The sequence below is a fragment of the Zingiber officinale genome, chromosome 5A (assembly GCF_018446385.1).
Source record: "Zingiber officinale cultivar Zhangliang chromosome 5A, Zo_v1.1, whole genome shotgun sequence".
In the NCBI taxonomy this organism is placed as follows: domain Eukaryota; kingdom Viridiplantae; phylum Streptophyta; class Magnoliopsida; order Zingiberales; family Zingiberaceae; genus Zingiber; species Zingiber officinale.
Window position 1 is genome coordinate 138,806,898 of NC_055994.1, and position 72,089 is coordinate 138,878,986.

The 72,089-nt window shown below is 35.7% G+C and overlaps 5 protein-coding genes across 8 annotated transcripts; 4 read left to right on the forward strand and 1 right to left on the reverse strand.

The window, feature by feature from the left end:
- The first annotated feature begins 24,848 nt into the window (after positions 1–24,848).
- Positions 24,849–29,089, forward strand: LOC121982081 (cellulose synthase-like protein G2). Of its 2 annotated transcripts, none has more exons than XM_042534966.1 (6): positions 24,849–25,541; positions 26,629–26,796; positions 27,102–27,227; positions 27,343–27,762; positions 27,870–28,217; positions 28,313–29,089. In XM_042534966.1, the coding sequence occupies exons 1-6, from the start codon at positions 24,852–24,854 to the stop codon at positions 28,862–28,864; spliced, it is 2,304 nt and encodes a 767-aa protein (XP_042390900.1). In that variant the 5' UTR covers positions 24,849–24,851; the 3' UTR covers positions 28,865–29,089. The 2 variants fall into 2 exon arrangements, with proteins under 2 accessions (XP_042390900.1, XP_042390901.1); XM_042534967.1 differs by having other exon boundaries at positions 26,644–26,796.
- Positions 29,090–32,053: 2,964 nt separating this feature from the next.
- On the forward strand, positions 32,054–34,144 carry LOC121982082 (short-chain dehydrogenase TIC 32, chloroplastic-like). Of its 2 annotated transcripts, XR_006111999.1 has the most exons (3): positions 32,054–32,640; positions 33,643–33,696; positions 33,814–34,144. XR_006111999.1 is itself a non-coding variant. In XM_042534969.1 (2 exons), the coding sequence occupies exons 1-2, from the start codon at positions 32,334–32,336 to the stop codon at positions 33,903–33,905; spliced, it is 399 nt and encodes a 132-aa protein (XP_042390903.1). In that variant the 5' UTR covers positions 32,054–32,333; the 3' UTR covers positions 33,906–34,144. The 2 variants fall into 2 exon arrangements, 1 of the variants encoding a protein (XP_042390903.1); XM_042534969.1 differs by lacking the exon at positions 33,643–33,696.
- A 4,262-nt stretch (positions 34,145–38,406) lies between these two features.
- Positions 38,407–44,302, forward strand: LOC121982083. 2 transcript variants are annotated; one of them, XM_042534971.1, is made up of 6 exons: positions 38,407–39,467; positions 40,362–40,450; positions 40,529–40,633; positions 40,710–41,498; positions 41,924–42,146; positions 43,226–43,709. In XM_042534971.1, exons 1-6 carry the CDS (start codon positions 39,167–39,169, stop codon positions 43,237–43,239), a joined length of 1,521 nt encoding a protein of 506 aa, XP_042390905.1. In that variant the 5' UTR covers positions 38,407–39,166; the 3' UTR covers positions 43,240–43,709. The 2 variants fall into 2 exon arrangements, with proteins under 2 accessions (XP_042390905.1, XP_042390904.1); XM_042534970.1 differs by having other exon boundaries at positions 38,410–39,467; positions 43,690–44,302.
- Positions 44,303–45,615: 1,313 nt separating this feature from the next.
- On the forward strand, positions 45,616–46,350 carry LOC121983302. Its single transcript, XM_042536241.1, has one exon. It carries the CDS (start codon positions 45,678–45,680, stop codon positions 46,206–46,208), a length of 531 nt encoding a protein of 176 aa, XP_042392175.1. The 5' UTR covers positions 45,616–45,677; the 3' UTR covers positions 46,209–46,350.
- A 2,365-nt stretch (positions 46,351–48,715) lies between these two features.
- On the reverse strand, positions 48,716–53,888 carry LOC121982084 (7-methyl-GTP pyrophosphatase-like). The gene is made up of 9 exons (XM_042534972.1): positions 53,653–53,888; positions 53,377–53,448; positions 53,236–53,310; positions 51,212–51,295; positions 49,645–49,714; positions 49,450–49,541; positions 49,275–49,316; positions 49,081–49,161; positions 48,716–48,989 (listed from the first exon to the last, which is right to left on the reverse strand). The coding sequence occupies exons 1-9, from the start codon at positions 53,686–53,688 to the stop codon at positions 48,906–48,908; spliced, it is 636 nt and encodes a 211-aa protein (XP_042390906.1). The 5' UTR covers positions 53,689–53,888; the 3' UTR covers positions 48,716–48,905.
- Between the last annotated feature and the right edge of the window lie 18,201 nt (positions 53,889–72,089).

A 72,089-nucleotide genomic window follows, 5' to 3' on the forward strand; every position in this document is an offset into this window, starting at 1 on the left:
TGATTACTACCAACTCCTAATTCCAGGCTCCTACCCACTCCCAGCTACTATCAACTCTTGGCTCCTATCAACTCCCGAAGTCCGTCTACTTCTGGCTCCTACTAACTCCCGATTCTCGACTCCTACCAACTCCTGGCATCTCCCCGGGTACTACCAACTCCCAATTCTTGGCTCCTACCCACTTCTGGCTACTACCAACTCCCGACAACTCTTAGTTCCTACCAACTCCCGACTACAACCAACACATGGCTTCTCCCAGCTACTATCAACTTCTGACTACTTCGGACTCCTATCAATTCCCAATTCCCGGTTCTTATCAACTTCGAACTCCTAACTCCATATTACTAGCCCTCTACTCTTAGCCTCCCATTGGATCCTCAGACGAATCGTTATTTATGGGGAAACATGGATCACACAAACTTCAAGTTTTTCTAACATTTCATCTTTAATGCATAAAATTGTCAAGTCATTTAATCTGTCTTGAGACATAGTTGAATGCAAGTGTGATTTTATCAATTTTAGTTTTGAAAACTTCTTTCTGCTGGTGCTACAGTAATGAGTATAGTTAACAAAACTCTATAAGCAATGAAAATATTAAGAAGACAATATAAAACTTTTACAAGCTCAAGAACTTCAAAAGCTGACTTTGTTTCTGTTGGTAAACATATTTGTAGCACTTGCAATTTAGAAAATAAATCATCGGCATCAATATCAGACTTGTCATTATATTTTAGAGCAACTTGAAGATTATTACAATACTCATACAATCTATTATCATTCATTGAAAGAAATTTTTTAGGATTGAATAGAAAACCAAAAATATTTTCAAAGATTTCTAATTGTTCAAATATACTTTTTAAAGAGGAAATATCAATATCAACGACAACAATAAAATAATTAATCCTAAAAGATTCTTCAGCAAATTGTGAAATTTCTTCATGATAATTTTCATCGAATTGTTTCTTTCTATGAATTGTACGTTTTTAAGGAAAAATAGGATCAATTTCCATTTTAGATGCAATCTCTTTCGCTAATGTCATAGTAGATTGGAAACCTTCCTCCCTATATCTTTCAAAATAAGAAATCAATCATCTCAAAATCTTTATTACAATATCAATTTGCATATCTTTAGATTGCAACTTTTTACTAATTAATTCAATTTTTTTTCAAAATGTTATGTCATATAGTCATGCCCAACAAAAATTCAAACTTTCCAGTTCATGTGTTACTAAAGATTCAGCCTCACTCCTAGTCTTAGCATCTTCACTAACTTTCGATAATTCATATAAAGCTTCTCTTATCTCATTTGGCTGAGTTATTATGGCTGTGATACTATTAACATGACTTTCCCATCTTGTTGTTGACAATGACTTTAGAGTTAATTGATGAGCATGATCTTGTAAAATCTTCTACCTTTTTGTAGAACTAGCAAATAAAGTATACATGCGCTGCACAACTCCAAAAAAATAACACAGCCTTAACACAAGAATTTGTCATATCACAAATTGTTAAATTAAGAGAATGACAAGCATATGGCATATAAAATGCTTTTGGATTTATTTCAAGAAACTTCTTTTGTACACCTTGATTTTTACCTTTCATATTAGAACCATTATCATAATCTTGCCCTCTCACATTATCAATATCAAGTCTGAGGGTTTCTAAAATAGATTGTAATTCATAAAAAAGTCCTAATCCAAATGTATCATCCACTTTTAAAAACTCTATAAAATACTCATTTATTTTTATAAGACAATCTAAGACACCCACACATTGAATTATCAAAGTCATTTGCTCATGATGACTTGCATCTGAAGTACAATCAAATATCACTGAAAAATATTTTGCCTCTTTTATTTTTCAATTATAGTACTTCTGACTTTAGAACCTAATATAAAAATCAACTCATTTTGAATCTTATGACTAAGGTAATGATAATTAATCTCATTATTTTGAATGCGTCTAAAATGCTCTTGCATTACCAAATCAAATTTTGCAATTAATTCAAATAGCTCCAAAAAGTTACCATTACTACTTTGGTAAATTTTTTCATTATCCCCACGAAAAGTCAAATTACGTTTAGCAAGACATTTCACAATAGAAATAATCCTTGCTAAAACAAGTTCCCAATGTTCTTTCTCTTTCTTAATTTGCACTTAGATCTCTTTGTCAATTATTTCATTATTTTTCAATCTAATTTCCAAATCAATCCAAGTTCTCATGTTAGTAATATGCTCAATACTATTCTCATGTTGTCTAAGTCTATCACTTAAACGCTTCCAATCATTCAGACCTTCATTTGCCAGCAAACTTTTATTTTTCACTGATTTAAACAATTTGCAACAAAAACAATATACTTTGTTTGCATCATTCAAGTATACAAGTCATTTTCTATCTTGATTCTCTCCATTTGGTAATTTTCTTGTGTAATAGGAATATGAAAATTGTCTCGAAAACTCATCTACAGTGAACTTAAGAGTACCTTCTCTTATAGGACCTTTCTCTACCAAAAGATCTCTTGTTTTATTATCAATGTTATCCCAAGATCTTGGATCATATATATCCAAAACATGACCAGTTTTCTCTAACTCATTTTCATTCTCAATTATATTATCAACTTCTACATTCAAATCATTATCATCATTTTCTTTCAATTCTTCTTGCTCATTCATTGCATGATTATTGTCATCATTTTCTATCAATTCTTTCTACTCATTGATTATTTGATTATTAAGTTCTTCCTAATTACTCAGTTATTGCTCATTTGTTGCATAATCATTTAGTTCTTCTTGATTACTTAGTTGTTGCTCATCTATTGCATAATCATTTAGTTCTTGATTTTCTTCTTGTAATTCATTAACTGAATCTTCAATTGAAGAGCTAGTTTTAAAAAATTTATGAAGAGCACCTTTCTGAGTTTTAATAATCTCTTCTACTCTTTTTCTTTTATTTCTTTTCTGACTCCCACATAGATATTTCTTTGAAAACATGCTTGTAATACAAATTTTAAGTGTAAAAATAAAACATACAAAACTAGCAACAAAGCTAGCAAGTAGCAACGAAATAAAGACAAGTAGTGAAAATAATAGTAAAAGAGCAATAAAACTTGGTTTGTGCTTGAATCAATCAATAGATACCACTTTTGTAATAATTTCTAGCTGAACAATAGATCTAAGGCAAGGATCACTGAGAGATGAAACTCACAACAGTTTTACTCTTCGAGCATAAATCCAAACACTTCTTCCCTAGAGGAACTCAAACATGAGTCATTGGCTCGACCATCCAGAAATCAAAGTCAAAAGCTATGAAAGGGAGAAAGAAAATCAGTAAATCACCTCCACTGTGGCTGAAAATTCTCAAAAATGGTCTCTAAATCCTGTTGACACTTGAAAGTGATCAAATTCAAAAGCTGACGGTTTTTTACTTTTCAAGCACAAATCTAAACTAATTTTTCCTAGATGAAATTGTGTTCAGTAACTCTCCTCCTTTAAAATCGAGAACTTTCTTGATCAAGAAGATCTTCGACTCCTACAGGCTACAAACTGTAGCGTGCAGCGCGCGGACCTGCAGTTGCGAGGATAAAATCACATCACCATGATCGATCAAGAAGATAGATAGAAAAATTTTGCAAAACAATAGTGCGAAAAGGATAAAAGAAAAAAAAGAAACGAGAGACAGTACCGGAGCTTCCTTCATTTTTTTTCACAACATCTTTATTGTTGCTTCAAAGGTTTAAAGCAAGGATCAAAGTTGCTGCTTCAAAGGTTCAAAGCAAGGATCAAAGGTCAAAGGTGCTGCTTCAAAGGTTCAAAGCAAGGATGAAAAGGTGTTGTTTCAAAGGTTCAAAGTAAAAGACGTTCAATATTACTGTGCTGCCTTAGAAAGGAAAATTTGCCTAGGAAAGGAAACATGCTACCCATTCCTTTTTTCCTTTCTTTTTTTTTTTTAAGTATTTTTTAAAATTTTAATAATACATTTCAATGTTTATTAAAAAGATTCAACTATATATATATATATATATATATAAACCTTTATTAAAACAAGCTAATAAAATATAATTTTTTAATTTTTATTAAACTAATATATATATATATATTTATATTTATATTTATATTTATATTTATAATATGTTTATAGAATTCGGGGCCCCCAAAAATCGGGGGCCCTGGACCGTCGCCCTCGGTGATATACCTCAGGACCGGCCCTAATGTAATGTGTTCTGTCGGCCCTCAGAAAGTCAACATCAATGACACCTCACCGGTGAGTTAATCATCAACGTTCTCAGGCTGGATTAGCCATTAAAATAAATTGAAAAGTGTTTACCTCTAATCAAACGAGAACGGTTGGTAGCATTCTATTCATCTTATCGTTAATAGTTAGGTGCTAGTTATTTGTACAAACAAATATCTACGATCAATTCATTTAATGGAAAATATAATCAACTAAACAAAAACACGAGTTTAATGTCGAATTTGATTCAGATCTCCAATCAAAATTTATCACTGATTCAAACTTGTTAAAGACGATATCGCTGTTGATGTGGACACTTTTCCTAAGTCTCCCTCATTAGGGCATCTGTAGTGGGAGGTTTATAGCATGCAATTCATACTATAAATCTCTCAATATAAATCCCTCCCCCACTACATAGGTGGGATTTATAATTTTTTTTTATAAACCTGTATCAAAATCTTGGGACTAGATTTATAAAAAAATAGTGGAGAGAGGATAGAGAGAGAATTTTAAAAGAAGTGAAGTTTTTAAAAGACAAATTTATGATAATAGAGAGTGATTTTTAAAAGGAATAAAGTTTTTAACTTCTGATGTGATAATGATGTGGCAGAGCATAAACCTCTTTAAGAGATTTACTATTGCGAATGCCCTTAGCCCTTGAGTTTATCTTTAAAAGTTTGTTGGATAACCGTTTTTTTAGGGCACAAAAGCAAAAAGAGTGCTCCTATTTTTTATTTTAATTTTTTTTTATTATCAAAAGAGTCTCATCTGATATAAAATGATATAATTATCCTTTGATATTATTCACATTATTATTCTATTTATATCTCCCGTCTAAATTTTGAATAGCTACGGTTATTATAATAGTTACGAAATTATAACCGCTAATAGTTGTAGTTTATAATAGCTACGGTTTTATAACTATTACAACATGGAAAAAAAAACCCTTAATAAAGAGGGTAATTTTTTCAGAGCATCCAAAGAGACTACTAGATTTCACTTTCATAGGATTAATTCATTGTTATGTCTGAGTTTTAAATATGAGGTCTGCGCACTTAGCAAGAAGATTAGAGAATAGAGACCAATGAAGGTTGTTGTCAATCAATTCTATTAATCTGCATGCAGTATGGCTCGAGGGATCAAAGAAGAGATCGACAATGGTGAGCTCGTCAATGCCACAAACACCTGGCGGGTGCTCTAGTATTTCCTTGTTACCATTTGTTTTTTTTTTTTCTGTTGTTGATTTTCTTAGATGAGGTAAATTATGAGATACCACAGCATGATTTTGGGGAAAAAAATTAAGTATGGTGTGTGATTTGTAAAAAATAGTAAACGTTAGATGCTCTTGTTGGGAATTCCCCGTGCCCAAGCGTTCGTGCCCTGAGGGAATATTTGCACTTGCCCCTTAATTGCCTTCTCTTAGGTTTAATAATTGATGTGCTTTGATAATTGTTATCAATAAACATGTGAAGGAAGACTTAATGAAATTTTTGGCTAGATAAAATTTTGACTTTGTTGTAGAAATATTTTTATATGCCCTTTTTACCTAAAGATATCAAACTTGCCATGTTGCTAAAGGACATTCCAAAATCTTGATCCTTACTCACCCTTGCCAATATCTAATGCACCATGGAAGAAGTTACAATTGTTTTTGTCCTTTCTTGATCCTACTTTTCTTTCTATCACTCAAAATATATATATATATATATATACGGGGTCCTGGGAAAAGATCCATTGTATGCAGTCTTATCTTACCTTTTACAAGAGATTGTTTCCAGGATTCGAACCCTTGACCTTTTGATCATAAAATAATAAATTTATCATTATGCCAAGACTTATAAATATATATATAATAAACAATGGAGCCTAATACTTACATAGAAAGATTTTATTTGAATTTCATGTAGGAATTCTTTCCTTCAGTAATCATGGCAAACTCAAGCCTCAAGTAAATTGACGTTCATAATTCTTTAAATAATTAATGAAAAAACTTACAAGATAATGTTTTAAAAGAATTTGTATTTCATTTATCTTTAACTTGTGTCTTATTAGATAAAGATTGAAGGGCAATTTTTTTCCCCAACCAAAGAAGAATGGCACAAAACTACAGATGCAACTTCTCAACTTTTCATTATTTTGATACTCGACTCTTCCAATCATTTGCCTCTCCTATCTATCTTATTTTTTAGTTGACTTTACAATTTAAGTAACCCCTCAAATAGAGAATTCAAGCTACTTTATGATAAACAAACATTAGAAAGCATGGATGTGGAGAATATGGTAAAAAAAACTTGTAAGCATGTTAATTTTGGAATTTGAGGTTTTTGTTGTTGTTATTAATGGCACATTTCTTCTTGGATGACAATAAGCAAAGCTTTCTATTAGTACATATGGAATGACACTTTATCTATTTTTTGTTTGGCATGATATTTAATTTTTAAAATTATTTTTATTATGTTTATATTTTTATTGTTTAATTTACTTATACAAATTTATGGATTGTATTTGTATGTCACATGTACTTAGATTTTGCTTATAATATGATAGTTGAAGATGGTTGATAATTATAAATTAGTTGAGTCTTTATTTTATAAGACTTGTTAGTTCTAAATCTTAATGTTTTGTAAGTATTTAGTTAGTGTTGGATTAAATATTTTTACATTAGTATTATATTTGTACTTTTATGATGATGGGATGAACTTTTCTATTGTATATAGTAGGTAAATTGTGATGATGGATAAATTGTGATGATGTGGTGAATGAATTGGATAGTTTTTATGTAAAATTTTTCTATTATGTATAGTGGATGAATTGTGATGATGGATAAATTATGATGATGTGTACTTTTTTCTATTATGTGATGAATATTTTATATTCTGAATAAATATCATTAATAATATTTAATGTCTTTATAAAATAACAATATTATAATTGACATATAATAATGTCATTATAAATTAGTTAAGATGACAATTTAAAATGTATTTATACATTATCATTATTCACATATTTTATTGTCCTTTATACAGATTAAAACATTTATTATCAATATAAATTAGTTTATATGACACTTATATTTGTCCATAATAATAGGCATATATAAATGCCTATAAAATATTTGTTTGTGATATTTTTTATTATAAGTATATTTTCATATTTAAGACACTTTTAAAATTAGCATAGATATTTTATAATAACATTATACAAATGTCAGAAATATCAAAGGACCTATGCCAATATCATATTTTAATATATTTTTCTGAGATATACCATAGCTTTAGTGTCCTTAAAAATATATTATAAAGTTGTTTATGTATATCCTTAAAAATCTTATTTTTAGTAGAGATGATTTATAATATAATTGTGATCAAATCGAGACTATGATATCGCTATAATTATATTATGGATCATCCCCGATTCATAAAAAATGAATAAGAGGATCTGAATTGTATTAGCTCCGCCCATACCTAATAAGATGGAAACCTCTGTCCACAAAACTCCTTTTCTGTGTTCCATTCAATTTTTTTTTTTTTTTCTAACTTCCAATTGTGTCAAGAAAATTTATCTTTACCTTTAGAGTTGAATTATAATATTAAACATATCAAAATTTTTAAATCGGATTTTTTTGTTTGGATATATACGGAATGTCTACTGCGTAAGGTAAGCACAAAATCAAAAGAGTGGCGGCTCTTATTTATTTATTTTGTTAAAAAATTCATTTTTTAAAATGTAGGAAAACAGTGTCTAATTTACCATTTGATTCTTCAAATACTTTTATGCTCATCTTAAAAAATATTTTATACAAAACAGAAATATTTAATTTTTAGAGCTGTTTTGACTTTAAGACTGCTTTATCTTACGCTAATTTTGATTTAGTTATGCTCAAAATAAATAAATAATATAACCTTACCAATTTAAACGTGGTGCGATTTTATATAAACCAAGAGTACTGAGGAATCAATCATCCGATGAGAGGTCCAATTGGAGGAATCTATTTTTTTTTAATTATATATATTTGTTAATAGGATATTAATTTTAATATATTTTTGTTGAATGATAATAGTTGGATAAAAAGAAGAAAAATTAAAACTATAGAAGATATCCGATCATTTAATGGATATGGGTATATTCATAGGAGATCCTATATCCGATGGGTATGGAGACGGAGGATATAAAATCCGACCTGAAACCGACCCATTGTTATCCCTAATCTTCCAAGTCCGGAGTCTCCACTCTACACTCGCACTAGGGAGTAGGCAGCCATCTTCCAAACAACCAAGCAACTCGGTTTGACTTTCAAGGCTGACAGTCTGAGATTATTGGCCAGGTCATCTCGACAGATAAGTTGGAATTGATTTTGTATAATTTCAATTCAATTAAACTTCTCCTCTATCTTCGGCAATATATTGTCCAACACCTATTGCTATTGAGGAAGAGGAATGTTATTTTGTATTGAATAGATGAGGAAGTCGTACTTTTTGTTCCTATAAAAGTAGTGGAAGAAAGAGGAAGAAATGAAGATCACTGGTGTGGAAGAGAGAAGGATATAGGATTACCTAGGGTTGTAAACGAATCGAGCTGGCTCGCGAACTTTTCAAATTAGCTTGAAAAATATTTGGTTTGAATTCGAAATTTTAGAATCTGAGCCGAATTCAAACATGCTCGAACTATTTTTCGAGCTGAACTCAAATCCAAATTATTTTGTTCGAAAATTCACGAGCCACTTGCGAGCTTTTATTATTATTATTATTATATAAAATACACTCGTCTTATACGACTAAACTCTAAATCCTAACGTGAGCGCCGCTTTGTGCCTTTGCCATTTCATTTCTCATTTTACCTTCAAACTTCGGATTCTATGGTTCTACCTCATCTCTGGACGCTACTCCTCCGTTTGAGTCATAGCCATCTCCTTCCATTGGTTGCTGCTGATTTTTTGTAGATTGAAGCTTCAATCGAACAATATAAATGTAAGTACTGCAATTTTGCTCCCTTTTTTCTTTTAGAATTCAAGAGTTTCTTGTTTTCATTTCTGTTATAAAAAATGCTCTCATTTGTGTCCAGAAACTGTTATTGCGCATCCTTGGCATGATCTTCCCATAGGTAATTAACTTTACTCTCTATCATCGTGTGAATAGTATTTGAATTTGACCTTTTTTCTTTCTTATTTTCTGATACAGACCTGAATCACCAACTTATTTCAATTGCATAAGCAAATTGACCTTATTTTTGTTTACTTTTTGGTCTCTCATTTTCTGATACAGACCTGAATCACCAACTTATTTCAATTGCATAAGCAAATTGACCTTATTTTTGTTTACTTTTTGGTCTCTCATTTTCTGATACAGACCTGAATCACCAACTTATTTCAATTGCATAAGCAAATTGACCTTATTTTTGTTTACTTTTTGGTCTCTCATTGGCATTAATTTAGAGGAAGTTTTCTGAGTATGTGGATTCAAAATTGTCCTCAAGTATATTTAGATTATTAACTTTGTGAGTTATTTCAAACTTTGTGCGTATATATTCTCTGATTTGAAAATCAGTTGTTGATAATTCTTTTGTACAATATGTACTATTCTCAGGTTGTAGACAAAAAGTCAAATTTGTTCTAAAAACACGTGGCTGAGTGTTTTTTTTTTACTTTGTATGTTTATTCGCTGCCCTCCCACTAATTCAATCCATTTTTTTTAGATGTGGATGGTCCGTAACTTCGCATGTTCTTAGATTCCCTTGCTTTTATTACTTTTTTTTTAAAAAAAAATTGTTGTTTATTTTTTCATTTTCTCTACTATCCATGGTTTATTTTAAACTCCCATCATTACAGACTTGTACTCCATGCTCAATATCACAGTAATAATCATCCACAGAACTTGATTAGTATGGCAACTTCTCTTTCAATGGAAAATTCAACAAGTCCAGCATTAGGTTTTGATGAGGTTGTCTAACAAGTCATTGATGACGGTGGTAATACAAACTTGTATGTGGAGAATGATGATAATCCTTTTCATAAACCCAAGAGACAAAAGAAGTTTCGAGTATGGACAGAAATGACAGAAATTGTGATTCAAATGGTGATTTCAAGTATGAGTGTAAACACTGTCATTTGCTTTTAGCAAAAATAAAAACAGGGACCACAACACACTTTGAAGCATCATTTATCTCATTGTGATAAATATTTGGAGGCTAAGAAGAGGGGGCGGATCCTCGGTCCGCAAAGACTGGACCAATCCATGGTCCAATCTGTGCATTGGTTTTTTTTTTTTTTTTGGGGGGGGGGGGGGCGGCAATGGCCTCCCACCTATTAACAAGTGGGGGCCATTGCCTCCCACCAATTCCTTTGTTCCGGTCCAAGAGCGGACCAGGACAAGTGGACCAGAGGATCCGGTCCCCTAAGAAGAAGCATGAAGACAAACTAAGACAACAACAACTTAGTTTTGGGCCTCCAGGTGTAGATCCTACAAGTTTTCCACCATCTTACGAAGGAAAATTTTGTATGGAGCAAATGAAAGAAGCTGCTGCTACATGGATTTTGATGCATGACCACCCATTTTCAATAGTGGAAGAGGAAGGATTTAGTATGTTCTATAGATGTTGAATGCCTGAATGGATTAGTATATCATTAGCAATTGCAAGAAAGAATTGCTCTATGATATATGAGTCAAAGAAAAAGATTGGCTAGTTTGTTGAAAACAACAAGAAATATCAGCCTAACTACTGATTTGTGGAAGTCAGAACCAAATAATTGAATATATGATGGTCACTGCCCATTGGATTGATTCAAATTGGAAATTAAATAAATGCGTTCTTAGTTTTTTTTAATATTCCTCCTCCTCAGGGTGGCCCTCAAATATATGATGTTGTTCTAAAGTGTGCAAGAGACTGGGGAATTGAGAATAAAGTATATACAATTTCAATTGATAAGGCAAGTGTCAATGATTTTGCAATAAGAAATTTGTAGAATGATCTTTCAAGGTTAAAGAATAATATTGTGTGTGGAGGAAAATTGTTTCATGTTAGATGTTGTGCACATATCTTGAATCTCATAACTCAAGACGGCTTAATTGAAATCAAGGATATTATTGATATTGTTCGGAAAAGTGTTGATTCTATAAGGTGAACGGATGCTAGGCTCCTTAAGTTTGCTAAGATTGTGAAGTATTTAAATTTATCTGAAAGAAAATTGATTGATGATTGTAAAATAAGGAGGAATTCCACATACGAGATGCTCAAAGTTGCATTATCTTTCAAAGAAGTTTTTCCAAGATTCAAGAACTGAGAACCAAGTTATGTCGATTGTCGTACAGAGGAACAATGGGAAAAATTGCAAAAGGTATTTCTATTTTAAAAATGTTTTATGGAGCAACAAAGGTAATTTCTGGAACTGAATATCCTACCTCCAATTTGTTTTTGAATGAGGTTTATAGAGTGAAGATGATCTTAGATGAAAAATCTCATGATGAAGAAGGGTTTATTTGCAGAATGACTCAACAAATGGAAAATAAGTTTGACAAATATTTGGGGGAATGCAATTTACTGACGAGCATAGGTTGTGTTTTGGATCCAAGGTGTAAAATGCAAGTACTTGAATTTGTCTTTCCAAAACTTTATTCTATTGTAGAGGCACAAGAGAATATCACAAATGTTTAAAAAAATTTGTCCACAGTTTACAAAGAATATGTAGATGCTGCCATTGAAAACATGCAAGAATCAAGTTGTTTGGATTCTTAAGGTAGCAACTAGTTTAGTTGAAGTGCTAAAGATAGTACCAATTCATCTTCAGGATGGTTTGAATTTTCTTCTTATTTAAGAGAGACTGAAATGGTAAAGCCTGAAAAATCTGAGTTGGATATTTATTTGGAGGAAGGATGTCATCGGTATGATCCAGATGAAGAATCTTTGAATCTTTGAGTTGGTGGAAGTTGAATACATATAAATTTCAAATACTATCTACTTTAGCAAAAGATGTTTTAGCCATACCTATCACCACAATCACTTCAGAAGCTACCTTTAGTGTGGGAAGTTGAGTTATTGATGAGTATTGTGCTTCTTTAACTCTCACTACTGTAGAAATGCTGATGTGTGGAGGAGATTGGTGCCGAAAACGATATGGAGTGACAAAGAAAACAAAGGTAAGAAAATTAAGTACATTTGATTTTATGTTGTTAAATAATTTATTTATTTCTATTGATTGCAGGCTGAAAAACAACATTTGATGATTGAGTTAATATATTTATTTATTAAAGTTAACATCATGATTTTGTTTTTTAGTATTTATTGTTCATTTTAATCATAGAAAACTTGTATTTATTTTATTCAAATACAGGATGGGAAGACTTAAAGAAAAGATTTTTAGAAGGTAAACAATTATATTATTACCTATCTTAGCATTCTTGTATATCTATTAATTGTAGAGATGCAAATACTCATAATTTCAATATTATGTATTATTACTGTTTTTAACAGAAAACTAGTTACTTTATTTGATTGTCCGAGTTTGGTGCTGGAATCTAACTAAAAAGAGTTGGATGATTTTATAATTTGTTGATTTTGTGGGATGAATAACTTATTGCTCATGTTGAAGGGTGTGATATTTATCGGTTAAGTTGTTTTTTTATGGACTTAATAATTTAAATTCAATTTTATTGTTAATTGGATGTAGCATTTATAATGATATATTTATATTTATATTTATATTTATATAAAATTATGTATTTCGAGTCATACCGAGTCTCATTTTGACCCATAATTTATTGGTGGCTCGAAAAAGCTCAAGCTTGAGCTCGAAAGTTTCAAGCTTGAGCTTTTTCGAGCCACCAATAAATTGATCGAGGTGAAAAAAAGTCCAAGCTCGAAAAAGCTCAAGCTTGAGCTCGAAAGTTTCGTCTCCAGGGCGTAGCATAGATAGGGAGTGCATGGTTCTGTGGCTGAAAGGTCCAGGGGTTGATTCCCGGGGTGTTACTGTCTGGGGTTAATGTTTCCGCCATGCACTTTCTATCTGTGTACTTGTATTTACCTCCCTCCATATCCGTGGGACCGACTTTAGGGGAGCCGCTGATGTGACGGTTCCACATTTTTAAGCTCGAAAGTTTCGAATCAAGCTTGAACTTGAGCTTTCTATAAAATCGAACATGAGCTGCAAAAAATAACAGTTCGAGCTTCTAATATCTCTATTTGAATTTAAGCTTGAGCTTGAATACTAAAATTTTTTAAAAGTTCAGTTTGATTCCATTCGTTTATAGTCGTATGATTACTGCAAGGAGGGGAAGAGTATGAGATCACTGGCGACTGCGAGAGAGATAAATGATGCATTTTTTAATTGATCGAGGTGAAAAAAAGTAAGAGTGAGTTATGAAAAATGAGGTGTTTACTAGTTTAAAAAAAAATATTTAAGATAAATAATATTTAAAAATAATTGGGCTTTCTTCGGCCCTAATAAAATAGGGTTCCTTATGCATAGACTCTATTCCTTGAACCAATTCTAACTGTATTGACCTTTGGTATTAAAATCGTTCAATTTGATATGAAAACCACAGAGCGCTGGATCTTCAATGCCCTAGAAAAACTTGGCTACAGGCATCTGAATTCTACCTTATCATAATTGGTGTCTGTGAGAAATCTGAGACTAAAACATCGACAATTGTAATAAAAGGTAGAACTCGTTACTCTAGCGGTCTCATATGATTATCTGTGAGAAGTAAACTACAGTTGACTATTGTGAAGAGATTTTTTTTTTATTTTACCAAGATTCAATTCCTTATTTATTATAGTAATATCTGGCCTGCGTAATGGTGAGAACAGTCCGTTAATTATTATCAAATTGATCGAAAACAAGTGACTTGCGAGATGATAAACCTGATTCTTGTACATAGCTAATTTTGGTGTACTCGGTCTTAAATCGCTGCTTTAGCAACATAAGGTGCTTTATTCTTGAACGTAGAAAGGGATTTCAGGTTAAAAAAACACTAGTAATTCTTTTTCCTCTTGGAAGCAGGAAGATTGGTATGGTGGATGAGAAATAATTAAGAAATATCACTAACTTCTTCGGACAGTGCATGATTTTCATTTATCGTGTCCCCTTGGATAGGTTTAGTGGTTAGCGCATGAGGTGTTGTCACCATGAGGTCTGAGATTCGAATTTCGATAAAGTCGAGGTAAATACCTCCCTTATGTGTTAATCACTATTCCAAAGATTAGTAGCCGTTCGTGATTTACCTCTTCTGTGTTGGTCTGAGACGGATTGACGAAGGTGTTGGAGGCAAGCATATTCGTCTTTTACTACCATAATTTCCATTTATCGTCATCTACTTTACCAACCTAATCAAATGAAAATAGTTGATTTAAACCAATTTACGGAAGCTGAAACAAGCAGAACTAAAGGAAAAGGGAGCAACCTTACCATAGTGACAGATTTGTTATAAGGATTAATCATGGGGGAAAATAAAGCGCTGGATAGGTGGCTGCTAGATTTCACTTTCGTAGGATTAATTCAGTGTTATGTCTAACTATGCTTTTAAATATGATGTTTGTGCACTTAGCAAGAAGATTAGAGAATAGAGACCAATGAAGATCGTTGTCAATTAATTTTATGAGCAAGTCTTTGACTTTTGATATTTTACAATATTTTTTTTAGTATTTTATAATAAATATTTGAATATCATAAATTCATATTTATAAACATTTAGGTTTGCATTCATTAAATTCAACTCTGTAATAAAAATAATAATAAATAATATCCTAAAAAAATAATGATTTATATAGTTGTATCTAATGCTGAAAAAAAAAATCCAAATTTGATGGAAGCACGAAGAATACAGGACCAAAGGAATAATTTTTTAAAAAAAATTCTGAGCCCCAGATAATTATAATTAAGGGTGTCAATTCGGATAAATTAGAGCTTGTGTTGAGAAATTTTTTTTTGAAGTCTCAACTTGAATCTGAATTCAACTTGAAGCCTCTAAACTGGAATTCGAATCAGAGCCACCTGACCAATCTAAATCCGACCCGAATAATATAAAAACCCAATTCAAAATGATTTTTTTGTTATTTTTTCTATAATTCTTCACTTTTATCGTAATACTCCATCATTATAATATACATAAAATCATCTTAATTTTAAAAATAAAATTTGATTTAACCTAAAAAAACATCCACTATGTGACTAAATCTAAAATTTTAATCAAACCAGTTCAATTCGATCCAACCGGTTTTGAAAATTTTCAACCTGCAATCCCTCCAATATGAATCCAAAAATTTTCAATCCGGACTTGAATTTTTTCGGGTCGACACGGGTTGGGTCGACTCAGGTTAGGTCGGATTCAGCTTGGGTTGAGAATTTCTTTTTTTTTTAAATCTCAATCTGAATCTAAATTCAACTCAAAGCCTCTAAACCGGAATTCGAATCAAAGTCATCCGGTCAATCTAAATCCGACCCGAATAATATAAAAATTCAATTCAAAATGTTTTTTTTTCTATAATTCTTCACTTTTATCGTAATATTCCATCATTATAATATACATAAAATCATCTTAATTTTAAAAATAAAATTTGATTTAACCTAAAAAAACATCTACTAAGTGACTAAATCTAAAATTTGAATCAAACCAGGTCAATTCGATCCAACCGAATTTGAAAATTTTCAACCTGCAATCCCTCCAATCTGAACCCAAAAATTTCCAATCCGGACTTAGAATTTTTTTGGGTCGACTCGGGTTGGGTTGACTCAGGTTAGGTCGGATTCTGCTTGGGTTGAGAATTTTTTATTTTTAAATCTCAATTCGAATCTGAATTCAACTCGAAGCCTCTAAACCGGAATCCGAATCAGACCAACACGGCCAATCTAAATCCAACCCGAATAATATAAAAATTCAATTCAAAATGGTTTTTTTTGATTATTTTTTCTATAATTCTTCACTTTTATCGTAATACTCCACCATTATAATATACATAAAATCATCTTAATTTTAAAAATAAAATTTGATTTAACCTAAAAAAGCATCCACTAAGTGACTAAATCTAAAATTTGAATCAAACCAGGTAAATCCGATCCAACCGGTTCTAAAAATTTTCAACCTGCAATCCCTCCCATCTGAATCCAAAAATTTTCAATCTAGACTTGAATTTTTTCGGGTCGACTCGGGTTGGGTCGACTCAGGTTAGGTCGTCGGGTCGGGTTCATTTTTGACACCCCTACCTATAATGGCCTAGAGCCTTAAGAATGGTTGAGAGCCTGCTCGAGGAGGTGATGCCGACGGTGAGGAAACACTATTGCCTATTGTTCTTCGACTGCTTGATGGAGAAGAGGGGGCATGCAGTAATAGTGGAGTAGACGTATGGTGGCACGAGCGTGCTCGAGGAGGCGGTGCTGGTGGCAAGGAGATGCTAGTGGCAACTGTTCTCTGCTCGATAGGGAAGAGGGGAGCATGCGACGAGCGGGTCGCACAGACGAGAGGAGTGCGTCGTACGCAAAGAGAGATGAGAGTAGGGTAAAGTTAGATTTTTAATTAATTATTTCATTTAATTTTTAATTTAAATGAGATATATAAATTTATTTTAAAATTATAAAAATATTTATTTATTATATATATTTATATTTTTATTATTAATACAATTATATTATTATTATTAATTTGATTTAATTTATTCTAAAATAAATTTTTAATTATTTATTTGTGAGGATAATTTTATAATTTTACATGGCTAACCTTCAGTGGATTCCCTTTCCTCTCCAACAAGATAATATTTTGTGTTAAATAACGAGGGAATGGGTGGGAAGTTTCGCGGCAACAACTAGTAGGTGGGGGTTGAAAGGAAAAACGCGTGTGAAAATAAGAACAAACGGATTCTATCTTCACCTATGCGGCTCATTTGGTCCGTAAAATATGGATTAGAGGATGAGTCATTTTCTAACATTGGTGGAAAATGATGACCCTCACTTATTTTACATGTGGAGTCATTACTTTTCATTATGGAAAATGACTCATCTTCTGATCTATATTTTGTGGATCAAAAGATCTGACATTCAGAAACAGGGCGCTCTCAGACCTACTAAAATACAATGAAAGAATATTAAATTATCATTAAATTATCACTAGTTTAATCTCAGCTATGTATGTTTATAAAGATTTTTTGTTTAAATAGGATGTGCACACGTCTGAACCTCCTACTGTAAGTATTTTTTTATTTAAAATTTTTTATAGAGCCGATCAACTAGTCATTTTTTTCAAAAAAGCAAGGCGTGTTAGGACGGACTCGTGCCAGGAGAAAAGACTCTTTGACACTTTGTAAATACACATGGCGCGTTGGGTTCACCTTGATGAGTTGTTGTTAGATGGGTTGAAGTGGATTATTTGGGCTTTGGTATAGATGAGCCGGGCTAAATAAATAAATGAAAAACTAAAAGAGTATTTTTTAAAAATATTTTTTATTATCAGCTGAGATCCTGGGACCATAACTCTTGATCCGCTTCTGAATCAGGAGTTACTAATAGATGAGATCCTATGAGATCTCACCTATGAATGAAGTGGTCTATTTTCTAAACCGCATTTAATCCTACCTCCTCTATTTTAAAAAAATATTAAAATTTTATCACATACTGAATCGCTCAAATTGTACTTTTATTTGGTGATCCAATATTGTTGTAGTAATTTTGACGAACACTATAGTAGTTTTGATCAAAACTATTATAATCAATAATATTTTTTTAATTTTTTTTCCAATTATTCTATATTATAATAGTGTTAGTAAAAATAAAATAGTTATAGTAGTTTTGATCAAAATTATCATAATATTATTAGAGTAAATTTGACTAAGTTAAATTAATTTTTATCAATAATTTTAATTAATTTTTATCAATAATTTTAATTAATTTTTTAAAAAATGATCAAAATTGTTTCACGTTATAATAGTTTCGAACGCCAAAATAATTTTTGAGTAATTTTGATTAATATTGAATACTTTTGAATTTGTTTCCAAGTCTCCCTAATCTACATTGAATAAATTTCTTCGGTAGCATTCTCATTTTTTTTAAAAAAAATCTAGATATCCTTACTAATCAAGGAGGTGACTAAGTCGATCCCATGAAAATAAAAATCTACTACCTATCACTAAAATAAATAAAAATATATAACTGGAGGTCCATCCTGTAAGTATACTGAGTTAGTTTTGATGCGGCCAACCGAGTTAAATTAGATCTTGCGGTTTTGATGTTTTGTGTCTAAGTATACAGGAACTTAAGAACACAAAAAGTCGTACGGAAGACACGGCGAGAGAGAAGGATGATACGGAAAATGCATTACAAAAAAAATACTATTTTGGGACGAATTCTGGGATGAATTTCTAAAAAATTTTCGTTGCAAAAATTTTTGAAACGAATTCTGCGATGAAAAAATCTTCGTCCCAAAATTCTCGTTGACAACTTGGCGACGAATTTGGGGACGAAATTGACGACACATAATATTTTTGTCGCCAAATTCGTTGCCAAGTTTGCAATAAAAATAATATTCACTGCAAATTGCTTAAAATTAGGGACGAATTGGCAACAAATTATAATTTTGTCGCCAAATTCATTGCAAATTCTACAACAAAAACAAATTTTTGTCCCAAATTTTGTTACAGAATCTAGGACGAATCTGTAAATTTGTTGCAAATTCTGCAACAAAAATGATATTTGTTGCAAATTCTGCAACAAAAATGATATTTGTTGCAAATTCTGCAACAAAAATGATATTTGTTGCAAAATTGTCTGCAACGAAAACCACTGGTTTGAGACGAATAATATTTTTGTTGCAGAATTTGCATCAAATTTGGCAACAAAAATAATAATATAAAAAATTATGATCTGCGACAAATTAATTTTCGTCCCAAATTTACAAAATTTGGCGATAAAAATAAATAAAATAAATTGTGTTATGTGAACCTGAGACAAATTCACAGATTTATCCCTGATTCTGGGACGAATTCTGGGACGAATCTGTGAATTCATCCCAGATTCTTGGACGACTCTGTGAATTCATCTCAGATTCTAGAACGAATCTATAGATTTGTTCCAGAATGCAGGACAAATTTTGGGACGAAAAATAATTTGTTGCAAAATTATCGATACAATTATGATAATTTGGCGCCAAAAAATATTTACCGCCAAATTCGTCCTTAAATCTAAAAAATTTCAGCAGAACTAATTTATTTCTACAATTTCCATTCAAATACATATCACAACAAAATGAAATACCAGATCATAAACATTCAACACATCATTAACATTCAACACATCCTAATTTACATTATCACATCCTATTTAACATATATACACATCTATTAATATTTGAAATTAATTTTACAGTAATACAAATCCAAAAACTTCTCAAAAAGTTATACAAGAACTTTCTTCTTCACTAGTTTTTGATTAACAAACAGCTACGTTGTAACCAAGTAATTTCTTTGTTCTCTTACTTATTTTAAACATTTTTTTTATTGTTTAATTAATATTATGTCATTGCTAAGTTCAAAAAGTAAGATTTTCTAACTTTCTTTTCAGGGCTATTCATCCTCCTTTAGGCGGTCTCACCTGGTCCTACACTTAGTATCAGAACCAGACTACTCTAGAATGATTAACCGCCTGCTAAAGCAACAAAACGATGGCCGAATCCAGCATCTACCAACAAAAGTTTGAGGGGAAATTCGTGCTTTGGAAGCGCAAAACGAAGGTAGTCTTCAAAACTGATTTCAACATTTTACTTTCTATTAAATATGATTTTGTAATACCAAAGGATGAAAATGAAGAAGATAAGGAAGAACACCAATGGAATAAAAAACAGCAAACAAAGTTTATGGCAAACAGTAAGGCTGAGTTTCACCTCTTGAGCGTGTTACCACCTTAAGAACTTTGGGAGAACTTCTTAGAGCTACATGAAAGGACATCGGAGGCCAAGCTAGCAAGACGAGACATCCTTCGAAATCGACTAACCAACCTCCAAATGGAAAAAGGAGAAAAGGTAGCTCAATTGCACGCCAAGATCAAAGAACTGATCACAAAACTCAACAATCTCGGAGAATCGGTACCGAATCAGGATTCATTGAGGTATGCCTTAATGCATTTTCGAGAATACCGACATGGACATCTATAGTAAACTCCTACTATATATCCAGGGATCTCGAGGTAAGTACGTTGGAGAATTTATTTCCAACTTTCGATCTTTATGAGTCTCGATGTGTAGGTCTTAAAGACAAAGAAAAGTAGAATAACAATGTCACCCTAAAAGCCAAGAAGATCAAGTCGGAGTTTGAATCTTCGCTCGACGAAAACAAAGAAGCCTACATAGTAAGGAAGTTTAGTAAGATCTTTAAAACTAACAATTTTGATAAGAAGCAGGCAACGAAGCTAATACAAAGTAAAAGGAAAGTTCATTGATACAACTACCAAGAAAATGAAATATATATCAAGGACAACTGCCCAAATTTGAAGAAAAGGGAGGAAATAAAAGACAAATGGCCAAGATGGATGGAGCACAAAAATCTAAAAGCCGCGTGGAATGAGTCATCTTCAGAGTTCAAGATCGAGCCTACGGCAGACATGCACTTATGGCAAGCCATCAAGATGAAGACACAGAAAGCTCATTCGAGATGAACATCAATGAATGACAACTACCCGAAGTTGAAGAAAAGTGAGAAAAAAAATAAATGGCTAAGACGGACGAAGCACAAAATCTAAAAGTCACGTGGGTAAAATTAATAGTTTGGTAAAAAATTCATAGAAAATTAAATAACAGTTGAAATTTTTTAGAAAAATTTCTATGATAGAGAACATGATATTTTATTATAAAATATAATTTGAAAAAAACTTTATGGAATAATTTTAATTTCACAAATATGTTTTTTATTAGAAAATTCATTAAAAATATATTTTCTATAGTCGAAATAAAGTTCATTGTATGTTGATTTGTTTCATCAATTCCTTCTTGATTTTTTCATCATTGTAAATGGATTCATTGATAATTTTTTTTGTTGAAAGTTGTGCATTGACCTTCGAAATGAAAAATTATAAAAAAATTTCTATAAATAAGTAATAACATATTTTTTCATGAAAAAAATTCTAAATTTAATTAATTTCAAAAAGAAAGGAACTGAAAACATTTATTTGAAAAAGTTAGATAATTTTAAGCGTGCAATAAAAATATTAAAGTAAATAAAAATTAGAACATGTATAAAAATTTAACCTTGATTTTGGAATCTAGTATTGATTTCTACCTACTGGATTAATTAGAAATTTTCTTGGTATATATTTTCTTGTTACTTTTTTGATTTGACCCTTATATAATCTATAATACTAATTTAGCCCTTGATAACTTCTTAAATTTTAAGTATCAAAATTCGAACATGTAGAATTCTTCAAATTTTCTATTTGTTCTTTCAATTTTCATCTTGTCGAAATCTTTTAATCGACAAGATTTTGCTAAAGTTCATTTTAGTTATATGTTTTCCTTTAATAATTTGTTTATTTTCATTTTCTATATAATTGACAAGAATTCTTAAATAGCATTTTAATAAACTTGTTGAATTCTTATATAGCATTTTAATAAACTTGTATAACTTGTCAGAAAATAGAGATCGTACCTGACTTATATTATCGATCTCGTTATCTGATGCTCCCCTTGTAGTGCTGCTTCCATCTGACGTTGCTCCTCCTTCATCGATACTCTCGATACTTATTCTGAATGAGCTTGTTTCATCATCTTCTTGGTGATTTGACATAAGTAAAGGTCCGACGTAGGCTTCAATCTCCAACTCTGATGGCGATGTTTCGTCTTACATCACCTTTAGGTTCTTGTACTTTTTCTAGTCAGTCTTTTGTCCTTGTCCTTGTTCTTCAGTTTTGGATAGTTGTCTTTGAGGTCCCTTTCTTCATTGATGTGAAAGTATCTCACTCTCTTTTTCTTCTTTTCTTGGCCTGCACTTCATTGAATTTATTAGATTAAAAAATTTCTTAATTTTTTTTTATCATAAATGTTGTTTCATCATTGTCGAGGGAAGTATCGACGTCTGATTCATCCTTCTTAGATTTTAGGGCAATGTTGTTTGATTTTTCTATGTCCTGAGTATCTGCACAAGGAGCCTCATGAAGTGCAAAAGTAGAGAATAAACTTTCAAGCGTATTTACCTCGAGGTCCTTAAAGATGTAGTAAGTATCTACTAAGGCTGGAGTTCTCGGAAAGACGTTAAGTGTGTACCTTAAAGAGTCACGATTTGTTACATTTTCCCTAAAGTTGTTGAGCTGGGTGATCAGATCCTTGATCTTAGCATGGAGTTAAGCTACCTTCTCTCTCTTGTTCATCCTGAGATTCGTCAGTTGACTTCGGAGGATATCTCGTCTCGCCAATATTTCTTTAGAACTACCCTCGCGAAGTTCAGGAATATCTCCCAAAGCTCTTTTGCAGAGTCGTAGCTTTCGATCCGGCTGACCTCATAGGGCGGAATATCTCCCAATAGCCATGAAGTCGACTTGTTCCTTCTTTGTCCACATGTACTCTTCTTTGTCGACTTCTTGTTGATCCTTAGGTGCTACAAAATCATATTTTATAATTAACAAAATTTCAAATTCTATCTTGAAGAATACCTCTATGCGCTTTTTCTACGTTGCGAAGTCTCCCTCGAATTTCGACGAGTAGATGCTGGATCTGGTCATCATCTTTGTGCTTCAGTCGACTGTTAATCCTTCTGATGTAGTTGGGCTCTGATACCACTTGTTGGTGCTAGTGTGGCCGACTAGAAAGGAGTGAATAGCTTGAAATAAAATTCAACCCTTTCTCATTCTTTTGACTTTGATTAGTAACCACAATTAATTTACTGAAATAATTAACATAGAAGAAATAACAACTTATAAAAGAAATACGTAAGAAGATCAGAATTTACTTAGTTACAATCTAGGTGGTTGTTAATCGAAGACAGATGAAAGCAGTAGAAAGATCTCCTTTATTGAAAATGGAGAAGTCTCTTACACTCTTTGATAGCTTAGAAAGTTGTTAGGAAATGAATACAGAAGTTAATGTCTATTTTCAAGCTTCAGGGGTCTTTTTATAGCTTCTGGAAAACTTTATCCGAAGCTAGAAGACACCTTCAAATGGTTTCAAGGCGCCTTCAATTAGAAAAGTTTTATCGCCAAAGATAAAACTTTATCTTCGAACAACGGTCATCTGAAGCCGCCTCCAACGGGCTAGAAGACGCTTTCGGCACAGTTCATGGAAGGCGCCTTCCAAGCCATTAAAGACGCCTTCCCTGAGGCAGACCGGCTCCTTAGCCGATCTTATTTGGGTGATGCTCCAGCCGTCCAAAGTTGAGCTCACACGAACCTAACTCCGGTCTTCTCCTTGAGCAGACTTCCGTTCCAGTTTCTCATCCCTCAGAAGTGTCGATACGCCTTTTTCGCTCCACCATCGTACTCTTCCGAAGCTTCTTGTCCCTCGGATGTACCAAGCCTGTTGATTCGATTTTCATGCCATCCTTCTCGTTTGTCGCATCTTCCGCTCGACTTCTTGCGTTCCTAAGTCTCTGCACACTCAGATGGAATATATCAAATACACAAAACCTAACTAGACTTAGTTGATCACATCAAAACCAACTCAAGGTACTTACAGTTATATATGACCTCTCAAAGCTTACCTAACATTCATATTGTAACCGTTATAAAATCATAGTTGCTATAAATATGTGACAACTCAATTATAACAGTTATGAAGCTTGTGTTCTAGCTACAGATTTATAGCTCTTAAAGCACCCCCTAGTTCACTATTTAGGTGGGAAATATAGGTTAGAAAAAATAATGATAATAGCAATTACGAAACTTGTATAGCAATTATGATTTCATAGTCATTATAATATGCTCTCGATTCATGATTTAAGCGGAGAATATAGATGAGAGATAAAAACAAGATATTAATTAGGTAATTGTAAATGAGATTGAAAGTCCTGTATATTAAAAAATATTAAAAAAATAATAAATTCGGGTAGTTCTGGGTGACAGGTCTAGTTTCGTAGAACTTTCTCACCGATCATTAGATTAAGAAGTCTAAAGAAGTCTAGTATTCTTCGATGTCCGTCCCATTTGAGGAGATGATTCCAAAAATATTTGTCCATTTAAGTTACTTCAAAATTATAACTGTTGTTAAAATATTTGATATTTTTATTTTTTTAAAAAAATTAATTACATTTTAAAAAGTATCCTGTTCTTTTATCGCCTCGGTGACTGTGCCATGTGCGGCCGAAAGTCCAATTTTAAAAATATCAATTTATTAATGAATAGATAAACATATAAATAAACTATTTAAAAAATATATAATGAAATCTTATTATTTAATTTTTATATGTGTAAGTAGAAAAAAATACTTTCAAGAATATTTCAATCGTTTGTATATTTTTTGTTTTTTTTGCAAATTTCCTTATTTCTGTCTGAGTTTTGTTTGATAAGCAAAATATTTCTGCTTTTAGTTCAGGGGTAATTGTTAAATATAGTACGAGTATTTTGAATGATTAATCAGGGTCCACAAGTAGAATAATTAAATATTATGGGACTAAAAGGGAATTAAACCCACTATTTAAATGGAACAACCCACTGACAGATTTGGCCCTGAATGACCAAATCGTCAACCTTGGTCATTACCCAATCCCTTTCCTTTGGCCTTTGCTACATACATGCTTGTCCGATCGAAGAAGAAGAAGACGACGACGACGAAAGCTTAGGAGAACAAAGATCGAGATCTGAAAGTACGATGAAGACATCAGGTCCATTCCACGCCGTCCGCGTAAGCCCCCTCGCGCCCCTCAACCGCGCCCACATCCTCCTTTACTCCCTCGCCCTCTTCGCCGCCCTCCGCCTCCGCCTCCACTTTCCCGCAACCTCGCTCCCTTCCTTCCTCCTCCTCGCCGCCGACCTTCTACTCGCCTTCATGTGGTTCACCTACCAGGCCCTCCGGTGGCGTCCCGTCCGACGCCGCGAGTTCCCCGATCGCCTCCTCCACGCGGTTGCCCCCGACAACCTCCCCGCCATCGACGTCTTCATCTGCACCGCCGACGCGCTGAGGGAGCCGCCGGCGAGCGTAGCCTCCACTGCGCTCTCCGCGATGGCATTCGACTACCCACCGGAGAAGATCTCCGTCTACGTGTCCGACGACGGCGGATCCGCGGTCACGCTGCTGGCGTTCGCGGAGGCGGCGAAGTTCGCCAGGTATTGGCTTCCTTTCTGCAGGGAGAACGGCATCGTCACCAGATCGCCAGAGGATTACTTCAGATCCGTCGAGGGTGGGGAACCAGAGACCGTCAAGGTACATTCCGAGATCCATCGTTGCGTCATAATGCATGTTTATTTATGCATTTATTTATTTATTTTTGTGTGTGTGTGAGAATGTGTGCTTATCTTAAGGCAGCAATGCAGGTACATCCAACACAGAAATAATTATTTAAGTGAAATAATTTATTTAATTTTTCTAGTAACAAATTTATATAAAGTCAGATAAAGTTGTGTGTTGGGATTCTTGTTCTCAAATTTTCACCTTTTTCTATTAATATTGACGACCCTTTCCCGATTTCTTGTTCTTTTTTCCATTTTTTGGAATTATTTTGTCTCTTTCTGTTCTATCAACTGCTTTCTGCATAACTGTGTCATGTGCGTCTACTTGAGTTGAGAGAGGGAAGAAGCAAAGTAGAAAAAAGATATGCCACAGTTATCTAGCATGGAAGAAGAAATGAAAGTGACAAATGAAAACAATGTAGGGCTCTTCACTTTTAATTTCATTGGAAAGCGGATGAAGAAAGAAAGAAAATTTAATGAAAAAACTAGCTTAATCATTGTGCAAAAAAGACGGGTCCCGCCGCCCAACGGCCCCCTAGGCTCCACAGGAAAAAACTAGCTTAATCATGAATAGATATCTTGAGGATGACAAAATCAAAAACTAATTTTGTCATTTTCCGTTAATATTTTTGAGACAATAAAGAAAACTCTTCTTCACTCCCTTTCTTTGTCACCGCTCTCTCTTTTCTCTGTTGCCCCTTTCTTCCTCATCCCCTGCCTCTACTCAGCGAGACACTCTATCTGTGTTGTTGCTGGACAAATAAATTTGCTCTGCAGAAGGCAATAACTGGCCTGGAAAAGAGAGTATTGCACTTGCTTGCTTGCATAAACTAACTAAGTTGAGACATGGAATAAAATAAGCAATAAACCAGATAGGTAATTGGTTACTTGGTGCAGTTTAGTTTGATTTGATTCCCTGATTTTTACTGCTCAGTTAGTTATTGTGATTGTTATTTGATTAAATACTTCAATTAGAAACTGCCACAATGAATTTCATGATGGGAAATTCGATAGCAAAAATGGGCATTGAGTTTTTAAAGTAGCTATTTTTTATGTTTAAGGATGTTTTTTCTCAGTTGGAGAAGATGTTTCAAGCATTGAAAGAGAAAGTAGAAAAGGCTTTGCAGAGAGGTGATATATGCAATGATATAACCCAGGGAGAAGAAGAAGAAGAAATTTTGAAGAAATGGAAAGGGTTTATCCGCAATGACCACCCTTCAATAATACAGGTCTCTTCCTAATACAGACTTTATTTTAAAAAGAAACGTATTATACACTCTTGTATTATTATGACTAGCAAAAATAAACTCTTTGACTGATAGAAGTGGTGATTCTCTGTAATTGTTTCCTTGGGTTGATTTTAATTCAGTTTTAACAAACGTTCAAACTTCAAAAGGCTGAAGTACACTGGCAAAACTGTTAACAATAATGATGCTATAGAAAATCTGTAAAATCAATTGAATATTGGCAAAATTTGAATGCATGTTTTTTTTTAATGCATCTTCTAAGCTAGTTTTTCCCCCATTTTGTACAGGTTTTACTCCAAAGCAGTAAGGATTCAGATGTCACAGGGAAGCCATTGCCAAATCTCATCTATGTATCTAGAGAGAAACGACCTACTTCTCATCATCACTTTAAAGCAGGGGCTCTCAATGCTCTGGTAAATGACAAAAAAAGTAGATTTAGGTTCTAAACTCATTGCATTATCTTAGTCGTGCAACCATAATTTATTATGATTTTTTTTTTTTTTTATTTATCTCCATTCTGCATTGAAGACAAGAGTATCGAGCACCATGAGCAATGCCCCACTGATCCTTACCTTGGACTGTGACACATACTCAAATGATCCTCGGTCTCCACTCCATGCGCTCTGCTACTTTCTGGACCCTGCCATGTCTTCCAATCTTGCATTTGTTCAATTCCCACAAATTTTCCAAGGACTTAACAAGAATGATATCTATGCAACTGAGGTAAAGCGACTATACACCATCAATCCGAGAGGAAAAGATGGACTTGGAGGTCCAAATTACGTTGGCACTGGTTGCTACTTTTCACGATGCTCCTTGCAAGGAAACACATTGCCACCATCCCTTCCTCGGCAACCTACTGATTCAATTTCTTCAGAATTTGTAATAAGAAAAGCTCGTGAAGTGACAAGTTGCACTTATGAACTTGGCACGAAATGGGGTACTAAGGTAACTACTTTAACTCATATGTTTGTATTTCCAGCATTGCATTTGATATGCTGTTTTTGCTGTTGGTTGCTGATAAATTGACTCTCTTGGCACCTCTTGACTTGCAGATTGGCTTCCGCTATGGGTCACTATCTGAGGACTTCCATACAGGCTTACACCTGCACTGTCAAGGATGGAAGTCGGTGTTTTGCTACCCTGAGAAGCCAGCTTTTCTCGGTGATGTACCGCAGAATCTAAATGATGTTCTAAGCCAGCGCAAGAGATGGTCTGTGGGGCTCTTCGAGGTGGCCTTCTCAAGGTATTGCCCTTTGACGTTTGGCACCACGAAAGCTTCATTTCTAGAGGGCTTAAGCTACGCACATGAGGCCTTTTGGGGCAGTTGGTCCATTCCTATAACAATATACTGTATTCTTCCACAGTTAGCACTCATATATGGTACCCCGCTGTTCCCAAAGGTACATATGGCTTCTACCTTCTCCTTTAGCTTCATCGACTTAACATAATGCTGGACCTTATATGACGGCAATACTTTAAACTTGTGTTATTTTAGGTCTCTAACCCTCTCTTCTACTTGTATGCCTACCTCTTCCTTGCTGCTTATGTCCAAGACCTTCTCGAATTTTTAGCTGCCAAAGGAACCATTCGGAGATGGTGGAATGACCAGAGAATGTGGATGTTCATAGGCCTCACATCGTATCTCTTTGGAACAATTCAATTTCTGCTTAAAAAAGTCGGCGTATCTTCTCAAGGCTTCAATGTGACTAGTAAAGTAGTAGAAGATGAGCAGAGAGAGCGATACCAAAAAGGTGTATTTGATTTCAGAGCACAATCGCCATTCTTTGTGTCACTCGGGACAGTGGCCATTGTAAACTTGAGCTCCTTTGCAGTGGGACTTGGGAGAGCTGCGAGCTTGCAAGGGAGCTTGGACGAGTTGTTTGCGCAGCTGTTCTTGTCGGCATGTGTTGTGGCCAACTGCTGGCCAATCTATGAAGCCATGTTTCTTAGAAGCGATGGAGGTAAAATGCCGAGGATGATCACTGTCTTCTCATTGCTAGCAGCTTGTTTCCTCCATGGAATTGGGTACCTCATGTTCAGCGTTTGATCTTCTGCTACTTGATTGGCGAAGAATCAAAATGTAGTATTTGAGCCCGACATCCAGCGTCAGCCTAGACTGAAGGGATGCCATTTGCACTAGAATTGCCGTGGAAAATGAAAGCAGCGGGGATGGTATTTGATTTTTCATACAAGGAAATTGGGCATATCTAGATGGTGAATGTTTTCCTATCTATAGACCCGAAGTTATCAATATAATTCAGTTTTGTGCAAAGATCTTAATTTTTTTATTTCTAAAATGCTTTTGTTTACCATTGAATTTAATTTAAATTTCTTTAATATTATTTAAAATTCTTTCAACATTAGTCAAAATTATTTGAAACGTTGATTGAAATTATTTTAATTTGATCAAAATTATTTCAACATGATATAAAATTACTCATCAAAATTACTTTAATGTTATTTTAATACTGGTCAAAATTATTTCGATATTATTTAAAATTGCTCCAATATTAATAATAAAAAATTAACGTCGATAAAACTTATTTCAACGTTTGTTAAACATATTTCAACACGATTTAAAACTATTTAACATGGGTCAAAATTGTTCGAATGTTGGTCTAATTAGGATTGTAAATAAGTCGAGCCGAGTCAAGTTTTGAGGTGTTCAAGTTTATTTGATAAGGTAATCAAGTCGAGCCGAGTTTAAAATAAACCAAACTTTTGAAATGAGTGCTCAAGCTTGGCTTGGTTTATTTTTTATGAGCTTGAGCTTGTTTGAAGCTTGACTTGAGCTTGGTTCATTTAGATATTAAACTCTCAATTCAAACTTGGCTTAAGCTTGGCTCGAGTTTGGTTCGTTTAGATGTTATTAAGCTCTCAATTCAAGCTTGTTTGATTGTTTGAAACTTTTAGCTGTTTGATTGGTTATTGAGCTTGATAATTTAAATTTATTTATTTATTTTATTATTTATTTAACATATTGAAAAGAGTTTTATTAATGAATATGGTTCACGAACGTTGTTCACGAATATTGTTCACAAACGTTAACGAGCTGAACACATATGTGTTCAAGCTTATTTGTTTAGCTTAACGAGCTGTTCAAGTTTGTTTGTTTAATTAATCTTATGTATATTGAACGAACATAAACAAGCTCTTACCAAACCGAACACCAAACTTGTTCACGAACGCTTGGTTCATTTATAGCTCTAGGTCTAAATCGTCTGTTCTAAACAGTGGTCGGATCTAACGCGCTGGAGAACAAATGTGATGAGCCAACAGTGGATGGTTAAGTGCATAGGTTGCACAGACCTGATTGACAAAGCAGATGGGATTAGCCTACCAAACTTGCATATGAATAAACTTGATGTCAAATAAGACTTAATAGTTTGCCAAATAAGACTTCACAGTTTGCCAGATTACTCCCTCACTATGTTTTTTTTTTAATTGACAAGGGGTACCCAATTTACCTCCATTAATTAGTGATTGATTTTGTCCTATAAAAATTTTGTATCGATCATATATAAGTTTTTTATCAGAATAAATTAAGAAGTGTTTGCTACGATCAATCCAATATTCCTAAGTCAACCATTTATTAAGAAAAATTTATTCGTTAATTCTTCAAAGTTAAAACTCAATCCTTAAAAATATGAAAAAGAAGACATCATACAATTGCAATCGTAGCTATTCTTTCTTGATTATTTTTTTTTAATTGGCACTAAATATCTAAGCTTTTGATTCAATTAATCCAGGGAGTGACCGATTAAGTCTTACAAAAAATTTTATCGTTCATCTGAATAAATCGATGGAATATATATAGAAATTTATCTTGACAATTAATATTCTTACATCGGCTGTCCATTAGGGAGAAAATCAGCTCCCCACTAATTTGATCAGATGTGAGGTGTTATTTAATTTTGATGATAACGGGTTGGCTACTTGCTGACAGAAAGTGAGATGGATCAGTTCGTGATGTCAGATTTCATGAATGGGCCTTTTGTTTTGCAGGTGTGGATTTAATAAGCGGTGGTGCTTCATGTGATATCCCATACGCGGTGGTCCAAGGAATTCAACAAAGCTCAAAATCTTGCCAAACACTTTCATGTAACTGATTGTTTTCTTCCCAGAGGTTGTTCATGCATGTAACTGTGATTGTTTTTCTGCCAACAGGTTGTTGCACATGATTTCAGAATCAACGTGGTAAAAGGTGAGTCGTTTATCCTAGCGTCCCTCAACACAGAAGAGGTAAATCATGGATTACTATTAGCTATTAGTGCAGTGGCCATGATACGGGGGAATACATACTCAAACGCGCAGAGTTTCAACCTTATTACGTAATATGACAACATCTCATGCCTTAATCACCGCACCGTCCCAAGAAGACATATAATTTCATAATCAAGTGACAAAAGATGATTCGCTCGTCCCAATACCCCGTCAACTCGTTCCTAGGCCAACACAAAGGAGGTAAATCACAGGTAACTACTAGCCATTAGTGCATGCGGCCAAGACACAGGAAAAAACATACTCAGACACACCGAATTTTGATCCCGACCAAATACTCGTATGACAAGACCCCATGTCTCAATCACAATGAACCGGTTGGCATCTTAATTGTGCTCTAGAACCGAGTAATGATCGTGAAATCTCCACGAAATTGACTTATATAAACTCTTTGTGACGACTACATTCCTTAGACAACTATAATCTACTTCTTAGTCAACTAATTTTTGCCACGTAGAGTCATAGACCGTCTCTTCTAGATATAGAAGATGTCATCCATCAAGTGTATCTTTAGTTTATTAGAATACTTGGAATTGTTGACGTCGTTCGAGGCGATGAATAATGATTTGCGATTTCATTCGATCGTTTTTCGTTCATTGTGCTTGTCGATAAAGAATTAAACCTGCAATGGAAAGATACAAATACGAGAATAAACACTACAAGAAAATTAAGATTTTATAATATTTAAAAGACAATATTTTTTTTAAAAAACATTGTCTTTTTTTTTAACAACGCTTTTAGTGAAAAACGTTGTCTATTTCTTTATTTTTTTATTAATAGAAAATATTTTTTTAAAAATCATTGTCTATTAGTGATTTTTATGGGTCAAACATAATATTTTTTAAAAAAGTGTTGTCTATTAATATTAATGTCTACGACAACGATTTTTAAAATGTGTTGTCTATTGTCAAGCACTCATTTAAATCTGGGATGATTTAAACAGTTAAAAGCAACTAAGGAGTAGAAAAACCTAGATTTCACTTTGGCACCCACATTTCTCCCGAATCTCTCCTACCGAACCCCTCTCACGCATAGTCTTCTCCTCCCAAATCCCTCTCATGCGTACATACTAGTCTCCTCATCTCATCTTATGCCCTCTCCGTCCAACCCCTCTTCGACGAACCCTCTTCGCGAACCTCTCCTCTGAACTCCTCTCCGTCTAACGATATTCTGTTGAATCCCTCTCCTGCTGAACCTAAAATCCAGCTTTCGAATTCAGGAGCCATCATCTCTTCATGCTGCAAATTTCTCCCAATCGGGAGAAGTGCTACAACCGGCTTCATCAATCCACAGCCTCTTCGTCGGTAGATCTCTTGTCGGAGAAGCTTCATCCAGCCATCCCACACAGCTTCTTAGTCATGAGCACAACTCAACCCACTCCATCCGGATCACACTTGCAATCCCTCTCTGATCAGCTCTTTATCTGTAGCTCTTCTTTCGAGAATCGAACAACAACCGTCTCTCCTTTCAGGCCTTCCAAACTCCTCAGATCAGTTCCATCTGAAGCTTCCAACAATAACCTTCAAGATCCGAATAACATTGGTTCGATTCCTTGTGTAACTTGTTGGTTCTTTACTTTTAAGTCTTGAATTGTAATGGAGTTGTCATTTCCTCTTTTGATTGCATACATTTTGCCTCGTTTGTTTCCTGCATGTTAAGTGTTTGAAGAAATGTTTGTTACATTAGATTCATTCAATTTTGCAATGTTTTAGTTTAATTGCTTGCAATATCATTTGTATTGAATGGTAGGTTGGTTATGTTTGTTAATTAGATAATTTTGCTACAACTTGGTTTGTTTCATATCATCCATTTATCATCATCGTAGTTAATTGTTAGGTTTCATTTGAAGTACATTCACTTAGTTGTTCTTATTTGTTTATTGAACCTCAATTTACCAAAAGCATCTTGTCTAAGGATTAACACTCATTGTCATACTTCTCAGATACAGTGTACATGCATTATTTCATGAGGATGACTGATCTTACATCATGTCATCTTGTCTTTTTGTATATTAGAATCTTAGTTGTTGAGTGCTTAATTCTTTAAGTTTACAATGGTCATACATTATTAAACTTACAGTGAACATACATTATTTCATAAACGATGATCGACACATGACCTCTTAGTTGTCTATAGTTTTGCTTAATAAGATTTTTAGTTGTTAATTACCTCATTCTTTAAATTTATAGTGAAACATACGTTATTAAATTATTTCAACTACTATCAATGTTTCATATCAAATCTTAAACTCATGATTTTACATTCAACTTGTAATCCAAGCATACAGGTTGTTGTCCAAGTCTATGTATATTGGTGAGGACCAACTGATTTAATAGTTATAGTTCTTTTCAAACTTGTTGTATCACATTTGTCATATTACATTAATTGTGCCCACATGATCTAGTGTGAAAGATATTGCTAATGGGTAATTAAGTATCTTGTGTTTTTATTCGCCTTATCTAAAAGTGAATGAATCATGCTAATTTACAATTTGGTTGGCAATGTTTTGTTTTGTCTTGTTGATAATTGTATTTTATCTTTCAGATTTTGAAGATATCAAAAGTATGAGACACTCGAATGCAGACAAGTGATAATTAGGTTTAATCTATCAATCATTACCAACCCATGGCGATTATGATTAACTGTTCTTCATGAGCTGTGCTATTATTCATTTTTTTGCAATCTTACTGATATGTTTGTTCTGTAATCTTACAGGAGCAGCAACTACATGCTATGTAGCACTGCATCCGAACCTTAGGGGTGTGACTGGGAAGTACTTCGACGAAGAATTATCAAGAAGACTTTGAGATTTAAGCGAGAAGATGTTAATGCTAATGAGTAAAGAACATTCAAGTCAAGATGATAAGTAGCATCTATCAAGATCCTTTAAGTTCATGCAACAAAATGTAGTCGATAGGAGTAGTTTTGAGTATCTCCTAATTAAAATTTCTTTATATTCGAGTAATTATGTTTGTTATAGAAGTTGAAGGATGATAATTTATATATTTATCTTGGTTGATTATTTAATAATATGTTATTCATTGAAGTAGATTCGTTTTCATTTATCTTTTATTTATCTTTGATATTAAAAGACAATAGTTTAAAATCTCTTGTCTTTTGCTAAAAAAGATAATATTTTTTTATGCGTTGTGAAACTATTGTCTTTGCTAAAAAAGACAACGTTTTTTATGCGGTGTCTTTGAAAAAAACAACAACGCTTTTAAAACGTTGCAAAAACATTGTCTTTGTTACAAACGACAATATTTTTAAAACGTTGTCTTTAGTAGACTTTTAACAATAGTACTTTTAACAACGCTTTTTCAGCCACATAAATAATGCTTTTAAAGCGTTGTCTATTAGCTTTTTTCTTGTAATGATTTTTTGTGACTTAGAACCCTCAATTTTTACTCCACGGTCTAGTCCTAGCGATACTCTTACCATGCCTTCTCCTTATGAGACATCTTTTGGAGGTAGAGAAACTTCTTACTATATCTCTTCTTACAAATAATACAAAGCAAATATAAATGCACAAATGGAATCAAAAGATATCGAACTAATTAAATGTATACAAACGAAGTTGGCTTTGCCCGTTGATCGCGTTGATTTGCCTCTTGAGGTTTGTAAATATAACAATAACTCCTCAAAAACCTCTGAGACTCGACTTCAAAAATCTTCTTGAAATCCTTCACTTACAATTTTCACGTCGAGACTAATTTTTATCTATTAATCAACTGTTCATCACTATTAGTCGATTGTTTTATTGAACATTAATGTTGCAATTAAACAATTAAAAGACCTTATTCTTATTTTTGAAGAATATAAAGAGTTTGTATATGATAAAGCCACGATAGAAGCGAAGCAAATGATTGAAGAAATAGAGATTGAAGCTACATTCAAAGAAAATGTATTATTCAAAAAGAGAAATAATTTAATGAAAGTAATAGTAAAGATGTAATGCAATCAGTTGAAGAAGAAAGAAACAATACAGTTAACTATTTCTCTTCTTAATGGATCAAGTTACTTCTTCGATTTGAACAATTTTAGAAGTATAAAGAAACATTTGAGTTTTTGTTCAATTAAGAGAGATTGACATTTATAAATGATAATAGCCTAATGAAATAGATTTTGAAAAAAAAAACTTTGAGATATAATGACAAGTCATATATTGATGGAAATGATTTATATATGAGTTATCAATCTTGAAACAGCCTTCACCGGTGGAAGAAAAAAAAACATTAGATGTTTTAAATTATCTGAAAAATATAGATGAATATTATCCAAATATTCATGTTGCCTTGACTATATGGTACAATGGCATTAGCAAAAAGGAATTTTTCCTAGTTGAAGTTGATTAAAATATATTTTCGATTAATCATATTATAAGAAAGATTAAATGGATAGATGATATTATCTATTAAAAAGAAAATAGTTAAATATCTTAATTATATAAACTTAATTGATATTTTTACAACCAAAACAGCAAGATATTATTACTAATATTAATATTTTTTATTAATTATATTTTCTAATATTAAATGTTATTTAATTTCATATTTTACTTTACATATTATAGGCTCACTAAAAAATAATAGTAATATGCATGCATTGTCCTTTTTTAGCTAAAATGGAAGCAAGATTAGGGGGCGCTTATTTCAGGTAAGGAAATGGAAAAGGATATGAGAATGATTGTAAATATTAATGAAATGGGAATAATACCTATACCCCTCATATTACTCAGGAATGACCCATTCCTCTATTTAGAGTAATGAATCTGTGGGTTCCACCATCATTTCCCCAAACCAAGCACCAAGTTTCATTTTATTTCCATTCCAAACCCCCCGTACAAACAGTACTCCCTTACTGTATTAAATGATTATTGGTAACATTTATTTTTTTTTATATTTTGAAATATTCATGTTACGTTACTATATATTTTGTAGGTTCGCTAACAAGTTTTTATCACACGTTGAAAGGATGATCATATTTTAAAGTGTGGATGATTTTTATAGTTAAAATAGCAGTAAAGTATTGTAAAGGAGTCCTTTATTTTTGAAGCTAGCTCGACTCATGTCATTAAAATCTCATATAAGATACCGATGTGACTATTTGGTCTTTAATCTATTAATGATTTTTCTATGCTCCCATACATGCATTTGCTACTACAAGATATATATAGAAATATGGACTACAAATATTTATATGATTTTGTTGATACTTCTACCAACCATAGCAACGAATTATTCTTGTTGGAGTAAACATTTTTGAGGGTCAAAAGTTGATGATCAACGTGTTCTATTACCTAGAGTTTTGCTAAATAATGACAAAGCGAAGAATAAGTATGGGAGATGCATGCAAACAAGTCGACCATAACTAAAAGATCTTATAAATTTCCTTTAGACGAGAGTTAGCTCTACAAATAGTTCTCGTGTGATTTAAATTTAGGATATTGTTTGGCTAATATATAATCACAGTCGTTTACAAATTTCTCACTCAAAGGCTATAGATGTATCTAGACATGTCAAAATAACTACAAATATCCATTCTTAGGGGCTTAGAAATGCTCCAAATGATTCAAGATATATAGACTATTCAATAATTTTAGCAAAACTATTACACAACTATTTTGCAATTATACTATAAATCTAAATTATATCGATGCACTACTATATATGGGTTTAACTATTTCATCTACGGTTTTACTTTGTCATGACTAAAAAGAATGCCCATTTTATGAAATTAAATTTTACCAATTATATTAAGGTTTTTTTTGTCTTTATGATGCGGTGGTAAGGAGGGGTCCATCTTGAGAAAGGTCTTCGCCACAATGAAGGTCAAAGTTAAGACGGTCAACGCCCCTATCACAGGTCGGGCGAGTAAGTGGTTCGTCCGACCGAGATATGAAAGACCCGATCCGACATCATGATTAACTTGACCACTAGCTGAGCTAAGATGCTCAAGACAGGAAGAAACATAAGTGTCTACGGAAGCAGGCCGAGCGACTACCCCGCTCGGCTTTACATCAATACCCAGATCAGCGGAATAGAGTCATAGCCGAGCAGACTACACGCGGACAACACTACTATAGCCGAGCGACTATCCTGCTCGGTCAAGATACACGTGCAGCAACTAGACAATGGAAGTATGGACCGAGCGACTATCTCACTCGGCCAAAAAGAAGATTTATCAGCCAAACAACGGATACTCCAGCCGAGCGGCCATCCCGCTCGGCCCGGGAATGGACGACACATGGACAGGAAACTCCCAGCCGAGCAGCTATTCCGTTCGGACGAGGAACAGTCAGCAGGATATCCTTCAACACCCTTTTGGGAGTGAGTGCCGTCGAAGGGCGGCGTGGTCAGACAAAGAATCGTACGGCAGAAGCTTCTACTGTCACTTCAGAAATATGCTTAGCCTATTGAGCTACTCTGTCAGAGACACTTTACTGACATGTCTCTTCAAAGAAAGTTTGGGATTAAGTGCCCACTTTAAGAAGCATGCACACACGCTATAGGAGTGCTATATAAAGGGAGGTCTAGACATCGACGAAGGTATGTTTTTCTCACGATCTTTACAGTTGCGCTATAGTTTTCGTTGCTTCTTGCTTCGCCGAAGGTTGACTTGAGCGTCAGATGGCCATCGTCGGGATCCCTTCCTTGTCTCGGCACTGACGCTGCTTGTGTTGCAGGCAAGCGCGGAGTCCCTCGAAGGTCAGCAGGAACTTCATATCTCTAGCATCCACCTCCCCGACTTTCGGACATGATAACTTTCCATAAATTGGACTAGCCAAACAATTTTTTAGATTTTTATAAGAATAAATTGGGCAAAAATTGATTTTATTAAAATATTCTATTAATAAAAAATAAAAGGGTATCATTAATAAATAATTTTAAAAATTAGGATCGCCTTTTATTCTTTATCCTTACAATGTGAATGATTGGGTTAAATTCAGCTTATACTAAATTAAGTGTCAAATTGGGTAATTAAGAGTTATTAAGTAGTTCTGAATTCATAAGAGAGAAAGGTTCCTAAATGTGGCACGTGGCAAAAGGTAATTTATTTATCTTAATATTCCTATTAATCCGTCTCTACATTAATTTAAAAGAGATAAATTATAAATGACTTGAACACATTAGATTTGAACCCTAAAATTTTATTTTGTAATTTTATATCTCTCAATCACCACACCAGCGCGAGGAGTAGAGAGAGATTCCTTAAATGAACTGACGATGATAAATGATGATAACCCCTTTCTATATGATCTCCTGACCCAACCATCTACCCACTTCCTTTCTCACCTCTCGACCCATAGTTCCATATAAATACACCCTCCCTCCTAGAGAGAGAGAGAGAGAGAGCGAGCGAGCTGTGCTCAGGTTCATCGCGATCCGTTTCGTTGCTCTCCTGCTCGTGACGAAGGCAAGAAGCGATCGCTCTTCCTCTGCGATTCTTCACCGGTCACTTCAACGGAGACTTTCCCACATCTCCGTGGCCCCGGTAGCCACTTCGCCTTCTTTCTCCGCGCCGTAGAAGCTCCTCGTCCGTTGCTTACACAAACCCTCGCCCCCTCTTCTCCGGTGGGCTTTCGCTTCCGAGGCTCGGATCGGCGCCGCTGTGTCTCTTCCCCCAGCTGTGTCCGGGTTTGGGTGGCGAACTCCTCGGCCGAACTGTCCATGGAGAGATTCTGGCTGAATCTAAACCCTTTTCGGTTCAGGCTGCTGCGTCGGGATCGATTCCCCTGATAAAGGTGATGCCTGTGAGGTTTTATTGTTTGCTTGGCTCCCTTTTTGTTGGATTTAGGTGCTCTCTTATTTGGGAAAGGGCTTCCGAACCTTACTACCCGTGCTCACTCCCATCCCACCCCTGCGAAGATATCGTTGCCTCAAGCTTTTAGTGCTTATGTGAGCTTTGTGGTTTTGGAGCCCGATCCTACTTCGACTGGGATTATGTTTCTGGGAAGTTGAGATTTCCTAAAACTCTTTTGTCATCGAGTTGTGTAATGGCAAAGATTAGTGTACTTCCTGTGCTTAGGTTTTCTTTTTAGTTTGGAGTGCTACTTTGATTCGGAGCCATGACCATGTCGGAAAGTGGCCCTGATTTTGTAAAATGGAGCGAGAAGTTCATCTCTCAGGAGCGAGGGCATCGTGTTGTTCATTACTACCTTGAGGATTCTTCGGGGGACTCCTACCTTGCAGTCGTTGGCACTGAACGCAGTCTGAGGCACATGCTTTATGTTATCGCAGACGAATTTTGTCAGATGTATGAGGCTGATAAGTTGCAGTTATCTTCCCTCAAATGGAGATCGAGAAGAGAGGTCGTAGATTGGCTTGCTTCATTCCTTCCAGCAGAAGTCTGCTGCCCTCATAATTCAAGTATTAATCTCACTTTGTACTTAATAACTGTTTGTCTTACGCCGATGTGTGTACTGATTTTCCCCCCAAGCTTAGATGCCTTTCTGCATGACTTTTCTCATTGATTCTGTATTTCTAGATGTACCTAGTTTGCATCAGTGCCATGCACGAGTGTATGTGATTGAAACCTTGTATTGGATCCGGATTTTTTTTATCCTTGTATCTAATTGAGCCAAATTTTCTCATGCCGTAGCTATAAATATAAGTCATCAGTCTAAATATTTATGTTAGACTCAAGGCATGCTTGCAATTAATTATAATTAAAATGGATTAGTAATGTTTATGATGTGTGTGATGTTGTCATTGAAGAACTTAAGGGTTCATTTTAAGCTTATTTTCTTATGTTGCAAATAACCTGTGAACTCATAATCATCTTTTGATTTGAGAATCCTCTCTTACATTTCTTTCTTCCACTAGAATTGGTATATCTTCTCAATATAATTATCTGCTTTGGTTCTGATTCTGCTGAAGGGCGTGTGCCCTGGAGTTGTGAGATACACAGATGACAGTTTAGGAATTTTACTATTTTTGAAATACTAGAAATGAACCGCTGCATAGTTACTTCTATACATCCGATTAGCTTTAACAATTGCAAACAACAATTTATGTGAACTTGTTTCTTTAGGAGCTTTGTTATTTTGGATCCTCGTAGATGTCTAAAATAAATGCTTCTGTGATCTGTTCTTTAAACTTAACTTTACACACTGTAATGGAAATCGCTGAATATCTGATTTTTCTTTATTCGCAAGATTTTCTATTCCGTGGTTTTGCTTAGTTTATATTCTCAAAGGTTTCAGCAATATCATTGCGATTTATGCTGTCAAGGACTTATCCAATAAACACCTTATGTCACAGAGTTGCCAAAATTTCCATTGAAGCATGTTTTCAGATCAGGAATGGAAGTTAATAGATGCAATGATACTGGGCGCCACTTACTTAATATGGTGATAATTCTTCTTAGTCTTTTTCTCACATCTACATGTTGTTTGATTTTTTGTAGAATATTCTTAATGTTCTCTCAGGGAAAAAACAATCAATCTGAAATTTCCTGGTCTGGTGCTTCTTGGACTTGTGGAAAGCAGCTCCAGCATTACCGAGCTTTTTCTCGCAATGGAACTACAATAGTAGTAAGTTTGAACATCTCTTGTTTTTCTGATACAGTGTCATGATTTGGTGCTCAGTGATTAACCATCTCTTTTGTAGGCCCATTCTTTTGTCCTTGTAATGTCTGAGGAGGAGACTAGATATCTTGCTTATTTAGAAGATATGTATGAGGATAAAAAAGGGGAGAAGAAGGTTAAAGTACGATGGTTTCATCAAAATCAGGAATTTGCTTGCACGATACCAGCACCTGCCCCTCATCCCTGTGAAGTCTTCATAACACCTTTTTCTCAGGTCATCAGTGCCGAATGTGTGGATGGCATAGCTACTGTATTGACTCCTGGGCACTATGAAAAATGCATGGAGTCAATTTCTTCGTCAGCAGGACTTCGACTCTGTTTTCGCCAGTACAACAAAAATAAATTCAAGCCTTTTGATTTAAGAACTTTGCGTGGTTATTTTAATCAAGATGTTCTTTCATGCTTTGGTATTTGTAATGAGACTGGAAAAGGTGATGAAGAAATAGGCTATGGTTCATTGAAGGAGCAATTTGGTCCCAGGAGAACTAGATTTGTTAAGGTGCGGAACAAGCTTTTTGAAGAACATTTAAGTACTAAACTATCAGGACTTTCAGGTCATGCAGCAACCTGCAGATCTACTTATCAGGATGCAGGGTATGATTTGCCTCAAAGGCCTTTCCCAATGAATTTTGTTGGGTCTCCTGATTGGGTTGCCCCTCCTTTTAAGGTGGGAGAGAAGATAGAGCTTCTTTGCCAAGATAGTGGTATCAGGGGTTGCTGGTTCAGGTGTACTGTTTTGGAATTATCACATAAGAAATTAAAAGTCCGATATGAAGATGTACTAAATGTTGATGGATATGGAAATTTGGAGGTAGGAGTTGTTTTTCTTTTAAAGTTTTGAAGTGAATCATGGACTATTTGCTAGCATGAAAAGAAATGATCTTTCTAGAGATGTTGCTTCGTGGATGTAATTAAAACATTCTTCTTTAGGTATCTTCAGTTGCATTTAGTTCATCCATACAATTATGATGTCTAATACCACCACTAGAACGTAACTGGTAGTGTATTTAGCTTTATGTATTTAATCAACCTTGTTCAAGTTTTCTTTTGTACTAAAATTGCCTCCAAGGCTCCAAGAAAAAAAATCATATAATTATTTTATTTGGATGAATATTTTTTATGAAAAATGATTTTTTTTTTAATGTTGATTCCCTGATTTTCTGCATCTACTATTCAGTAAAGGAGATTTGTTTTCACAAACTGTGTTGCTGATGTATGCTTATTATTATGGTATAGGAATGGGTACCTGCCTTCAGAACCGCAGCTCCTGATAGATTGGGCATGAGATATTCGGGTCGTCTCACTGTTCGACCATGCCCTAATTCTATTGATTTGCTGGATAATGTTGCTCTCCAGAAAGGAATGGCTGTTGATGTAAGCTGGAGTGATGGTTGGTGGGAGGCAGTAGTTATTGAGCTGGGCGACAGCATTGATGATGATGTGCAACTATATTTGCCAGGTACATTCCTAAATTGCTTGAAGTTACTTATTTTTTGTTGTCTAAGGTTTTATTCAAGTGAGTATTGGCCATCAATACCATACCTATTTTATTGTCTAAGGTTCCCTAACAAGAGAATTATCTGTTTTGCACCAACTTTATCGTAGGTATTCTTCAGTCTGTTGACATTTAGTCTAAAGTGTCGATAGACTAAAGATGCTCTTCTATTTTGCCCAGACGAAGCTATTTAGAGGGATGATAACTCTATAATCACGAGGAAATAACTTATAAATAATTGTAATTTGTATTTAATCTAGTACTATTAGTCAATATGGGTAGTTTGCTACAGAGAAGTCATGGTAGCTTTAAATATCGTAAACACTTTGATTAAAAGAGTTGAGAATGTAGAATCACCTTATGGTGTATCATTAACTTTACCTGCCTGTATCTAGTCGGGGGCCGGGGATACTGGGACGTTTGGGGTGAGTGTTATCACCTTTTACCATAGATTAACTACACGATTGAAAAATGCTCTCCAAGCTTGTAATGGACATGCTCCTGGTATTCATCTCAAATACATTGGAGCTGCCATTATACCTGGAATTTATGTCTTTTTATCCTTCTACCCTTCAAAATGTTCACTCAAACTAGTTATGGAACTTGGATCAAATTAAACAACTGGATATTATTTGTCGGAAATATGGACACTTTATTGTCTTGATGCAAGGAATTCTCAGGCCCACTTGTAGTGACATGGAGGTAGGCAGTACGCAACTAAGACCACCCCCCTTGATTTTGCCCTTAATTTTTGGTGTTCATGCTTACAATTACATCCAGTTTTATGTTCCTACTGGATTCACAATGCTTAATAGAGAATTCCAAACCTGCTACCTGAAATGATACTGCAATAGCGTTATAATTTCTGTTATTTTGACTGTTGGGTATAGGAGCATCTCTGCTGCCTAATTTGGGACCAGTAGCACTCAATGTTTCCTAGTTTTTTCTTGGAAATATTTTTATACTAGCACGATTGAGATTATGTTGAAATACAACAATGATGTTAAGACTTCTTATGAGTGGCATGGGTGGACCTATACCAGATGAATTGGGCTGATCGGGCCATGCAGGACAGTCAGTTCAGGTGGATCAAGTGTGCCAGGTGGACTGTATGAGCCCAGGGAGCAGGGCTGGCTGGTTAGATTGAGCTGGCTCATTGGGATGGATTGATTGGCCAAGGCAATTGAATTGGCCGGTTGGTTATGGTTTTGGTAGTTTGTCGTGCCGATTAGATTATTAGATGGGATATTTTTCATTGTAAAAACTATTCGTTATCTATTATGTAAAACATTCTTGCAAACTAAACGTAGGAATTCAAATAAAACACCTAATTCCATCCCAATAACCTAATTCTTTTTCATTCCTTGTCAATTTCATTATTATGAATTAGTTATTCCATCCTATGAACAAAACTGGCCCATTAGCCTTTGCAACTATTGGCATCAGTTTCCTTCTGTTGTATTTAGTAAACAATCAGATTTTCCTAGTAACCCTCCTGATCTTGCAGGTGAAGACATATTCTTAATATGTGAACTAAAAAGACTTAGAATATCTAAAGATTGGATGGGGAACAGATGGATTGATATCACCTCCAAGCCCGATGTCTTGTCCACAATATCTTCAGTTAGCCAAAGGACAAACCCTATTTCATGTCCTCTCATCATCAAGAGGGCGGAATCTCGTGGCTCTGCAATGTCTGATCAAGAATTTATCACTAGTCAGGCAAATTCAGTTGAACAGGATAAACAAGTTGAAGCCGGCCTGGTCGCTAATACTTCTATGCCAATAAGACAATGAAGCAAGTCATGCCAAGGAAATGGTTGAAAGGTGAATTGTAAAGGCAAAGGAAGCGGTGTTGGACCAGTATTAGTGCTTGGTGTATGTGGTTTTGGCTGTGTATATAGTCGAGGATTAGTGCTTTAGTAGTACATAAGCACTTGATTCGCTGAGCTAGCTTTGACCTACTGAAGTAGTTGGCATGTAATCCCCAGCATTTAGGTTAAACCATAATATCTGGAAGGCATGATAGTAATGCTTGTTTTGTCACGACCCTTCATGGTGCCCCAATATTACTGGTACCATGCATCATATGGAATGGACGTCATTAGCATGTTTCTCTACGTTAAATTCTAGTAGTTGTATCAGTTTTGACTGCTTTTCCTTTCTGTAGTGAATTTGCAGTTACTCGATAGGCAGAAGATAAGTTCATTTGTACGTTTTCTACAAGTTGCTTTTCAGATTCTGAAAAAAGCTTGTTTGTCCTAAGGTTAAAGTTGACTATCGTCACTATCTTCCAATCATGAATGTCGCAATGCACTCTCTGCGTCTTAGTGCAAAATTGTGACAATGCACTTTCTTTTTGAAAAGAACGAAAATTGTCAACGAGAGTTCATTCCAAGCTACCCATTTTTTTTAAAAAAAAATGCCTCAATTTTTAAATTATGTAGATTAAACTATTTTTATAGTATAATTCTTAATGTCTTTCTTAAATCTACCATAACATTTTTATTTTGTACAAATCTGATTTATTTTACTCTTAAACAAACCTTATAAATCATCACTTAGCATCAACATTGGTGTTATAATATCTTAAGGTGTTACAATTAGCATCAACATTGGTGTTATAATATCTTAAGGTGTTACAAATTAATATTGATGAGTGTTATAATATCTACCCATTAAAAACATTTAATTCTTTAAATAAGGTTAATATAAAAATTTTTAAAAAATAAAAAATACAAATTTTGGATATAAAAATAAAATGAATAAATAGATAATAGGATCCTCAAATAATCAATATTAATGTTAAAATGAATATGAGTGCATTAATAAAAGAGATATTTTAATATAATAGATATATGACATGTTATTTAGAAAGATGGTATATATCAATGTTCAAACTAATGTGGATGTCTTCTTTGTATTTAAAATTTATTTTCTTAATTTTTAAGTAGCAAAAGATGATTCTATTCACTCAGTCTCCTAGGGGTAGGGATCCTTTGGTCATGAATCTCTAGACCAATTTTGATCCTTTGCTCATTCATTGATTGAATAAGTTGAATCTCATCTGTTTAAAAGGTAAAATCCTATTCATTCATCAATAAATGAATAGAACCTCTTTTGATATAAAATTCTCTGATCCTGGACCTCGCATCCTAGTTAATCCATTCCAAAACTAACACTGACAAATTAAATCACGGTAAAATTCACACGTGAGAATTATAATACTTTATATTAATTATAACACCATTTAAATATTATAGCACTTACATATTAATAAGATATTCTTTTATTCATAAATATCCAATCCTTTTACCATCCTCGCGCTGCAGGGCGGTGCGCTACAATCAACATGCGATTGGGGCGCAAAAACCTGCGTCGCGTTTCGACCAAACCCGGAAGAAAATTAGCGCTCGACCTCGGTCAACGACCGCGCGTGGCCGAACAAACGAATAGCTTCCATGCGCAAGAAGAGATAAGGCGAACCGCGAACGGATGTTGTTGCCCTGCTCCCCCCGCTGCTGCCTTCCTAATCCTATCCAGCCCATGGCGACTGCTAGGCTGCTTCTCCCGCTCGCTTTCACCTCCTTGCCTCGTCACCTGACTCCTACCCTCCGGCGGCCCGTCGTCTGCAAGGCCAAGGACGCCGGCAGCGGCAGCGGCAGCGGCAGCGGCGGGGGCATCGAGATAGCGGCGGGGATTGGGGGCCTTCTTTCCTGCCCGGTGATTGGAATTTCCCTCTACGCGCTTAAGACGACCGGGTGCGGGCTTCCGCCGGGACCCGGCGGCTCGTTTGGGGCGGCGGAGGGAGTGAGCTACCTGGTGGTGGCCGGAATCGTCGGGTGGTCCCTCTACACCAAGGCGAAGACCGGATCGGGGCTGCCGGCGGGGCCCTACGGCCTGCTCGGGGCGGCGGAAGGGCTCTCTTACCTCGCCTTGCTCGCCGTCGTGGTCGTCTTTGGCTTGCAGTTCTTGGAACGGGGGTACATTCCCGGGCCCCTTCCAGGCGAACAGTGCTTCGGCTGAACTAAACCATTCTCCCTCATCTCTTTTTCTGTACTTTGGTCGATTGATGCTTCGATATGTTTATATTTGATCATCATTTTGTAAACAATGGATCGTCTTGTACTAGATTGCTTATAATGTTTTCAGAAGGCTATTTGTTTAATTTGCACTAGATAGATTATTCATGAAGAACATAATTATACAGTTTGATATCGGTTTCATTTTTGACTTTCAGCATTTCTTCTTTTGATTCTTAACTCTCTCTCTTTTTTTTTATCTACTTTTGACAATTTAACAAATACCTAAATTCACACCTCAAAAAACTCACTGAACCAAAACGAAAGCACAGAAAAAAGCTAGAGCTAAAAGAATTGGATTCCATGATTCCAATTAAGGATTTGGTTGTGTGCTCTCAGAAATTTGTAGAATCATAATAATGTGTAGAATTTGTTGATGCGGGATATTAATTTGTTGATGCGGGAAGTATCCGACGATCGAACTTATGTTTTGATTATGTCAAAGGGTTCAAAATTAAGGTGTTTTGGTTTCTAATATGTTGAATAAGTGTGTAGGAAAGTCCTAAGTGGTACTTAGGCAAAAGTCCTAGCTGCGGTTATGCAGGTGGAAAATCCTAGGGGTGGTAACCCTAGGTCATAGGGGGTGGTAACCCTATACGGAAAATCTTGGCGGGCCGTGAGCTTCAAGCAAAAGTCCTAGGGGGGTAACCCTAGGTGGAAAGTCCTAGCGTCGCGAACCAGGTGGAAGACTGAACCAGCCGGGAAGCGGAAGTCCAACAGAAAGTTCGGAAGCTTCGAACGCTGAGCAAAAGTCCAGTCGATCTGGAGGATCGCATTGCAACAGGTAAATCTCCTGAGTGGAGTAGGTGAGGACGCGTTCCCCGTAGAGGGAACAGTAGGCGTCGGGTCGACCTAGGATTTCCGGTTAGAAATCCGAAGTCAGACCCGGACAGTTCGGAGACTGTCAAAATATTCTATTATCATATCTATATTGTTGTTTTGTGCTAATTTGGTTTTGCAGGGTATGTGTTTGGGACTAACACTTTTTGCAGGACTAAAGGAGCACAATTTAACCTCGGATGCAAAGCTGAGCTGGCTGCAAAGCAAGCTTGGAGGTGCCTTGAAGGAAGCTCAAGGTGCCTTGGACTGGTGGATGAAGGCGCCTTGGAGAGCACAGAAGGTGCCTTGAAGGGATAAGTCACGACCAGTTCAAGCTTGATCCACGCGGGCGACTCGGTCATCCTGGAGGCGCCTTGGATGGATTTCAAGGCGCCTTGAGCACTGTATAAAAGCAGCACTCGACCAGCAACTCGACAGAACTTCCCCTAAGCAACCTTTCTTTAACGTGCTATCAACGAGACGACCCAGAAGTGCTGCGAATACTTCCCAATGACCCGAAGCTTCAAATATGATATTTACGAAATGTCGTTGGTATTTTTAATTACTGTTTTAAATTGTATTTAGCTTGTAATAATTTCGTGCTTATAGTTGTTGCCCACGGAAAGCGATCAAGGATCGCGGGCCTTCGAGTAGGAGTCGCTACATGCTCCGAACGAAGTAAATCCCTTGTATTTGTGTGTTTATTGTTATTCTGCTGCGTTTATTTACTCGACTGCTTTTACAATTCCGAAACGAATGAAATAGTCACGAGCGCTATTCACCACCCCCACCCCCCTCTAGCGCTTTCGATCCAACATAATCAATTTGAAGTTAGGATCAAATCGATCGAATAGTATATTCTATCAAAAATCCTAGATGATTAATGATTAATAATTATTTTTTTAAAAAAATATTTATATATAAGTAGATTAATAATTTGATGTTATTACCTATATATATTTAAATTAACTAGTAATTTAACTATTATTCTAACACAATAACCCTCAATAATATTTATATTTTTCATATTATAAAATAAAAAATATAAAATTTCTATTAATACAATAACAATAATAATCACATTCAGTTTACAAGATAACCCAGTTTACAAGATAACCCAACTGAAAGGCCAACAAATTAATTAATAACTATTAAATCTTTTGATTTGAACACAAATAGTACAAATAATTTTTTAAAACTTGTTGATTCCTTTCAATAATAGGCAATATACATCCAAATACAACTTATTTTGAAGAAAAAAATGATAAAATATTATTGATAAATTACTAACTAAATATATATTTAAATAATCTCAAAATATTAACCACAAAAAATGAAAAAAGAAAATAAAAAGATTAAATTGAGTATGAAACTGGACGGTTAAAGATAAATCTTATAATTAATTATAAATCTCTAAACTAATTTTAATTTGATAGATTAAATCTCATGGTTCAACATAAATAAGTTATGATGCTACTCTGATCCTAACTCAAAAATCACTTTTGCACGATACAAAATCAATTTGTACTTTTGGATCGTGCAATCCTACAAAACAAGCTCACAATTTTACAAACTATGCTCTAGGGAGTATTGTCCCTACGATGCTAAATTTAAATTTATTTTACCATTTAATAACTTATAATTTGCTACTTAATGATTTTCAAGAGACTTTTCAAATACTTAAATACGGTTTAATAGATGAAAATAAAAGGATTTATAATCCCGATTCATTCAGGACCATCATTTTGAATCCAATAATAAAATCTCAATTCTTTTAATCTGAACACTAGTTGATCAGAACTCTTAATAACGCGTTAATACTTTAAGAGTCCACGGATAAAGCTTCACGAATGAGGTTGTGAGTGAGACCCTTTGCAAGTCCCATGACACTGTCCGTGGCTCCTATCTGCAACCAAAACCGCCATGCATGAGCACGAGTAAATAATGTTGCCGAAGTTTAAAATTGATGAGATTGAGTGACTTCCATTGTTACTAACCACTGATTCAACAAATGGCAAGATATATGGGTGTTCCAGCAGCAGGCCACCAGCAACGTTGAATACGACACCCTCATCGATCTGCACCAAGAAGAAGATACAATGCACACACAAAAAAAAATCTAGGCGTAAATAGTGCAGGAAAATACATAAAACAAATTATGTTACAGGAGTTGGAGGGGAAAAAGAAATACCAAGTTCTCAATGATCTCGTCTGGTATATCATGAAAATATACCTAGATGTGTTTAAAGAGGTTGTTAGACAGCTATTTTTTAAATGTTAACAACATCGACATGAAAAAATGGTGCCCTTCTGCCATGCATATTTCTGCTTTTAAAACACAGCCATGTAAATAAGTTTGCACGAACCTCAGCCTTATCTAAACCTCCAAATCTCCTGCCAGTCTTTAGATTGGTAACAAGAACTGAACCAACTGTTGATACGTGGCCTCCAGAATAGCCTGTGAAAGAAAAAGCATGACTCTACTTGCCTTGGAGAAAAGAAAGATATATTTTTGATAAATTTTGAACAAGAAAGTTGAGTGGAAGTCATGTAGATTTAACCTTTGAGGAACTGCCGAGCTTCTTCCTTGCTGCTAGGCTTTTCTCTAATTATCCCTTTATGGACCACCACCTCCAAATCAATACCAACATAGCACTCAAAACAATTCAATTTATTATGCATGAAGCTCAACGGGGGAAACCTTGTTACCATTTAAGCGAAAAGATAGCTGAACTACATGCAACGATAGAGATCTTGTGTTTGCTTAATCTAGGTCTATGGAACAATGAATATCAAACAAGATAACTCTTTGGTCTAACATTCTTATGGTGAGTGTCTGATGAAAACATAACAATATTCAGTCACCACTCACTACTTAAAAATGTGCATTTTTAATTATCAAAATTTAATAATATATTGTTAAAAGTTTTTGGTGATAAAAATTGTATAACTAACTAGATTCATCAGCCTAACTCCCATAGTAAAAAGTAGTAATCATAGCATTAAATTGACCCCTCATAAAATGCCCCATTATTGACAATTTTTTCACAATTAATTGACAATTACATTTTATAATATTGCCACAGAGTGATATAATAATGATAATTTTTTTTATCATATATAATTATTATCCGTAACTTTGTACCATAAATACTTTTAGTGCCAACTATTTTGCATTGGTTGTGGATAAAGCATAAGCATTAGTTATTGGGTTTCTATAGGCCATAACAATTATGATGTGTTCCTATACAGCATTTCATCTTAAAGGACATGGTTTCGAGCGTTGCACCAAGCTGCCAAGTAATAAATATCTTTTTCGTGTCCTATAAATAAGACATGTACTATATCAAGGACGTGACAGTATGAAACAAGATCCATGTTAGTGCAAGCACACTAGCATGGCTTTCTTTCTTGCAGATATAGTAGGACAAGATCTTGGATGTACAATTAGGTAGCCATAGTTCACCAAGAAAAAGAAATAACTAGCACAATAATCAAGCTTTTATTCTCACTAAGTGGGCTCGACTATATGGATCCTCTTATGTCAAGCCCCTACTATAAAAGAAATGAAAAGAAATAACTAGCACAAAATAGAAAAAGACTTGATAAAAGCCAAGCTTATCAAAACATCATCATAGACATAGATAGACAAGGGTTTTTGAGTAATCTCTCTCTCTCTCTCTCACACACACACACACACACAATATCAAAATAAAAAAAATTAGCATCCGCAATGGAAAACACATCTAATCTCTAACTGGCCTGTAACAATTTGTCCAATAGGAAGCCAAATGGACTGAGTTCAGGACAAATTTTAGTTGAAGCAGTCAACCATTGGTCCAGTCCAATTCTTAAAAAAACAACCTAAAGATGAATTATAGCACAGTTCAAAGTAGCAACTCACATAGAAGATAATTTTATTGGAGCACGAGTACATAATAAGATAAACAGAAGCTGAGATGAACATAATTAGTAGCAGGGTTACTTTTTTCCCCTTTGCATTGCTAATCTATAATTATAGCATGCCAGCATGAAAAATAAGAAAACAACGGTCCAAATATTTTAGCATAAAACATATGGAGGAATCATAAGTATATGAAATGCACCGTAAGCAAAGTTAAGACATACTATATCAGAAGTAATCAAGAGGGTTGGTTCCTCAATCTTCTCTATAAGACCTTCAACATTCATCCTTGATATGATAGCATCTGCCTGACACAATATCATACATCAGTACAAGTAAAAAAAAAGGAAGATGAGACTGTAAGGAATAGCATAAATTTTTCCTAATATGATAGGATGTACAGTTGTTTAATAGAACAAAGATTATCAAAGCCATTGACTTAGGGCAGAAATCCAAAGTAAATTTCCTCTGATTCATTGGAAGAAGCCTACCACAAAACCATAGAAGTTGCAGATTACCAAAGCCTCTATGTTTCAGCATACACCTCCCACTAGAACCACACTATCCTAAAGGGCATTTCAACTAGAAAAAATTGTTAACTCAATCTTTCCCAGAACTGCCATCTAACAGAGAGGTCAACTCAAAAACCTAGAGAAGGTTACCCTGACTCAAACCCAAACCAAATTTGCAATGTTATGGGCTATCATGATAGGGATCATGTAGCATAAATGCATGCCCAAAGTACAGTCCATAGAACTTGTGCACGACTCTAAACATGAAGACACATACTCCCCAACCATGGGAAGTGATGACAATATTGGAACCACAGACAAACTCCTACAAGCTAAAAGAAGTGAGGGAAAAGCAATAGGTTTCATATAGTGCACCTCATCTTGTACACACCCACAAGAGATGGCACGTGTAATCATACTTTGACAAAGTGTGGAGATAGAACATATAAGATTGTTATAGATACTTAGAGTTGCATGAGTGTAATTTCCACACAAGCCCTTTCTATAATCCAACTCACAATAATCTACTTTCCTTCTTCTACCTTTCTTTCCTCTTCAACTTGCATTTCCTTCAAAAATTTTACTTCATTTTTGCTACTCAAAGTTAAAAGGGTCTTATGGACATAATAGCACTATCAAAAGGGTGACATAGACAATATCCTTGGGGCATAAGAGAATTAGATTCAACTGACACAGAGGTTATAATTTTGAATTAGGACGAGCTATGGCTTGCCTCCGCTTTATTTTATATTTTTCCTTAATTTTATTTTGCATAATTAGCAAAAACAAAATTTGTATCAGATATCTTGTAGAATTGATATTTAGTTCTAAAATCATAATCAAGCCTTCTATAAGAACTTAGGTTACTTAAAGAAGCGCAAAGAAACACATTGGAACCTAATTTGAAGAATCTTAAGATGGTATAATGTGTCATCATCACTTAATCCCACATTATGAGTTATAAGCTAGGCTAATTAGCTTATATGAATTAACTACTATTAAATAGCTTTAAAATTTTTGGTCATTGATTGAACCTGACAAATTAATAGATTAATTTTCTTATCCATGTGGATGATGAAAAATGAGAGCATATATCCTTGGCATGACGGGTTGTTGGAATGAGTTGCTTGTGTATAGAAAATTCACTGTTGGGCCTCACATGTCACCAATTAAGGATACTCTAGGTTATCAAATTGGTCTTTAAGTCTTGACATGAAGGTCAAGCTTTAAATGAGGCAGTTTGTACTACCCTAGTTTAGTCACATATGATGAGTTTTGGGCTAATGACGAGGGATAAGTTTAGATGAGTAAGTTACTATTAACATAGGCTTAACATTTTGTATGAGTAAGTTACTATTAACATAGGCTTAACATTTTGGATTAGTGGTTGGACTTGGCAAGTTATTACATCAACCTTTTCTGTATCAGAAGCACATCAAGACTATTATGGAGTTAAATATGTACATAAAAAATAGGACCAACCATGCTACAGAGGCAAAATAACAGTTTTTGAACACAAAATGGGTACCACACAAATAAATCAAACACGTATAAACACAAGAGGACCCTAATCTTAATGTGCTAGTGAAAGTCAGGTTAAAAATCAATCTCCAAATTATTTTTACTGTACTTTCACCTTGTTTTACATTGTTATGCAATAAAAAAAATACTTGGACTAAGTTATCAAGCATAAATGCAAGTGAAGCCACGGAATTTCCCATATTTAGGCTATATACCTTAGCTTCAGCAAGAACCATGACCAATTCATCTGGATTTTCCCTACGAATACTCTTCTCGTCAATGTCTGCAGTCTAGAAATAAACCAAGTTAATATCTCTATCCCTTGAAAAGAGGAATGCAGATCATTGTTAACAAACCATGACATCGAATAGAAACCCCATCTCTTTTAAGATGTGACGACGAGCCACCGACATTGATCCCAATATCAACTGCCACAAGCCAATAACAAATTAACGAAGTGACAAAAATGGGTCAAAAAGAAAGAAAAAAACGGCACCTTTTATCCTATCGTAGTAGAAGAGATTAGAAATCCCACAATAAAAGAAGGAATCGCAAGTTTTGATGTGATTAGAACTAGGGTGACACGATAAAATAGTAAATTCATACAGACAAGGAATTAGATTGGAGCATACCTTAAACGGAGGAAGAGTAGGAGGATTCGCAGTCATCTTTGTAGATCCCAGTAGCGAGAGAAGGGAAGGGATGAGGAGAGATGCGACTGGGGAGAGCAGACAGCAGCTAGCCGTGGAGGTTCCAGCGTCAGGCAGTAGGGTCTGCCGGTTGGGATAGAATCCGATAGAGGTGATCGGTTTCCAATGTCGGCGACGCCGAATATTTCCTTCTTCATTGAATCCAGACCGTCGATCCTGCCGAAAACATCTACTCGGATTCATCCTATCACGTTGTGTTAAAATTGCGGAATTTAAAAAAAAAAAAAAACACATCTACTTTTCATATTTGTCAAACGACCCACTTATTTCTTATTTTACCCTTCCAATTAACTATTATAATGCTGCATTTAAAAAATCAACACTATTATAGTGTTATATTTTGAAAATTAATACTATAATAGCATTATTTTTTGAAATCTAGCACAGGTGGTGTGATTTGGACGGAAGAGGTAAAACGGAAAATAAATATATTTTTGAAAAATATAAAATTTTGGTGTATTTTTTGGAAATTTCGTAACTTCAATTGCACGTTTTGGTCCATTTAGGAGTGTAATCGAATCGAATTGAATTTTTGAATATTTGAGTTTAGTTTATTTATAATTAAGCCGAACTCGAATTTTATTTAACGAATATATTCATGACTTATGAGCTTATTTGAACTTTTATCCCGCCTAAACGAGTTTAATAAATATAAATTATAAATTTAAATACTCATTAAAAATTAAATTATATATTTAGAGAAAATTATAATATTCTTTTTCAAATGTATAATTTTATTCTAATAAATAAATTTAATATATTTATTTATATTTTTCATAAGTAGAATGTAAAATCTATAAATTAAATATGAAAACTATTATTTTTTCATTTAAAGTTGATTCATGAACCTACTAATGAACATGTTCACAAGAAAATGAGTCGAGTATTGTTAAACTTGAATTTGATTTGTTTATCTCAACGTCACATTAAACAAGTTCAAACAAGTTTTTATCAAATCGAATTTTGAATAGCTCATGAGTGAGTTCATTTACACCCCGAGATTAATTATTGATTTTTTTACGACATTTCACTGAACCACATGAGAAATTTCAGTGTTATTTATTTCACGTATCTAACTTTCATAATTCTAAAATCATGCAACATATTCCTATAATACTCCTTTCACTATCGTCAAAAGTTTGTCTCTTTTCTAAATTTTTATTATATCCATTCCAAAAATTATCGCTCTTAATACATCTGAGACTAATGAATTTAGATAATTTTTGAATTACTTTAAATCAAAATCAACATATTCGAAAGCCTTTTTAATATATATATGCCCATATATCTTAATTCGATGGTCTAAATTGAAAGTAGTAATCACAAACTCATTATAAGACCTAGAACAATAATATTTACTAATCAACATCATCAATGGATTGTCAAGACTCTCATGGTTTAAAAAATATTAAACTTTAAAACTTTCAAATGATATAGATTCATCAATTAATTTCATTTAAAATTAACTGATGTGTTAGGACCAAAAGTAGCTAGAGGGGGGGTGAATAGCTTCGCGTGTGCTCGTCGTGCTTCGTTGCTTGTTTCTTCAAAGTGATGCGCAGCGGAATACAAAGAAACAAACTACAACAATGCTAACAATAGGATTTTACTTGGTATCCACCTCACAAGAGGTGACTAGTCCAAGGATCCACGCACACACACACACCTCCACTAATAAACACTCCTTTTCGGTAACTACCGAAGGCGGAGAAGCCCTACGAGACTCTCAATACAAGTAGAAGAAAGGGTAGTAAAGAATAAGCAAAAGCTTACAAGAGATGCAGTAAAAACCCTAGCTTCTTCTTCTTCTCGTTGCAACTCGCCTCTTGACTTGGATGAACCTCCAAGAACCTTCAAGAACTGGCGGTGAGGAGCTTAGAGAGTGCAGGGGAGGAGCTGTGATGAATCTGGAATGAATCGGTGAAGTTTTGCTGAAGGAATCGCACGCCAACAGCTATAAACGACGCCAACGGTCGAATCCCAATCGATTGGATTACTCCCAATCGATCGGGGAGGCTTTGGATCGATCCACGGATCGATCCAGAGCGCCTCTGTGCTCTGGAAACATGCCTGGATCGATCCACGGATCGATCCAGCGCTTATCGCGCGAAGCAGCAGCGTCCCAATCGATCCACTGATCGATTGGGACCTCTGGATCGATCCACGGATCGATCCAGAGGGGTTCTGTTTGCGGGGACTCACCGGATCGATCGGCGGATCGATTCAAATCTTCTGGATCGATCCACTGATCGATCCAGATCTGCTGGATCGATCCACGGATCAATCCAAAGCTGCTGGATCAATCCACGGATCAATCCAAAACTTTGGTTTTTGCCCAAAACCAAGTCCAAAGCCCCCTAAACCAACATCTAGTCAACCATGACTTGTTGGTACATAAGACCTAGCATCCGGTCACCCTTGACCAGCTAGGACTCTCTCACCAAGTGTCTGGTCAATCCCTTTGACCCACTTGGACTTTTCTCTTCTTGCCAAGTATCCGGTCAGTCCCTCTGACCTATTTGGACTTTTCTTTCTCGTGCCAAGTATCCGGTCAATCCCTTTGACCTACTTGGACTCTCACCAGATGTCTGGTCAACCTTGACCCATCTGGATTTCTCTTGCCTGGCTTCACTCACCAGGACTTTCCCAATTGCCTAGCTTCACTCACTAGGTCTTTCACCTGGCTTCACTCACCAGGACTTTCCCAATTGCCTAGCTTCACTCACTAGGTCTTTCACCTGGCTTCACTCACCAGGACTTTCCCAATTGCCTAGCTTCACTCACTAGGACTTCCCAATTGCCTAGCTTCACTCACTAGGTCTTTCACCTGGCTTCACTCACCAGGATTTTCCTCCTGCCTAGCTTCACTCACTAGGACTTCCCAGTCAAGTATCCGGTCATCCTTGACCTACTTGACTCTTCTTCAATCAACCTTGCATTGTCAAACATCGAAACCCAAACCAAGACTCAAGCTTGGTCAACCAGGTCAACCTTGACCTAAGGGATGTTGCACCAACAATCTCCCCCTTTTTGATGTTTGACAATACCAACACTATCACTTACAATACCACATGTAAGTTAGGCTAATCCCATAGCCTAAAGCTTCTTCATGCCACTAGGTAATGAATACATAAGTTAAGCCCTTCATTCTCCCCCTAAGAGGGCAAATTCCCTCTAGGTAATGAAAGCCTAACTTACTTCCTTTCATTCTCCCCCTATTGGCACACATCAAACCATGCCCCATTTTTGGGCACATATCAACAAATTCACTTGTTGAAAACTCTCCCCCTGAAGAGTTGCTCATCATTGTTCACAACTTCACTCGTTGTGATCAACACGATAATGAAGGACCCACACCCTTCATTAACCTTAACCCTACATTCTCCCCCAATGTAGGCAAATGCCCATCCTTGAGCATTATCCACTTGAAGCCACTTGAACCATGAGGATATCCACTCCCCATTAATGTTCAAACGCTCAACCTTGAGCATGTTCTTAACGGAAGGTTGACCACCTTCCAAGGTTCATGAAAAATAGTTTTCATGTCTTTAAAGAGTCCCTCCCCCTAAAGACATGGTGGTAACTTCTGTCATTGCACCAACAATGACTTGGAATCCCCAAAACTTTAGGAAACCCAATTTTAGAAGTTTTGAGGTTCAAATATTCAAAATTTGAAACAAACCTCAACTTAAACTTCAACTTAGCCTTCCTTAACCAATCCATCCTTGTTTTCCACACGAAAACACCCTTTTTATGTATACAAATGTATTTTCAAGGGTTTGGAATGGTTACTTAGACTAAAATAGGTTCAAAATGCTGAAAATAAGCTTTTCCAGCCAAAATCAGCATCTTCGATCGATTGGAGTTGGGTTCCAATCGATTGAACCCTGCTGAATCGATCCACCGATCGATTCAGTCTTCTTGGATCGATCGGCTGATCGATCTAGCGAGCTTCTGCTCGCTAGAATTGCCTTCTGAATCGATCCACGGATCGATTCAGGCACTCCAATCGATCCATGGATCGATTGGAGCTCTGATAGTTGCTGAATTTCAAATTCAGCCAACTTTAGAAACCCCTAAAAAATTCTACAAAAATCTAAAAATCATGAAATTTCGTGTAGACATTATTTAGGGCATACTTTATCATGGAAACATAGTTTTCTATGAAAATACATCATATTTTCAAAGATTGACACAAACTTGAGAACTTGCAAAAACTTTAGTGTTTTCTTCAAGTTTGTGTCTAACTATTCAATGGTGATTACTATCAAAAGATAGCCTTCACCAAGGTTTTCCAAAATTATTTTGAAAACATTTTCAAAACCAATATCCCATCACATTCCTTGGGCTTAATGCACATGACTTGTACATTAGCTTTCCCAATGATGGGAACACACATAACTATGTGTTTTGATGAACCTAAAACTCAAAAGAATGCACTAAATCAACATCTTAAGTTTTATTCATCTTCCTAACATCTCACTTGTATCTAATGTGCACTAAAACACATACAAGTCACCTTATAGTCCTTGTGAGATGTGAAATTTTGGTTTTGCCCTATTCTAGGGATCATGCATATCTATCTAGGCATTTTAGATATATTAGACATCCCCTAGGATATCACTTGTTAATAAGTGTTGTTAAATGCCATTTGTCCTTAATTTCAAGGAATTTAAACTTAATGCATGATTATGTTATGGCATACATCAAGATGAAATAATTTTCAAAAGAAAATATCCTATAACTACTTGATGTATGAATGTCATGACATGGTATTTTTGGATTTTTCATAATGAAACATAAATGCAAGAATAGACATGATGTCATGACATATGATGGACAAATAATCATGGCAAGGTTTAGCATAAATAAAATATACCTAGATTACCTATTTAAGTATCCTTAACCCTTAGCTAATCCTAAAGCATAAACCCTAGATTGCCGAATTTCCTTAGGAAAATGCCAAAACCCAACTTGACATTTCTTTAATCTCTTGAATTAATTATGCCAATTAAAAATTTAAAACATTCCTCAAATGTTGGCATATTTCATTTTCCCACAAGAGTAATCACTTTAAAATAAGGCTTAGATTTGCCTTAGATTCCTAAGACAATACCAAAGTCTAAATTTGGTATTTCTTAACACTTGATTTCTTGTGCCATTTATAGTCATCTCAAATTTCTTCCTTTATAGCACATTTTACTCTTTCAAGGAGTAAATAATAATTCAATTTCATTTTCAAAGGTTAACAAAAACCTTGAAAATGCTCCTTGAGTGTCAATTTCTTCATGATTGGGTTAACTACCCTTTCACTTAGAGTTGACACTCTCTAACCCATTTATGGAGTAGAGAAAATGCTCCTAGGAACCCAACACCTATTGGTGCTCCTTGGATGCTCTAGGTATTCACTAGGGATAACTTCCCTAGATACCTTCCTAGTGACCTTGTTTGGCTTCTTAAAAGCCTTGGTCACCTTTTCTAGGTCAACTCTAGGGATAGCCTCCCTTGTGACCTTGTTGGTGACTTTCTTAGACTTCTTAGAAGTCTTAGTCACTTTGGTTGCAAAGATACTTCTAGGGATATCTTCCCTTGTATCCTTGACTTGACCTCTAGACTTAGGGTTTGTTCCATAACTATATGGAACCCTATGATAACTAGGCACATCCTTTTTAGCTTTGGGTTTGTATCCCAAACCTCTATGGTCATTGGATGGCTTTTGTACCCCTAAACCTAGGTTATGCTCATTTTGCCCTAATAGGATATTTTCCAATCTTTTTAGGGTCTTTTCTAATTTATCAAGTCTTGACCTCAAGACTTGATTTTCCCTTACTAAGTCCTTAGTATTTGATTTTTCATTTGATCCATGAGCATTTTTATTCTTGGGCTTGTATCTATTATCCTTAGTGTTTTTGCCCAAATGTCTATCTACCTTCCTAACCTTAGGTTGGGTAGTCCTGGCATGTAGGGCCACATGCTTTTCCTTAATGCCCTCATGCTTTCTATTCTTATGGTAAATTGCATTAAAATGATAAAAATTTGAACTATCATGTTTTTTACCATAACGTAAAGGGGTAGGCTCAATAAATGTTACCTTCTTCTTTACCTTGGAGGCTCCCCCTTGACTAGTGCCTCCTTGAGCCTTGACCATCTTCTTCCCCTTGGGGCATTGACTTCGGTAATGCCCTTTTTGTTGACACAAGAAGCACACAATGTGCTCCTTGCTCTTCTTTGTCCCGGGGGTGGTCTCCTTTGGCTTCTCTTTGCCCTTTTGTGTCACTTGACCCTTCTTCTTGGCCAAGTTGGGACACTTGCTCTTGTAGTGTCCACTTTTCCTACACTCAAAACATATTATATGATTTTTATTTTTAATTGAAACATTTATACCTTCTTGTGTAGGGGTGACGCTTTCTCCTCCATGTGATGTGGATGTAGAGGCTTCCTCTTGATCCGATAGTGATGCTCCTCCATTTGATTTTTCTTGACTTGTGGAGGTGGAAGCTTCTTCATCCTCTTCTCTTCTTGACCCGGATGTAGACGATTCTTCTTGCTCTTGATCCGGTGTCAATGAAGATTGCTCCCCCTCAATCCTAGAGGTGGATGCTTCATCATCTTGTACATGGAACAAGGAGTATGCTCCCTCCTTGTTCTCTTCATTGCACTCCCTTGAAGATGAAGCTTCTTCTTGGACTTCTTCTTCGGAGGTTGAGCATCTCTCAACCTCGGAGTCCTCCTCTTGATCTCGCTCCAATGAGTCTCCCTCTTTGGATTCCTCTTGATTCGGTACAGTGGAGGGTTCTTCATGGATTGTTGCCAATTTGCTCCAAAGCTCCTTGGCATCGTTGAATTCTCCGATTTGAGCCAAAATGTGGCTAGGCAATAAGTTGACCAAAAGCTTGGTCACTTTATCATTTGCCTCGCTCCTTTGAATTTGCTCCAAGCTCCATTTGCTTTTCTTGAGAAGCTTGCCCTTGGAGTTTGTTGGAGCTTTGAAGCCTTCCATTAGAGCAAACCATTGCTCTATCTCCATCATAAGAAAATTTTCGATTCTTGATTTCCAAGAATCGAAGCTTGTGGATGTGTACGGTGGAGCCACCCTTGTGTCAAATCCAAGTCCATCTTGGAATTGCATCTTGAAGTTGAGCTTCTTGAAATCTTTGACTTTTGATGAATTTGCTTCAACTTCTTCACCCTCTAGCTCTTCTTGTTATGCTTGACCCTTCCGGCGATGATTCCGGTGAAGAGCGGCCTCGCTCTGATACCACTTGTTAGGACCAAAAGTAGCTAGAGGGGGGTGAATAGCTTCGCGTGTGCTCGTCGTGCTTCATTGCTTGTTTCTTCAAAGTGATGCGCAGCGGAATACAAAGAAACAAACTACAACAATGCTAACAATAGGATTTTACTTGGTATCCACCTCACAAGATGTGACTAGTCCAAGGATCCACGCACACACACACACCTCCACTAATAAACACTCCTTTTCGGTAACTACCGAAGGCAGAGAAGCCCTACAAGACTCTCAATACAAGTAGAAGAAAGGGTAGTAAAGAATAAGCAAAAGCTTACAAGAGATGCAGTAAAAACCCTAGCTTCTTCTTCTTCTCATTGCAACTCGCCTCTTGACTTGGATGAACCTCCAAGAACCTTCAAGAACTGGCGGTGAGGAGCTTAGAGAGTGCTGGGGAGGAGCTGTGATGAATCTGGAATGAATCGGTGAAGTTTTGCTGAAGGAATCGCACGCCAACAGCTATAAACGACGCCAACGGTCGAATCCCAATCGATTGGATTGCTCCCAATCGATCGGGGAGGCTTTGGATCGATCCACGGATCGATCCAGAGCGCCTCTGTGCTCTGGAAACATGCCTGGATCGATCCACGGATCGATCTAGCGCTTATCGCGCGAAGCAGCAGCGTCCCAATCGATCCACTGATCGATTGGGACCTCTGGATCGATCCACGGATCGATCCAGAGGGGTTCTGTTTGCGGGGACTCACCGGATCGATCGGCGGATCGATTCAAATCTTCTGGATCGATCCACTGATCGATCCAGATCTGCTGGATCGATCCACGGATCAATCCAAAGCTGCTGGATCAATCCACGGATCAATCCAAACCTGCTGGATCAATCCACGGATCAATCCAAAACTTTGATTTTTGCCCAAAACCAAGTCCAAAGCCCCCTAAACCAACATCTAGTCAACCATGACTTGTTGGTACATAAGACCTAGCATCCGGTCACCCTTGACCAGCTAGGACTCTCTCACCAAGTGTCTGGTCAATCCCTTTGACCCACTTGGACTTTTCTCTTCTTGCCAAGTATCCGGTCAGTCCCTTTGGACTTTTCTTTCTCGTGCCAAGTATCCGGTCAATCCCTTTGACCTACTTGGACTCTCACCAGATGTCTGGTCAACCTTGACCCATCTGGATTTCTCTTGCCTGGCTTCACTCACCAGGACTTTCCCAATTGCCTAGCTTCACTCACTAGGTCTTTCACCTGGCTTCACTCACCAGGACTTTCCCAATTGCCTAGCTTCACTCACTAGGTCTTTCACCTGGCTTCACTCACCAGAACTTTCCCAATTGCCTAGCTTCACTCACTAGGACTTCCCAATTGCCTAGCTTCACTCACTAGGTCTTTCACCTGGCTTCACTCACCAGGATTTTCCTCCTGCCTAGCTTCACTCACTAGGACTTCCCAGTCAAGTATCCGGTCATCCTTGACCTACTTGACTCTTCTTCAATCAACCTTGCATTGTCAAACATCGAAACCCAAACCAAGACTCAAGCTTAGTCAATCAGGTCAATCTTGACCTAAGGGATGTTGCACCAACATGATGAACCTAACGAATTATCAACCACTTTAACCAAAACTAATATATTCCTAGAGCACTCCTTCAACAATGTAAATTGAATTTTTAATCTGGTAAAGAATTGATAAAATTTATCACAAATTTATTATAAAGTTTAGGACAATATACTCACTAGTGACACCATCAATGAGTTACTAGCACTCTCATGATTCAAAAATAACAAAATTTTAAAATTTTAAATAGTGTATGTCTAAAATGAGTGTACTCCTACCAGCTTTCTTAATATATTTATGCTCTCATATTTGAATTTTACATTTAAAATTGAGAGCAATAAATATGCTCTCATATTTAAATTTGATGTTTAAAATTGAAAGTAATAAATTTTTAAATAATGAGAAAGTGATCAGATGGTTAGAATTATAAAAATTGAGTATGTGAAAGGGATAGTATTGAATCATTTTTTTTCTTAATCATAATTATTTTAATATTTTTATAATGATTGTAGTTATAGATGTTAGAATATGGAGACCACATCCTCCTGTGGGTCAGGATTTTCTGGACTTAAGGGAAATCTTGCAAATTTATTAGTTGGGTAAATTGGACCCTACTTATTTAATATATAGGGTACAATCCATTCTACGATAAGGGTCCATGATTAATCTAGGCATCTTGGTCAAGAAGATCTTTGCCTTAGAATATGAAGTTTGTTGTAGAGTTTCACAATTATAATAAAATTATTTTAACTTAATTAAAATTATAATAAATAAAATATTTTTATATCAAAATATTTTTTATGAACTTACTTAAAATTACTCTACCTTTATTAAAATAGATTTAACATTATTTAAACCACAACATTACAATAGTGCTAAATAAATTTTATTAAAATAGCTTTAACATTATTTAGACCACAACGTTACAATACTGCTAAATAAATTTTATTAAAATAGCTTTAACATTATTTAGACCACAACGTTACAATAGTGCTAAACCAATTTTAATCTTTAGAGTAATTTTATAAAATAATATTTTATCTTGATTAAGTTAGAATACTTTTATTTCATAGTCGACACAGTCATAATTACTGCAAATAGTATTAGAATAACAATATTTTTAAAATAAAAAAATGTTGGAGTATTATTTTCACAAATTTTTTTAAAAAAAAGATGTTTTTTTACTAATAAGTCTTTTTCATCATTTTTGCCCAAATGTAAATTCCATTCAGGAAAGAATTAGTTTTAATTTTATTTAAAAAAATGAATTAAAAATTCAAAAATTTGTCATCCTTGGAATTAAAGATGTTTACGGGCCTAGTTCGGCACGGGCCTGCCAGGCTCATAAGTTTCGGTCGTGGTTTGGCTTAGTCCAATTCTTGTCATTGGGTTGTCACAACAACGTCTAATTCTCAATCCAGCTTGAGCCCATTAAACCCCCAAAAGTATAACATTTCAAATAATGATAAAATTTCGACTTTCAAAAACCATTTTAAATTAAATTTGATTCAGAATAGGCTGAGCATGATGCAAATCGGTGGCACCTACACATCAATACCATTTTGTGGTTCAGGCCGTCATTCCATTTCGTCTGTTGGATTGATCAGAGCCATCCATTTGGCACGTCAACCCTTGGCTCTTTGTAATCCTCTACGTCTTAATTTCAAAGAGAGAGGGAGAAAGCGTGCACGCGAAATCACTTTAGAGAAAATTAGATGCATGTCTCTGCTGTATGTCATACGCTCATTATACTTTTGACCGTAAAATTTCTTTCATTTTCTAGTTATTTAACGGTCGATTACAAATTAAATTTATAATTTACTTATTTTCATATAATTTGAGGATATGTTGTAGAGATCGTTTGAGATGAGTATAATAATCTTTGCTACAATTATACTTTTGATTGCGAGCAATTGATAAGCCCTCTAGCGAACTTTGGCCTTCTCCTTCAATTGAAGTAGCTACTTCTCTTAAACAAGTTATCCATAGGTTGGAACCTCACCTTAACATTATCATGATAGCCAAGTGAAGTGGTAAAATTTAGTTAAAAGTTATACTAAGTTGTCAGTTAAAGTCAAGTTAAAATGGACTTGACTCATAGGGGATCAAATACAGTCAATTGTTCATGTCGGAAAGCTGAGAAGATGAATCTGTCAGAATGACGTGTCTGAAAAGTTAATCGTATTTCCATGACCCGGATGGTGAGCTGTATCCCGTGTTGACCAAGGCACCCGGAGTCCTCTAGTCAACAGTACCTATAGCCAGCGACCAGATTGCCCCGGTCTCTGGTACCTCGATGCTCGAGGTGGGTCCCACGAATATATGAGCAGTTGTATAATAAATAAAGAAATGCAATGCACGAGTACTGAATACAAGAATGTACCTTGGCCAAGGGTTGAGGTGATGGTGACTGTTGGACTCAGCGGTGCTCGCTGGACTTGACGGCGGCCGGGGCGCAGTCACAACTGTGAGAGACGCTACGAGGAGGAAGAGCAGCGGAGATGTTGCTGCCAGCAGCAAGGTAGGCTGCGTTCGGAGCCCTTCGCCGATAGTAGTGGCATCAACACCCGCAACACCTCGGCGGAGGAAGGTACGAAGGCTAGGAGTGGCGACACCCGTGATGTGGGCGGTGGCAGGGAAAGGCCACGTGTGTGGAGCTCCGACCGGTGGCAGCGGCGACATCCAGAAGGAAATGATGGTGGCGGCGCGGTGCCTGCGTCACGAGGAGGAGGAGAGCAGCAGAGGTAGCAGCCGGCGAAGGCCGGCGTTGCGAGGAGGAGGAGAGGGAGATTCCTCTAGGCGGCGGAGAAGAGCCCGACCCCTTTCACCGCTATGAAGAGTGCTTCCTTTAAGCACCAAAAACCCTAGATGCGAAAAGACCAAAACACCCCTTCCCTTCTCCTAATCATTGCTATACCCTCAATCTACATCCGTATCAACAGTCTAAAAGGGATTTGGGTCTAATAGAACTCGCTCAATACACTCGCCTCGAAGGTTTAAGTCTAATCAAGTTCAGATCTCGACATCCTCCTAGTCTCGACCTTAGTCCCCGATATTGCTTCCTTCTCGGCTTCAAATCCTAACACCTCACTGATGTCTCAGCTTCGGTCGTCAACATCCCCTCCAGCTCAGTCTCGAATCCTACATCATCCATATCTCAGCCTAAGTCGTCAACATCCTACATGTCTCGAATCTTGGCATCACTCGGCTTCAATCGTCGGTATCCCCTGCCGTTGTCTTAGAACTCAACATCATCCATGTCTCGACACAAGTCGCCAACATCCTACATGTCTCAAATCCAAGCATCACCTATGTCTTGGTCTCAGTTGCTAACATCCCCTCCTAGCTTAGCTCATGATCTCGACATCCCACACATCTCAGTCTTGGCCTCAATTGCCAACACCTTCCCAGTCTAGGTTTCACTCGCTGACATTGTTTATTCTCAAGGTCACTCGGCATCAATGCTATTTCTTCATCCATCCTTGGATTGAACACCCTCTTTGTGGGGCCCGATTATGATCATTTCTCCCCGCAGAAGAGGACAACGATCGCGAATATTTGACGACATGCCTCACCGAATGAATGGAGAAGCAGTTACGAGATTGTTAAATTTGGTTTCCTAGATGCCCTCCTTTAAACACATGGAATTTAATAAATGGAGAGACAACTAATGATGGGTCGGATTTGGTCCCCTCACTGGCACATACACGAATATAGAGGAGCATATGGGCTTTGTAATATTTGACATGGAGATGCTCTTGTGACAAGTATATAAGCACCCACAAAGGTGTTACAAACCAAACAATCTGTTGCCGAAGATTTTAGGGGACTTAGTTGAATTTAAAACTTACACGGAATTTAAATTCAACTTACAGTCAAATGACCTGAGCATATAATCTCAGGCTGCCAACAGGGGCTGGTTTCCGTAACGCAGCAGAGCTGAGCGACAGGGTAGGTCTGCAGAGTGGTAGAGCAGGTCTACAGAGCGGCAGACCAGAGCGACAAGCCAAGTCTGCAGAGTAGAAGAGCAGGGCAGGTCTGCAGAGCAGCAGACCAAAACGGCAGGGCAGGTCTGCAGAGCAGCAGACCAGAACGGCAGGGCAGGTCTGCAGAGTGGCAGGGCAGAGCAGCAGACCAGCCCTGCAATGCAGAAGACCAGAGTGGCAGGGCAAGTCTGCAGAGCGACAGACCAGAGCAGCAGAATAGATATGCAGAGTGGCAGACCAGAGCAGCAGGTCTGCAGAATGGAAGACTAGGTCTGCAGAGCAGAATGACTAGGTCTGCAGAGCAGAATGACCAGGTCTGCAGAAAGGAAGACCAGGTCTGCAGAAAGGAAGACCAAGTCTGCAAAGCAGAATGACCAGGTCTGCAGAAAGGAAGACCAGGTCTGTAGAGCAGAATGACCAGGTCTGTTCGAGCAGGTCTGCAGAAAGGAAGACCAGGTCTGCGGTGGGATAAACCAGACAGTAAGGTCGGGCGAAAATTCCGACTGGGCAAGCTGACCGAGGCTTGCGAGTAGCATTTTCCTTGAAATAGATTCACCCACCTCAGGCTGTGCTTCGAGGTTTACTCGGGTCGTCTGTTTCCAAGGATACAACAATCGACCGTGAACTCCACCAAGCACTGGTGGTCACGACGAACTGAGTGGCACCCGAATGCTACCACGGGCACTCTGCCGAGCAAGAGTTGCACGACAGAGGAGGGGAATGTGGAGGAGAGGTTCTGTCTTCTTCACTGTGTTATCTGCGTAACCTTTTGCATGTGGTCGCAGCCTCCTTATATAGGACAACATTAATGATCATTACTCACATTAATCTTTCTTTAATGCATCCGTTACACAAGCAGCAAAAAGATATATGTGGCAAAATGTTGGTTATTCCGCTTGGGTAAATTTTGCCCCAACCGGTTCGGCATTCGTGTGCGCAGGTCGCGCTTGCGCACGAGTCAACTTGGTTCAGTGCAATCCGAGCCCTGGATTTGCACCCCCCCTTGCTCACCCACGCGTGAGAGAGAGCCTCTCCCCATGCATTTGTTCACATCCTCAATGTATGTGAATCAATATAAACCAACAAAGGTGCCAAGAAACTCCCAATGTGGGACTAAAGTCCCATGCACAATAGAGCTTCTTCTCTTCCTCCTCTTCTCCATTCACACTTATTCAACAAAAGGTAATTACAAGGGGCTCTGCCTGATTCTATAGGGACTCCACAAGTTCGATGTTTCTTCTCCATCTTCTTTCTTCATCATACCATCTTATGTAAACTCTAACTTGAGTGTCGGAATGGCCTGTCGGGATCCATCCCCAACATCATTTTAATCCTCTTTTAGAGTACATCTCAGGTCCCTTCACCCTCTCCACTGACGATCTCTGTAGAACGCACATGTTAGTTCGTTCATTGACTGGTTGCTTGACTATCCATGGTATTTGACCTGAAATTCCTAGCTTTGTGCTAGCGGATCTCTCGACCTTCCTATCCCCTCGCTAGTGGCTTCGCCTTATGACATGCCCAGAATTCTTAGCTTTGTGCTAGCAGAGCTCTCGACCCTCCTCATCCTTCGCTAGTGGCTTCATCTTACGACATACCTAGAATTTCTAGCTTCGCGCTAGTGAAGCTCTTAGCTCTCCTAGCCCCTTATTGGTGGCTCCACCTTACGACAGACCTTTTTTAACTCCGCGCTAACAGAGCTCTTGGTCCTCCTAGCCCCTCACTAGTGGCTCTGCCTTACAACAGACTCAAAATTTCTAGCTCCACTCTAGCGGAGCTCTCAACCCTCCTAGTCCCTAGCTAGTGGATCCGCCTTATAATAGGTACAGTGCTCCTAGATCTGTGCTAGTGATTCAACATTACAACAGGCCCAACACTTGGCCCTCTTAGCCTCTCGCTAGTGGATCCGCCTTATGACATGCATAATGCTTCTATTTCTTCAGCCTTACGATCGACCTAGTGCTCGACTTTCCTAGCATCATACATGAAACTCAGCCTTACAATTGACCTAGTGCTTGTCTTTCTTAGCACCGGACATGCAACTCAGCCTTACGATAGGCTCAACTTCGAACATCTCGGACTCGACCTTGGGTAGTCCATCCTTCCCTTCTTAGTAACTTAAGGCTTGTATATAGGACCAAAAAGACATTAGAGAGGGAGGGGGGGGGGGGTGAATAGTAATCATCAAAAATTGATAGCGAATTAAATCAAAGTACGCAGTGGAAGAATAAAAAAAGAAAAGAAAATAGAGAAGCCAAGCGCTAACACAAGTTGGTTTTACTTGGTTCAGAGCCTTTGATGACTCATACTCCAAGACCCACACTCGACGAGTGCTTCCATTTGACAATCCACTATTAGTTTATAAATGTATTACAGGAATTGGTTATAAGAACTGAAAAGAATAAAGTTACCAACACAAAAAGGAAATCTAAAGAACTCTTTGTTCTTCGAACTTTGGAGCAGCCTTTCTATATTGTTGGAACCTTTTCAAAGCGGCACGCAAGAGAGAAACTTGTACTAGTTATTGTTCTGAAGCTCCTAGTTGAAGACCTTTAAATAGGTACATTCCGGGTGCCTGGAATCCCTCCGGACACCTGGACCACATGGCTCGGTCAGTCGATACACTCCACATCAGCTTGTGAATGATTTTTGCGGTCTGGGCGTCTGGACCGACTCTGGGCACCCACGGCAGCCTCCAAAGCGAGCTGGTCTGGGCGTTCGGACCCCTTCCGGGCACCCGGACCCCCCTTTTTCAACACTTTTTATTCTACAAAAATGTTAGTCCTAGGCAATAAAAATAGGTTCATATTATAAAATAGAGTTAGTACAACTTAGTAGATAAGAGTAGTAATTAGATCTCGTCTCCTCGAGACCAGGATCTAGTCAAGATTTCAACTTAGGTTTCCCAAATAGACCTAAGTTGAATCGACACCTACAGTTCCCTCAACGGGGAACACGTCCTCACTTGATCTCTCCTCCAGCTGTTTACCTTCACTTACCAACAACAATCATTTGACTTGCCTTTGACCCACCAGGTCTTTCCGCCAGTTGTCAGGTCTGCAGACCCAACTGGACTTCGGCTGGTTGTCAGGTCTCACGGACCCAACCAGACTTTCTGCCAAATATAGGGCCCTACGGACCTATCTAGGCTTCCCACCAGCTATTAGGTCCCGCGGACCTAGCTGGATTTCAGCCCGATGTCAGGTCCTTCAGACCAGTCAACTCCTACACACTTGGTAGAAAGGTTAGACACATACTACATCTAACTTTAACCTATTTATCATGCATCAAAACTAAATTATTAGTGTAACCTGCACCAACAATCTCCCCCTTTTTGATGTAATGACAACCTGGGTTAAAGTTAGAAAAAAATTCCAACTGTTCATAAAAGTTGACAACTTAATTTTTAAAATAGTTAAAATGTAGATCCGCTACATTAACAACCCCCTAGTGTCGACCCCATGGATATGGAGAGAGGTACATGCAATTGTACAAGCGTCAGACGCATGGTGGGATAAACCCCAGGTTGTCAGTTTCTGATACTCGACCCCTGACCATTATGCCAGAGATGTCATGCGCCCATCGTCTGTGCTATGCCCTGGAGGCAATTTTTAAAATAGTTAAAACAAAAATTGCAAATGTTCAACCAATTATTTGACTAATGTTTGGAAATTTTTAAACAACTTAAATAAAGTTTTAGCAAAACAAACTTTGCAAACTTAGTTTTTCAAACAAATCTTCAAATAAGGTTTTTGAAAAATAACCTTTGCAAATAGAAAATGTTATCTTTTGAAAGAATTTATGAGTACTTTTTTTTAAAAAGAAAAATCTAAGTATATATTTGCAACGTAATTTCAAAGAATTTTTTTAATAAAAAATTGTAAAGTAATTTGAAAGAAGAATTTTCCTAAGAAAAGTATTTTCAAAAGTGAAATAGATAAACATAAGAAAAGTTTTCAAATCTCATCAGAGTCATTTAAAAAAAAAATGAATAAGTAACTATAATCAATTTTCAAAATAGATATTTGTAAAGTAGAAGAATAAATTTTTGAAAATCATTTTTTGAATAATTTTAAGGTAAATTTCAAACACATACTTTTTAAAATGATTTTTTGAACCGTTTAAAAGGTTTTTCGAAGTAATTTTCAAAATATTCATAAGGGTTTTCATAAAAAAAAAGGTTTTTCAAGAATCTTTGTTTACTTTTAAACTATTTGAAATATTTTCAACCCTTCCTCCCTCTTAAATTAGTACTCCCCCTTAAGTTAACACTCCTCCTTAATTTGTACTAGAGTTTGAGTATGTTAAATTTCAAGGTCTTAACCTACCACCTTATGATTATTTTTGTTAGCTATAATAAATTTTACCTGAATGTTTATTAGGGGAATTAGTGTTGGCAAAAAAATTTATTTCAAGACTTGTATTTTTTTTTATTAATCTCCTATTAAGTTTGATTAACCATTCAAATTAATCATTTAATAAATTATTAACCTTGGATTAAGTTAAGAAATAACTTGTTACTAATTCAATAATAGTTAATCATTATCAATAGTTTATTGAATAACGTTTACTTAACTCAATTCAATAATTTAACAATTATTTGATTTAAACAACTTAACTTTTGTATTGAAAGTATTAGTTCTAATTTTAATCTTTCATTTACTTGATCTTTAAGTTTTCATTAGATTTGACTTAAGTTATGTTAAATTAGGATTAACATAGTTTACAGTCAGTATTAATTCAGAGTTAAATTTGTTAAAGTTATTAAACAAAGTTAAGTAAAGTTAAGATTCAATTTGAGTCAATTCTTTAATTAAGATATATTATGATTTAATTTTTAAAATGCTTTTTCAAAATAATTTTGAAAATAATTTTTTAAAAGGAGTTTGAAAATAATTTTATAAAAGGATTTTTAAAATATTTTTTAAAAGGATTCTTAAAAAAAATTAAAAGAATTTTTAAAACACTTTTAAAATAATTTTTAAAAATATTTTTTTTAAAGGATTTAAAAAGAATTTAAAACATTTTTAAAAGGATTTATAAAAGTATTTTTATAATAAATTTTAAAAGTTTTTTAAAAATAATTTTTAAAGGATTTTTAAGATAATTTTAAAAATAATTTTTAAAACAATTTTCAAAATAATTTTTAAAAGGTTTTTAAAAGAATTTTTAAAATAAAATTTTAAAGGATTTTAAAGAGAATTTCTAAAATAATTTTTAAAACAATTTTTAGAAGGTTTTTAAAATAAATTTTTAAAGGAATTTTTAAAAGGTTTTTAAAATAATTTTTAAAATAAAATTTTAAAAGTAATTTTTAAAAGGATTCTTAAAATAATTTTTAAGACATTTTTAAAAGAATTTTTTAAATGTTTTTTAAAAGTTTTTTTAAAAATATAATTTTTAAAAGATTTTTAAAAAAATAATTTTAAAAGACTTTTAAAACAATTTTAAATGTTTTTTAAAATTAATTTTTAAAATATTTTTTTGAACATTTTAAAAATAATTTTAAAATAATTTTTAAAATACATTAATTAACATATGTTTAATTTAATTTAATTTTTATTTAATCTTT

Coding starts and splice junctions, on each gene's coding strand:
- LOC121982082 (XM_042534969.1), top strand. CDS start 32,334: ATGCTGCAAATTTCTCCCAATCGGGAGAAGTGCTACAACCGGCTTCAT. Junction 32,641..33,813: donor TCAAGATCCGAATAACATTG/GTTCGATTCCTT, acceptor GTAATCTTACAG/GAGCAGCAACTACATGCTAT.
- LOC121983302 (XM_042536241.1), top strand. CDS start 45,678: ATGTTGTTGCCCTGCTCCCCCCGCTGCTGCCTTCCTAATCCTATCCAG.
- LOC121982083 (XM_042534970.1), top strand. CDS start 39,167: ATGACCATGTCGGAAAGTGGCCCTGATTTTGTAAAATGGAGCGAGAAG. Junction 40,451..40,528: donor GGCGCCACTTACTTAATATG/GTGATAATTCTT, acceptor ATGTTCTCTCAG/GGAAAAAACAATCAATCTGA. Junction 42,147..43,689: donor TGTGCAACTATATTTGCCAG/GTACATTCCTAA, acceptor CTGATCTTGCAG/GTGAAGACATATTCTTAATA.
- LOC121982084 (XM_042534972.1), bottom strand. CDS start 53,688: ATGACTGCGAATCCTCCTACTCTTCCTCCGTTTAAG. Junction 51,296..53,235: donor TGGTTCTTGCTGAAGCTAAG/GTATATAGCCTA, acceptor ATATTGTGTCAG/GCAGATGCTATCATATCAAG. Junction 48,990..49,080: donor TGCCATTTGTTGAATCAGTG/GTTAGTAACAAT, acceptor TTTTGGTTGCAG/ATAGGAGCCACGGACAGTGT.
- LOC121982081 (XM_042534966.1), top strand. CDS start 24,852: ATGACCAAATCGTCAACCTTGGTCATTACCCAATCCCTTTCCTTTGGC. Junction 26,797..27,101: donor ACCACCCTTCAATAATACAG/GTCTCTTCCTAA, acceptor CATTTTGTACAG/GTTTTACTCCAAAGCAGTAA. Junction 27,228..27,342: donor CAGGGGCTCTCAATGCTCTG/GTAAATGACAAA, acceptor TCTGCATTGAAG/ACAAGAGTATCGAGCACCAT.